We start from the raw sequence: 71,192 nt of genomic DNA, 5'->3' as shown, positions 1-71,192 counted from the left end.
ATCCATAAGATCTTCAAGAGGAAGAACTAGCCACCATCACTAAGGTGGACCCATTCTTTAATTTCCTTGTTCTTATTTTTCTGTTTTTCAAATTCTATGCTTTATGCTTTGTCTATGTTTGTGTCTTTATTACATGATCATTAGTGTCTAGTGTCTATGTCTTAAAGCTATGAATGACCCCATGAATCATTCACCTTTCTTAAATAAAAAATCATTTTAATTACAAAAGAACAAGAAGTACATGAATTTCGAATTCTATCTTGAAAATAGTTTAATTATTTTGATATGGTGGCAATACTTTTTGTTTTCTGAATGAATGCTTGAACAGTGCATATTTTTTATAGTGAAGTTTATGAATGTTAAAATTGTTGGCTCTTGAAAGAATAATGAAAAAAGAGAAATGTTATTGACAATCTGAAAAATTATAAAATTGATTCTTGAAGCAAGAAAAAGCAGTGAAAAACAAAGCTTGCGAAAAAAAGGGGGCGAAAAAAAAAAAGAAAGAAAAGAAAAAGCAAGCAGAAAAAGCCAGTAACCCTTTAAACCAAAAGGCAAGGGTAAAAAAGATCCAAGGCTTTGAGCATTAATGGATAGGAGGGCCCAAAGGAATAGAATCCTGGCCTAAGCGACTAAAACAAGCTGTCCCTAACCATGTGCTTGTGACGTGAAGGTGTCAAGTAAAAAGTTTGAGACTGAGCGGTTAAAGTCGTGGTCCAAAGCAAAAAGAGTGTGCTTAAGAGCTTTGGACACCTCTAACTGGGGACTCTAGCAAAGCTGAGTCACAATCTGAAAAGGTTCACCCAGTTATGTCTCTGTGGCATTTATGTATCCAGTGGTAATACTGGAAAATAAAATGCTTAGGGTCACGGCCAAGACTCATAAAGTAGCTGTGTTCAAGAATCAACATACTGAACTAGGAGAATCAATAACACTATCTGAATTCTGAGTTCCTATGGATGCCAATCATTTTGAACTTCAAAGGATAAAATGAGATGCCAAAACTGTTCAGAAGCAAAAAGCTACTAGCCCCGCTCATCTAATTAAAACTAATCTTCATTGATAATTTTGGAATTTATTGTATTTTCTCTTCTTTTTATCCTATTTTGTTTTTAGATGCTTAGGGACAAGCAACAATTTAAGTTTGGTGTTGTGATGAGCGGATAATTTATACCCTTTTTGGCATTGTTTTTACATAATTTTTAGTATGTTTTAGTTACTTTTTATTATATTTTTATTAGTTTTTATGCAAAAATCACATTTATGGACTTTACTATGAGTTTGTGTGTTTTTTCTGTAATTTCTAGTATTTTCTGGCTAAAATTGAAGGACCTGAGCAAAAATCTTATTCAGAAGCTGAAAAAGGACTGCAGATGCTGTTGGATTCTGACCCTTCTGCACTCGAAGTGGATTTTCTGGAGCTACAGAAGCCCAATTGGCGTGCTCTCAATTGCGTTGGAAAGTAGACATCTTGGGATTTCCAGCAATATATAATAGTCCATACTTTTCCCGAGATTTGATGGCCCAAACTGGTATTCAAACGCCCACCTGAGACCCTTTTCTAGAGTAAAATGCCAGAACTGGCACCAGAACTGGAGTTAAACGCCCAAACTGGCACCCAAGCTGGCGTTTAACTCCAAGAATGGCCTATGCACGTGAAAGCTTCAATGCTCAGCCCAAGCACACACCAAGTGGGCCCCGGAAGTAGATTTTCGCACTATCTGCACTTAGTTGTTCATTTTCTGTAATCCCTAGTAACTACTTTAGTATAAATAGCACTTTTTACTATTGTATTAGGGGATTATGATATTATCATCCTTGGACTTGGAGGCTGGCCACACGGCCATGCATAGACTATTTTCTCTTATGTATTTTCTACGGTGGAGTTTCTACACCTCATAGATTAAGGTGTGGAGCTCTGCTGTTCTTCATGAATTAATGCAAATACTATTGTTTCTCTTTTAATTCATGCCTACTTCTTCTCCAAGATATACTCTCGTACTTAATTCAGTTAAGTCAGAATGAAGGGATGACCCGTGATAATCACCCACTATCTTCGTTACTTGCTTAGCCAAGATCCGCGTGCCTGACAACCACAAAGCGGTCTATATGATGTTCAACGTAGTCATTGGACGACAGCTGGAGTATATTCTCTTGGGTATCTAATACACGGACCGAGTCCGTGAGATTAGTATCTTCGTGGTATAGGCTAGAACCATTGGCAGCCATTCCTGAGATCCGGAAAGTCTAAACCTTTTTTGTGGTATTCCGAGTAGGATCTGGGAAGGGATGACTGTGACGAGCTTCAAACTTGCGAATGTTGTGCGCAGTAACAGTGTGCAAAAGAAAAAGGGTCCTATTCCGACGCTAGTGGGAATCTACAGATGATTAGCTGTGCGGTAGCCGTACCTGGTATTTTTCATCCGAGACGAGAAATCTGACAGTTGATTAGCCGTGCAAAGATCGTACCTGGTATTTTTCATCCGAGAGGATCATACAGCTTGCCATGGAAGGGAGCATGCATGATTGGAAGAAGACAATAGGAAAGCAAAGGTTCAGAAGTAGCAAAGCATCTCCAAACGCTTATCTGAAATTCCCACCAATGAATTACATAAGTAACTTTATTTTATTTTATGTTTTATTTATCCTTTAATTATCTAAACCTCATACCCATTTGAATCCGCCTGACTGAGATTTACAAGATGACCATAGCTTGCTTCAAGCTGACAATCTCCGTGGGATCGACCCTTACTCACGTAAGGTATTACTTGGATGACCCAGTACACTTGCTGGTTAGTTGTGCGGAGTTGTGAAAAGTGTGAATCATAATTTCGTGCACCACCAACTATTTTAATCATGCAAGATTTATTTTATGGCAAACTGTAATTGACTAAACCCTATTGTCTTAGTGATTTAGTCTCCTCTAACCCAAATCAACCGCCAATGTCTTGGTTACTTAATGTAGATTAGAGGGTGAAGTTCAATTATAGTTTATGACCACAAAAATCCTAACTACCCAAAGCTAAGAGGATTATATGTCGCATATTACGATTAGTTCAAGTAATTAGCAATTTAGGAGGAATTTGCTTTCAAGCTGTAGTTCAAGCGAGATAACTCTATCGAGAATCACAAGAACACATGTAGAATAAGGGTTATACTGTCGTTCTACCCAGATTCATAAGATGAAGAATGAAAGCAATCCTTGAAACTGAATCAATAGATTAATTAAAATAGAAAAGTAATAGTCTTAATCCATAGAAATAAACAGAGCTCCTAACCTTAATTTTAGGAGGTTTAGTGGCTTATGACTTACAGAGAAAACAAGGGTTCTAAAAAGTGTAACGTGCGGAAGTCAAAAGATTCCCCTGAAAGGTGAATCTTTTCCATTTTATATTAACCTAATTTGATTTGAAATTAAAATAAAATAATAAATTCTAAACCTAAAAGATTTTGTTTGTAAATAAAAATTACAAAAATAAAAGATAAGATAATAACTAAAAGCTAAATCCCACAAAAGATGCTCCTTTGATGAGGTTGAGTTCGGATTGCCTGGTGCTAAACACCCAGCTGGCGTTTAGCACCCCCCCCCCCCATAGGTAGAGAGCTCCCCTTAGTTCGCTAGTTGCTGGCGCTAAACGCCAGGTGGGCATTTAGCGCCTAAGGGGACAACTTCAAAACTTCTCCTTTTTGCTCAAAATTTTGCCAAATTGATCCGAATTTCACCTGAAATAATAAAAACACCAGAAAAACTCAAAGTAGCATCCAAAGAGGATTTTAGCACTAAAATATAATTAAACTTTATAAATTCAAACTAAATTTAACTAGAAAATAAGCCGAAAATGGGTATAAGATGCTCACGCATCACAACACCAAACTTGAACTGTTGCTTGTCCTCAAGCAACTAAAACAATGAAGGACTGAGAAGAGAAAATGCCTAAGACTTGAGTGTTCATTTAAGCTCATGTCTAATCACTGAGTGGGGCTAATGACGAGATAAGCCTCAAAGTGGTCCCTGAAGTTGCCCTCGAGCCTCATAATAGTCCCTGAACTTAAAAGTTACCCATATTCGTCCCTGAAGTTGCACTCCGGGACTCAGATTCATCCTTCCGGCACATTTTGTCCACCTGGCACCACCGAAAAGCTGATCTGGACTCCTCCGTGACACGCTGACCAGGTAACGGCTAGCTGACGTGGATTAGTAACTTTTATGGTGCAATTTGGTCCCTAAATCAAAATTAAAAATTTTAATCCCCAAATTTAATCATCATTCTCTTCTCTACAGTAATCCCTCTTTTCTCTACAGGCATAGATCTTCATATCCCAAATTCACAAGATTTTTCCTTTTGTTGATTTTTAGTTGAAGTGTCTTATAACAATAACAACAACTAGAGTCTTTTTAACAACCATTATTTGAACAAGTTTAACCCTTTTATCCCTTTTTTTCTGTAAGAAAGATGGTGAGATTATAACATAAAAAAAGTTATGTGATATATATAATTAAAGAAATAATGCAAAGTTTAGTTTCTAAAATTGTGAACATTCATAAAAATTTGTTGACTTTTAAAAATGATTAAATTGATTCCTAAATTCATAAATTGTGAATCTCAACTCATCTCTAATGCTAATATAAAATGTTAAAATGTCAGTATGACATTTACAAACAAAAAGATGATATGATTAATATTTTAATATGATCAAATTAGTGTCTTAAATTAGTTAATTATATTTATTCTGCTTAATTCATTTTTTATTAATTAGAGACTAAAATAATAAATATTAAATTAGGTAAATTTTTGCCATTAAATTTTACAGATTTTAATATGAATTCTACAGCTTTTAAATTTTTCAAAGGTTTTCAAGGCATGCGTACACGAACAGTGCATGCGACGCGAGGATTGGCTGCTGCTAAGCACTCTCGCGTACGCAACACATGCATGAATACGCGAGAATGGCATTGTTACTGGCATGTGCACGCGACTCGTAACACACGACCCAGAGGCTTCCTTTTGGTTGGGACTCTCACGTACGTGGGTAGGGTTACGCGTACGCGACTTGGGCAATTTGATACCCATGTGTACGCGAGAGGGGGCATATGTACGCATGACCCCTGTTTTGCTGAAAACTTATTTTTTGACATTTTAATGGTTCCTCTAACTTTCTAAACTTCTCTAACCTCTATTTAAGACTCTTAGCTTGTGATTAGGCTTTGAGACTAGTGACGATGAGTTAGGTAACTTAATTTAGATATTTTCTGTTAATAAGTTTAGAAGACGGTGACTTAGGCTTAGGAAGTTCTGTGGATGGAGTGACTTGAGTGGATTGGCAGAGTGTTGAGATAATAATATATTAATAACTGATGATGGTTATTATGAATTTGGAACTTGGATAGAGTTGATGAGATTAAAGAGATAAGTATTAATAGAGTTGTGCTATATAAACAGTGATCACTGAGATTTATTATATACTAGTCATATACTGATATTGATGAGTCGCTATGCACCTGGCGAGGACGGTGGTTAATCCCGCTTGTCGAGGTTGCAGCGCCAGCGTAAGGACAGTGATTAATCCCGCTTACGTTGAGATGTGAGGTCTGAGGCAGAGTATCGCACTCGCATCTTTTTTGGTCACAAGAATGTGCTCGGGCACTATATTCCGTAAGAGTATGCTAGGGCACTATATCCCAGGGGCCATATGTATACGTGATAGAAAAGAGACATCCCGAGGGGATGTGTCGGGTTGGCAGTTGAACCGACAAGTGATATCACGGCCAATAGGACAGGCATTCATCATGTGCATCTTCTATCTATTTGCTTGCTTTACCTAATTGTATCTTTTGCCTAAATGTGTAATACTCTTACTTGCTTCCTGAATTACTTGCTGTAAATGTATATTACCTATGTTTTACTTGCTTGCATTTATCTGTGTTTTCTGCTGGGATTGAGGAGGTTTGGTAGGCGGTGGCGATGGGATCGCATGGAGGATAGGTTGGCGAAGGCTGTGGGACAGCGGTGTTTCTGTTAGAATTAGAAATTTTTTAAGATAGATAACCTTTTTATGGTTTAAGTTTTTGTTATAAGTTGAATATCTTTATATCGGTGTGAAGTTCTAAGATTTCCTTTGGTGTCCCAAAATCTTATATCTTATCTATTGGGTACTGTTACCATACTGAGAACCTTTGGTTCTCATACTATATGTTGTTGTTGTTTTTCAGATGCAGGTTGCAACCTACCTCAGTGAGTTTGCGGGATGGTGACAAAGCAAAGGATTGCTTTTATCTTTTATTTTGGTTATTTTGATGTAGTATCTCTCTCACTTTTGTATATTTCACTTGTTAGTTTAGAGGCTTACTTTGAGAGATAGGATGTTGCTGTTTCACTTCAAAAACTCTGTTGTATTCTATTTGAGCTAGCTAGCCTAAACTCCGTGGGTTGTGACTAGTTCTCTTTTGTATACTATATATGTCTTGTTTATCTTGTACCTATGATCCTTTTCTTACCTTTACGCATTTGTTTATCGTGTGTAACACTTTGCGCTTTTGTATCTCTATTTTCATCATTTTTGAGCTTTTATTTCTTCATCGGACTTCTAGAGTACTATATCCTTGACTATATACTATGATATTGAGTTTTAGAACTATCCTGATGCTTTGTTATCCTTTGCTTTACGGCTAGAGGTAAAGCTTAGAGTGATAGGGTGTTACAAATTCAATTAGTAAGTTGAATAGGACTTATGGATTAGGATCAATTATGCCTAATTGAGTTTTTTTCGATGTTTGGGGACAACGAAGTAAGATTAACTCTTCTTAATTGCCATGTTTGTGGTCAATGACATGGATAGAGAACCTTGACTCTCAATCCTTGCCAAGATGCCTTTTTAGCACTATATTTTCTTTATTTGCTCTTTTCTTTCTTGTCATTTAATTTTTTATCTTTTACATTTCAAACCTTTTTTTCTCATAGCCAATGATACGCGCACCTCACTGCAATTCCTTTAAGAGACGACCCAGGATTTAAAACTCCCGGTTTTTATTGATTTGAATTTGTGATAACAATCTAAACTCTAATATGAGTTATTTGTTGGTTTGGAACTATACTATCGACAAAATTCTATTGAGAAATTCTAGCCCGACATTTAGTCTACTTTAGACTACCAGACGCGGGACCCCCTCTTACAACAGTACCTATCCAAGGTCAAAGAGCTAATCGCCGGATTTGATAAAGTGACCGCCCGACACATCCCTCGAGAATGAAATGAGAGCCGATTTGCTCTCCAACCCAGATCAGTGTCTGGGAACCGATCGTTGATCCAAGAAGTCGTCAAGACACCATCCATCGTGTCCTCAGCTTCGGCAAACCTTCCTGTGACGAATCAGCACTCCTGGACCTTCCCGATCTTGCAGTATCTCAACAATGGGAACCTACCCAAAGACCCAAAGGAGGCGAAGCGTATAAAAAAGGAGGCCGCGAAGTATACCACAATGGCACGACAACTATACAAACGAAGGCTGTCCCAGCCCCTCCTCAAATGCATAGAGCCAGGAAACATGGACTATATACTTCGTGAAATCCATCACATTGGGGGTAAAACCCTAGCTTAGAAAGTCATCCGAGTCGGGTACTTCTGGCCAACCATCATCAGGGACTCGCTCCAATTGGTTAAAAGCTACAAAAATGCCAGGTTCACACCGACCTACACCAAGCAGCCCCCATCAGCTTAACATAGTAACGGATCGCCCCTTCAGAAATTGGGGAATCGACTTCGTCGGCCCATTCCTCATGGCTCCCAGGTAACTCTGATTTCTTATAGTCACCATCTACTACTACATTAAATGGATCAATGCCGAGGCGTTGGCCACCATCACGGCCACCCAATGCCGAAAATTCTTTTGGAGATAAGTCATAACCCAGCTTGGGATTCCTGAGATCGTGATCTCCAATAACGGGACCCAGTTCGCAGACAAATGCTTCCAAGAGTTTCTAGAGGGACTCAGCATCTCTCAGAGGTTCAGCTCGATGGAACATCCTCAAACTAATGGCCAGGTAGAAGTGTAACACCCTACCACACAAAGCCTTATGCTTAAGTTGTAAAGCAGAGGTGACGAGGTATTACGACCTCTAAAAGTAAAATACGTACATAAATATAGTTGAAAGAAATCATATCTAGGAGCCTTGAAGAATAAGCTAAACAAAAAACGAAAATAGAAAAGCGTGTCACACTCGCACGGATATTCATAAAATGGATAGGTAAGATCAAAAGAAGGCTAAAAACATAATATACAGATCAGAGTTCCAAAACATAGATATCAAGCTCTAGATTCGACCTGCAAAACTAAGGCCGACTAGAGTATGTAATTATATATATTTATACAACACAAAATATAACTCAAACTACAGAATAAACACATGTTTCTCCAAGTCAACTTCTAAGAGGGACAAATATAAAATATATACAGAGAGGAATCTATATACATATATACATAGCATAAATAGAAAATACAACATCCCAAAATAACCACACTTCGCCTGCACAGGAAACTCCAGACACTCAGCGAGGTGCCTCTCGACCTACATCTGAAAAACAACAGAATATATATGGAATGAGAACCGGAGGTTCTCAGCATGGTAAAGGTGCCCGCATAGTTAATATAAAAGGTCCCAAGAAAGCCAGAATCATTCCTAGAACTTCGACACTCAGATTTTAGCTTAAAGACCCAACTAAACCATAATTAAGTAAGATATCTAAGGTATTCAAGTTCTAAATCTAACTTTAACTTAACACTTCACTTTCTGTCTCCTTCAATCCTCTGAATCACCGGTGGAACAACCCTTCTCACACCTCCGCCAAGCGGGGTCTCTCAGAAAACATACACATACACTTCAAGTAAGGAAAACACAGACAGAGGTACAATTACAGCAAATAGAACAAGTAGCAGATAAGTAGAGTTAAGCAACTAAGCAAACTAAAATAATGCTCACCAAAGCAAAACATACAATGCACATGATGTATGTCTGTTCTATGACTGATGAGTCTAATCTGTTGGTTGTATAGCCAACCCAATATGTCTTGGTAGTTAACCATTGGACAGTCCCTCTGTGTGCGCATCCCCAAACTCAAAAAATTATCCATGGAGTCAAACTCCAAGTTCAATAATATAATATTCCATAGAGTTAAACTCCAAGCTCAATAATAATCCGTGGAGTCAAACTCCAAGCTCAAATATAATATTCCATGGAGTCAAACTCCAAGCTCAATAATATAATATTCAAAATCCATATATATATGCATGCCCATGGGGGAACCCGGGGAGTTAAATTTTCCGGTCACATTTTGCAATAGAGGGTCAACAAATAGTCTCAAATATACAAGCTACATAATAATCTTTTTCTTTTTAAAATAACACTTCAAATCAAAACTCCAATTCTTATAGAAATTTCGGCAGTATCTCCTCTAAAACTCGAATTTCTACCACCCTTCAAGGGTCCCAACCACCAAACCAAACACCTTTCGATCATTCAAATCATTTCCAGTATCAAATTATTTCAAAACCAAACTAATTCCAATATTAAATCTTTTCTAAAAATTAACCAACTCCAATAACAAACCGTTCACAAAATCAAATCACACATCATATACCATTTACACAATCCATCAATAATTCATTCAGTTCATTCCTATTTTACAGTCTTCTAGCCTAAGTTTCCATTTGACATTAAATATTAACTATAAGAAACCAAAACCATACCTTGGCCGATTTCTCCCTAAGCTCGGAACACCTCAAAAACCTCTCCTTTCATAAGCTCTAAGCTTCCAAACGTCAATTCCTCAAGCCTAATTACCCAGATTTCGTTCCAAACTGCCCAATTGAAATCCAAATCATCAACCGGAACACAATCTATTTCACACAATATAACTATAATCATCATAGGGTTCACTAACTCAATGATTCACAAGGGTTCAATAGTTTCTTACCTTACCCACAGGTCAATTGGACAAAATCCAATGATTTTCCACTGCTAGAGTTCACCTAAACCATCAAAATCATTCAATTTCTCAATACCCAAATTTCAAAATCTCAAAACTGAGGAGGGGTAAAACTGGGTGAGAAATGCAAATTTTTACCACTTTGTTCGGATATAATTGAAGAGAATTTTGAGACGAACACGTGACCGTTGACTCCGGAGCTTTGGATTGAAAGTTACGTGGAATTGAAAGATTTGACGAGGGTTTGGGGTTTTTCGGCGTTGAATCCCTCTCTTCTGCGTGCTTCCCACGAGACTATGGGGAAGAAAGGTTTGGAGTTAAGTTTATATAAGTGGGCCTTGGGCCTGATTTGGACCTGGTTCGACCAATTCGGCCTGTTGGCCCAGTTTTAGGCCAAAATCTTTAAAATTAGTGTCAAAATTCATATTTTTAATATTTCTACTCATCTAGATTATAAAAATTTAATTTCCTAATTTTTTTGAATAATAATTAATTTATTGACTAATTATTTATTAATTTCGTAGAGTTTACAAGAAGCGGCTAACAAAGTCATCGTAAAAGGTCTCAAAAAATGGCTAGACGGAGCCAAAGGCGTATGGGCTGACGAACTTAGGTCAGTACTCTGGTCGTACCGAATGTCACCCCAAACCTCATCTGGGAAAGCCCCTTTCTGGCTTACATACGGCCTGGAAGCCATTATCCCAGTAGAGATCGGAGAACCAAGCCCCCGAAGGACCGTTGGGGGACACGATGAAAACGCAAAATAGGACCTCGAGGGAACTAGCCTTGAAACAAAGGGTGAATCTAAGGTACAATCAGGGCGTAGTGAAACAGGATTTTTGGGATGAAGACCTAGTATTACAACGCAAATACGTCGGCCCTCCCACCCCAGGAGAAGGTAAACTCACACCTAACTGGGAAAGACCTTATCGAATCACGTCGGTAATCGGAAAAGAGGCCTACAAACTGGAATGGCTTAACGGGCACGAGATATCGAGGTCATGGAACACTGCAAACCTATGGTGCTTTTACTCATAAGGAAGCCCAACCGATTCGGTAACTTTGTCAAAATTTTTAGTTTAGTGATTTAATATTCTTTTTTATCTATTTTTGTGTTTTCATTTTTTCGGGAACTCTTTCCTACCTGGATAACAAAGGGAGGTTTTAACAAGGCCCACCACTTAATAAAGTCATCTTTTCTATTTTAAACAAATTCTACCCAAACAAACGGTACGAACTAAGCAACACTTCACTCACGTTCTAACCAAGCAATCGGTAGGAACAGAATAAACTAGACAGCTACCCCGGGACCGATCACCCTTAAGGCCAACAGACAGATAGCCATAAAATAAACACAAGTATTTAAAACGGCCCATGATGAGCGAATAATTTATACGCTTTTTGACATTATTTTTACATAGTTTTTAATATGATTTAGTTAGTTTTTAATATATTTTTATTAGTTTTTAAATAAAAATCACATTTCTGGACTTTACTATGAGTTTGTGTATTTTTCTGTGATTCCAGGTATTTTCTGGCTGAAATTAAGGGACTTGAGCAAAAATCTGATTCAGAGGCTGAAGAAGGACTGCAGATGCTGTTGGATTCTGATCTCCCTGCACTCAAAGTGGATTTTCTGGAGCTATAGAAACCCAATTTGCACACTCTTAATTGCGTTGGAAAGTAGACATCTAGGGCTTTCCAGAAATATATAATAGTCCATACTTTGCCCGAGTTTTGACGACGCAAACTGGTGTTCAAACGCCAACTCCCTGCCCTATTCTGGAGTTAAACGCCAGAAACAGGTTGCAAATCAAAGTTAAACGCCAGAAACAGACTACAATCTGGCGCTTAACTCCAAAAAGAGTCTCTACACATGAAAGCTCAATGCTCAGCCCAAGCACACACCAAGTGGGCCCGGAAGTGGATTTCTGCATCATTTACTTAATTCTGTAACCCTAGTAACTAGTTTAGTATAAATAAAACTTTTTACTATTGTACTAGGGGTCTTTTTCCCTATTTTCGAATTCATATGCCATTTGGGGAGGCTGGCCATTCGGCCATGCCTAGACCTTGTTCTTATGTATTTTCAACGGTAGAGTTTCTACACACCATAGATTAAGGTGTGGAGCTCTGCTGTTCCTCATGAATTAATGCAAAGTACTATTGTTTTTCTATTCAACTCAAGCCTATTTCTTCTCTAAGATATTCATTCCCACACAAGAACATGATGAATGTGATGATTATGTGACACTCATCACCATTCTCACTTATGAACGCGTGCCTGACAAACACGTCCGTTTTACATGAAAGCAAGCTTGAATGCATATCTCTTAGCCTTCTGATTTACGATCAGAGTCTTCGTGGTATAGGCTAGAATTATTGGCGGCCATTCTTGAGATCCGAAAAGTCTAAACCTTGTCTGTGGTATTCCGAGTAGGATCTGGGAAGGGATGGCTGTGACGAGCTTCAAACTCGCGAGTGCTGGGTGTAGTGACAGACGTAAAAGGATCACTGGATCCTATTCCAGCATGGTCGAGAACCGACAGATGATTAGCCGTGCGGTGACAGCGCATTTGGACCATTTTCACTGAGAGGACGGGATGTAGCCATTGACAACAGTGATGCCCAACATACAGCTTGCCATGAAAAGGAGTATGACTGATTGGATGAAAGTAGTAGGAAAGCAGAGGTTCAGAAGGAACAAAAGCATCTCCATACGCTTATCTGAAATTCTCACCAATGAATTACATAAGTATTTCTATCCCATTTTATATTTTAATTATATTTTAACTATCAAATTTCCATAACCATTTGAATCCGCCTGACTGAGTTTTGCAAGATGACCATAGCTTGCTTCAAGCCGACAATCTCCGTGGGATCGACCCTTACTCACGTAAGGTTTATTACTTGGACGACTCAGTGCACTTGCTAGTTAGTTGTGCAAAGTTGTGACAAAGAACTAAGATTATGAACGTGCGTATTAAGTTTTTGGCGCCGTTACCAAGGAATGAACAATCACGGTTTCGTGCACCAAGTTTTTTGCGCCGTTGCCGGGGATTGTTCGAGTTTGGACAACTGACGGTTCATCTTGTTGCTCAGATTAGGTAATTCTATTTTAATTTTAAGCTTTTTTATTATTTTTATTTTCGAAAAATTTTCATATATATATACAAATTATTCTATGGATTTTTAAGAATGAATTCTAGAGTTTCATGATGATATGTTGAAGTCTGGCTGGCTGTGAGGCCATGTCTAATCTTTTGGATCGAGGTTTCAACTCATCATCACAAGAGCTTTTTTGATTCTCATCAATTCAGCTGTTGTATGCCTGATTTGTATCTTAAAGCTTGGCTGGCCATTGGCCATGTCTAGTGTTTTGGACCGAAGCTTTCACTGAAAGCTTGGTTGGCTAGTAAGCCATGTCTAATTCCTGGACCGGAGTTTTAGACTAATATTGCATGATTCCTGGAATTCTCATTAGAAATTTTGAAATCCTTATTTTTCTTTTTCAAATTAATTTTCGAAAAAAATGCAAAAAAAAAAAATTATAATAAAATCATAAAAAACCTAAAATTTGATGTTTCTTGTTTGAGTCTAGTGTCAATTTTTAAGTTTGGTGTCAATTGCATTCTTTTATTTTTCTAAAACAAAATTTTCAAAAAATTCATGCATAATGTCCTTCATGATCTTCAAGTTGTTCTTGATGATCTTCTTTGTTTGATCTTTGCATTTTCTTGTTTTGTGTCTTTTCTTGTTTTTCATATGCATTTTCAATTTGTTAGTGTCTAATTATTGAAAATTTCTAAGTTTGGTGTCTTGCATGTTTTACTTTTCTTAAAAATTTTCAAAAATAAGTCTTGATGTTCATCTTAATCTTCAAAGTGTTCTTGGTGTTCATCTTGACGTTCAAAGTGTTCTTGCATGCATTAGTTGTTTTGATTCATAATTTTTATGTTTTGTTCCAATTTGGTGTTTTTCTCTTCCTTCATTAAAAATTCAAAAATAAAAAATATATTTCCCTTTTTCTTCTCATAAATTTTGAATATTTGAGTTGACTTTTTCAAAAATTTTTCAAAATTTAGTAGTTTTTTATGAGTCAAATCAAATTTTCAATTTAAAAATTCTATCTTTTTCAAACCTTTTCAAAAATCAAATCTTTCTCATTTTTTTCATATTTTCGAAAACTTTTTAAAATGATTTTCAAAATCTTTTTCTTAATTTCATTTCATAATTTCAAATTATTTATTAACAATTAATGTGATTGATTCAAAAATTTTAAAGTTTGTTACTTGCCTATTAAGAAAGGTTCAATCTTTAAACTCTAAAATCATATCTTTTTGTTTCTTGTTAGTCAAGTAATCAACTTTAATTTCAAAATTCAAATCTTTTTAATTTCCAATTCAAATCTTTTTCAAAATTATTTTCAATCATATCTTTTTCAATTTTAATCACATCTTTTTCAAAATCAATTTCAAAATCTCTTCGAACTTCTCACCCTTTCAAATTTGATTTTCAAATCTTTTTCAATTAACTACTTGACTTTTTGGTTTATTTTTAAAAGTTTTCTATTTCAATCATATCTTTTTCAAAACCACTTAACTAATTTTCTCTCTCTAATTTTCGAAAACTCTTCCCCACTTTTTCAAAATTCCTTTTTAATTAACTATTTGTTTTAAATTCTAATTTAATTTAATTTTATTTTTCTTTTTAAATTTTGAATTCTAATTAATAGTCAAAATAAAAACAAAAAAATATTTTTATTTCATTTTATTTAATTTTCGAATTCTTCCCCCTCTCATCTCTTTCTATTTATTTATTTATCTACTAACACTTCTCTTCTACTCATAATTCGAACCCTCTCTTCTTCTCTGTGTTCGAGTTTTTCTCTTCTCCTCCTTCTATTCTTCTCCTCTTATACTCACATAAGAAATCTCTATACTGTGACATAGAGGATTTCATATTTTCTTTTCTGTTCTCTTCTTTTTCATATGAGCAGGAACAAGGATAAGAACATTCTTGTTGAAGCTGACCCTGAACCTGAAAGGACTCTGAAGAGGAAGCTAAGGGAAGCTAAGGCACAACCCTCTGGAAAGGATCTGACAGAAATTTTCGAAAAAGAAGGAGACATGGCCGAACCTAATAACAATGGTGGAGATACAAGGAAGATGCTTGGTGACTTTATTGCACCCTCTTATAACTTCTATGGAAGAAGCATCACACTTCCTGCAATTGGAGCAAACAACTTTGAGCTTAAGCCTCAATTAGTTTCTCTAATGCAGCAGAATTGTAAGTTTCTCGGACTTCTAATGGAAGATCCTCATCAGTTTTTAGCTGAATTCTTGCAAATCTGTGACACTGTCAAGACCAATGGAGTTGATCCCGAGGTCTACAGGCTTATGCTTTTCCTTTTTGCTGTAAGAGACAAAGCTAGAACATGGTTGGATTCACAACCTAAGGATAGCCTGAACTCTTGGGATAAGCTGGTCAGTGCTTTCCTGGCCAAATTCTTTCCACCTCAAAAGATGAGCAAGCTTAGAGTGGAAATCCAAACCTTCAGACAGAAGGAAGGAGAGTCCCTCTATGAAGCTTGGGAAAGATATAAGCAACTGATCAAAAGGTGTCCTACTGACATGCTTCCAGAATGGAGCATCATATGTATATTCTATGATGGTCTGTCTGAGTTATCAAAAATGTCATTAGACCATTCTGCAGGAAGATCTCTTCACATGAAAACCCTTGCAGAAGCTCAGGAACTCATTGAAATGGTTGCAAATAACCAGTTCATGTACACCTCTGAGAGAAATCCTGTGAACAATGGGACGCCTCAGAAGAAGGGAGTTCTTGAAATTGATACTCTGAATGCCATATTGGCTCAGAACAAAATATTGACTCAGCAAGTCAATATGATTTCTCAGAGTCTGAATGGATTGCAAGCTGCATCCAACAGTACTAAAGAGGCATCTTCTGAAGAAGAAGCTTATGATCCTGAGAACCCTGCAATAGCAGAGGTGAATTACATGGGAGAATCCTATGGAAACACCTATAATCCTTCATGGAGAAATCATCCAAATTTCTCATGGAAGGACCAACAGAAGCCCCAACAAGGCTTCAATAATAATGGTGGAAGAAATAGGTTTAGCAATAGCAAGCCTTTTCCATCATCTTCTCAGCAACAGACAGAGAATTCTGAACAGAGCCATTCTGGCCTGGCAACCATAGTCTCTGATCTATCCAAAACCATACTAAGTTTCATGAATGAAACAAGGTCCTCCATTAGAAATTTGGAGGCACAGGTGGGTCAGCTGAGTAAGAAGATTACTGAAACTCCTCTCAGTACTCTTCCAAGCAATACAGAAGAAAATCCCAAGAGAGAGTGCAAGGCCATAACCTTACTTGGTGTGGCCGAATGCCCAGAGGAGGAGGAGGACGTGAATCCCAGTGAGGAAGACCTCTTGGGACGTCCTCTGGACAGAAAGGAGTTCCCTTTTGAGGAACCAAAGGAATCTGAGGCTCATTCAGAGACCCTAGAGATTCCATTGGACCTCCTTCTGCCATTCATGAGCTCTGATGAATACTCTTCCTTTGAAGAGGATGAAGACACCATTGCAGAGCAAGTTGCTAAGTATCTAGGAGTAATCATGAAGTTGAATGCCAGTTTATTTGGTAATGAGACTTGGGAGGATGAATCCCCCTTGTTCACCAATGAACTGAGTACATTAATAAGGCAGACATTACCTCAGAAGAAACCGGATCCCGGAAAATTCTTCATACCTTGTACCATAGGCACCATGACCTTTGAGAAGGCTCTGTGTGACCTTGGGTCAGGGATAAATCTCATGCCACTCTCTGTAATGGAGAAACTGGGAATCTTTGAGGTACAAGCTGCAAGAATCTCATTAGAGATGGCAGACAAATCAATGAAATAGGCTTATGGACTAGTAGAGGACGTGTTAGTAAAGGTTGAAGGCCTTTACATCCCTGCTGATTTCATAATCCTAGACATTGGGAAGGATGAGGATGAATCCATCATCCTTGGCAGACCCTTCCTAGCCACAGCAAAAGCTGTGATTGATGTTGACAGAGGAGAGTTGGTCCTTCAGTTGAATGAGGGCTACCTTGTATTTAAGACTCAAGGTTCTCCTTCTGTAACCATGGAGAGGAAGCATGAAAAGCTTATCTCAATACAGAGTCAAACAAAACCCCCACATTCAAACTCTAAGTTTGGTGTTGGGAAGCCACAACCAAATTCTAAGTTTGGTGTTAAGAGGCCCCAACATTGCTCTGATTTTCTGTGAGGCTCCATGAGAGCTCACTGTCAAGCTATTGACATTAAAAAAGCGCTTGTTGGGAGGCAACCCAATGTTATTTAATTATATCTATTTATTTTCCATTGCTATTTTATGTTTTCTTTAGGTTGATGATCATGTGAAGTCACAAAAACTACTGAAAAATCAAAAACAAAATGAAAAACAGCATTAAAAATAGCTCACCCTAGAGAAAGAGCTTACTGGCATTTAAACGCCAGTAAGAAGCATCAAAATGGCGTTTAACGCCAGAAAGAAGCATCAAGCTGGCGTTAAACGCCAGAAACAAGCACCAGACTGGTGTTTAACGCCAGAACAGAGCATGGAATTGACATTTAACGCCAAGAATGGGAGAAAAGCTGGCGTTAAACGCCAGAAACAAGCAGCAAGCTGGCGTTTAACGCCAGACATGCATTCTAAGGGCGTTTTGCATGCCTACTTGGAGCAGGGATGCTAAGTCCTTGACCCCTCAGGATCTGTGGACCCCACAGGATCCCCACCTCTTCTTCTCTCCTCTTCACACCTTCTCATAACACTCTTCCCCAAATACCCTTCACCAATCACCTTATTACCTCTTCCCTAAATACCCTTCACCAATCACCTTATTACCTCTTCCCCATAAACCCCACCTACCTCCAAATTCAAATTCTTTTCCCTCCCAAACCCAACCCTAATGGCCGAAACCTAACCTCCCCCCCCACCCCTATATAAACCCCTTAACACTACTCTATTTTCACACATCACAACCACTACTTCTCCCCCGTGGCCGAATACACTCTCTCACTCCATCTTCTCCATTTTCTTCTTCTTCTACTACTTTCTTTCTTCTTTTGCTCGAGGACGAGCAAACTTTTTAAGTTTGGTGTGGTAAAAGCATTGTTTTTTATTTTTTCATAACCATCAATGGCACCTAAGGCCAGAGAAACCTCAAGAAAGAGGAAAGGGAAGGCAATTGCTTCCACCTATGAGTCATGGGAGATGGAGAGATTCATCTCAAAAGTCCATCAAGACCACTTCTATGAAGTTGTGGCCAAGAAGAAGGTGATCCCTGAGGTCCCTTTTAAGCTAAAAAAGAGCGAGTATCCGAGGATCCGACAAGAGATTAGAAGAAGAGGATGGGAAGTTCTCTCTAATCCTATTCAACAAGTCAGAATATTAATGGTTCAAGAGTTCTATGCAAACGTATGGATCACTAGGAACCATGATCAAAGTATGAACCCAAACCCAAAGAACTGGCTTACAATGGTTCGGGGGAAATACTTAGATTTCAGTCCAGAAAATGTAAGGTTGGCGTTTAACTTGCCAATGATGCAAGAAAACGCATGCCCCTACACTAGAAGGGTCAACTTTGATCAAAGGTTGGACCAAGTCCTCATGGACATATGTGTGGAAGGAGCTCAATGGAAAGTTAACTCAAGAGGCAAGCTGGTTCAATTGAGAAGACCGGACCTTAAGCCTGTAGCTAGTGGATGGTTGGAGTTCATCCAACGCTCAATTATTCCTACTAGCAACCGGTCTGAAGTTACTGTAGACCGGTCCATCATGATCCATAGTATCATGATTGGGGAGGAAGTGGAAGTTCATGAGATTATACCTCAAGAACTCTACAAGGTGGCTGACAAGTCCTCCACTTTGGCAAGGTTAGCCTTTCCTTACATCATTTTTCACCTTCGCAATTCGGCTGGAATTGACATAGAGGGAGACATCCTCATTGATAAGGACAAGCCCATCACCAAGAAAAGGATGGAGCAAACAAGAGATCATGGACCTCAACAAGAGCATGAGGAAATTCCTCACCATGAAATCCCTGAGATGCCTCAAGAGATGCACTTCCCTCCACAAAACTATTGGGAGCAAATCAATACCTCCCTAGGAGAATTAAGTTCCAACATGGGACAACTAAGGATGGAGCACCAAGAGCACTCCATCATTCTCCATGAGATTAGAGAAGATCAAAGAGCTATGAGGGAGGAGTAACAAAGATAAGGAAGAGACATAGAGGAGATCAAGAACACCATTGGTTCTTCAAGAGGAAGAAGACGCCACCCTCACTAAGGTGGACCCGTTTCTTAATCTCCTTGTCTATTTATTTTCTCTGTTTTTCGTCTACTATGCTTTATGTCTATTTATGTTTGTGTCTTATTACATGATCACTAGTGTCTAAGTGTCCATGTCTTAAAGTTATGAATGTCCTATGAATCTATCACCTTTCTTAAATGAAAAATGCTTTGAATCACAAAAGAACAAGAAGTACATGATTTTGAATTCATCCTTGAAACTAGTTTAATTATTTTGATGTGGTGGAAACACTTTTGTTTTCTGAATGAATGCTTGAATAGTGCATATGTCTTTTGAATTTGTTGTTTATGAATGTTAAATATGTTGGCTCTTGAAAGAATGATGAAAAAGGAGAAATGTTATTTGATAATCTGAAAAATCATAAAACTGATTCTTGAAACAAGAAAAAGCAGTGAATAGAGAAAAGCTTGCGAAAAAAAAGAAGGCGAAAAAAAAAGAAAGAAAAAGAAAAAAAAGCAAGCAGAAAAAGCCAATAGCCCTTAAAATCAAAAGGCAAGGGTAAAAGGGATCCAAGGCTTTGAGCATCAGTGGATAGGAGGGCCCAAAGGAATAAAATCCTGGCCTAAGCGGCTAAACCAAGCTGTCACTAACCATGTGCTTGTGGCGTGAAGGTGTCAAGTGAAAAGCTTGAGACTGAGCGGTTAAAGTCGAGGTTCAAAGCAAAAACAGAGTGTGCTTAAGAACCCTGGACACCTCTAATTGGGGACTTTAGCAAAGCTGAGTCACAATCTGAAAAGGTTCACCCAATTATGTGTCTGTGGCATTTATGTATCCGGTGGTAATACTGAAAAACAAAGTGCTTAGGGCCACGGCCAAGACTCATAAAGTAGCTGTGTTCAAGAATCAACATACTGAACTAGGAGAATCAATAACACTATCTGAATTCTGAGTTCCTATAGATGCCAATCATTCTGAACTTCAAAGGATAAAGTGAGATGCCAAAACTGTTCAGAGGCAAAAAGCTACTAGTCCCGCTCATCTAATTGGAGCTAAGTTTCATTGATATTTTGGAATTTATAGTATATTCTCTTCATTTTATCCTATTTGATTTTCAGTTGCTTGGGGACAAGCAACAATTTAGGTTTGGTATTATGATGAGCGGATAATTTATATGCTTTTTGGCATTGTTTTTACATAGTTTTTAGTATGATTTAGTTAGTTTTTAATATATTTTTATTAGTTTTTAAATAAAAATCAGATTTCTGGACTTACTATGAGTTTGTGTGTTTTTCTGTGATTTCAGGTATTTTCTGGCTGAAATTAAGGGACTTGAGCAAAAATCTGATTCAGAAGTTGAAGAAGGACTGCAGATGCTGTTGGATTCTGACCTCCCTGCACTCAAAGTGGATTTTCTGGAGCTACAAGAACCCAATTGGTGCGCTCTTAATTGCGTTGGAAAGTAGACATCCAGGGCTTTCTAGCAATATATAATAGTGCATACTTTGCCCGAGTTTTGATGACACAAACTGGCGTTCAAACGCCAACTTCCTGCCCTATTCTGTAGTTAAACGCCAGAAACAGGTTGCAAATCAAAGTTAAACGCCAGAAACAGGCTACAATCTGGCGTTTAACTCCAAAAAGAGTCTCTACACATGAAATCTCAATGCTCAGCACAAGCACACACCAAGTGGGCCCGGAAGTGGATTTCTACATCATTTACTTAATTCTGTAACCCTAGTAACTAGTTTAGTATAAATAAAACTTTTTACTATTGTACTAGGGGTCTTTTTCCCTATTTTCGAATTCATATGCCATTTGGGGAGGCTGGCCATTCGGCCATGCCTAGACCTTGTTCTTATGTGTTTTCAACGGTAGAGTTTCTACACACCATAGATTAAGGTGTGGAGCTCTGCTGTTCCTCATGAATTAATGCAAAGTACTATTGTTTTTCTATTCAACTCAAGCCTATTTCTTCTCTAAGATATTCATTCACACACAAGAACATGATGAATGTGATGATTATGTGACGCTCATCACCATTCTCACTTATGAACGCGTGCCTGACAAACACGTTCGTTCTACATGAAAGCAAGCTTGAATGCATATCTCTTAGCCTCCTGATTTACGATCAGAGTCTTTGTGGTATAGGCTAGAATTATTGGCGGCCATTCTTGAGATCCAGAAAGTCTAAACCTTGTCTGTGGTATTCCGAGTAGGATCTGGGAAGGGATGGCTGTGACGAGCTTCAAACTCGCGAGTGTTGAGCGTAGTGACAGACACAAAAGGATCACTGGATCCTATTCCAGCATGATCGAGAACCGACAGATGATTAGCCGTGCGGTGACAGCGCATTTGGACCATTTTCACTGAGAGGACGGGATGTAGCCATTGACAACGGTGATGCCCAACATACAGCTTGCCATGAAAAGGAGTATGAATGATTGGATGAAAGCAGTAGGAAAGCAGAGGTTCAGAAGGAACAAAAGCATCTCCATACGCTTATCTGAAATTCTCACCAATGAATTACATAAGTATTTCTATCCCATTTTATATTTTAATTATATTTTAACTATCAAATCTCCATAACCATTTGAATCTGCCTGACTGAGATTTGCAAGATGACCATAGCTTGCTTCAAGCCGACAATCTCCGTGGGATCGACCCTTACTCACGTAAGGTTTATTACTTGGACGACCCAGTGCACTTGCTGGTTAGTTGTGCGAAGTTGTGACAAAGAACTAAGATTATGAACATGCATATTAATTTTTTGGCGCCGTTACCAAGGAATGAACAATCACGATTTCGTGCACCATCCCACCAGGAGGCCTACCATTCATACAAATATAAAAAAGGCCCACGATGAGGCGATCAACAACAGTTTAAGGAGCCGAAAAAACGGCCTACAAACTTAAGCAAACAAAAAATTGTTCCAAAAAGTATAACGCCGAATAGCCAGCTTACAAACTTATCAATAAAAAAACATAAAAACAGTTACTACAAATTGACTATCTGGCCGTCCTTTATAGTCCGAAAAGCTCCTATTAGGGACACATCCACGTCCGGAGCCGAAACCTGGACTTGCACCTTTAGAGCCTCCTCAGTGGCCGAGACGGTATCCCGGGTATCAGCTAGAAAGCTGGCATTTTGCTTCTTCAATGTCTCCACCTCGGCCTTCGCCACCTCCCCCTCGGAACAGGCAGTAGTAATTTCGGCCTCAGCATCAGCAGCCAACAACTGAGTCATAGCCACCTGAATCAACAGCTTAGTCTCCCACTCTGACAATCTCAGTATCTTGGCACCCGCGTCCTCGGTATCCTTGGCCACCTTCACACGAGCAACCTCGGCCGCCTCCAACTGCCCCTTCAAAATGCCCATATCCGCCCGAGTCTTCCGGAGCTTCCTATGTAGACGAAAAGTTTGTGAAAGCGCATGCTCGGATTTTCAGATAATGGTAGCAGAATGGAGGAGGGCTCGATACACTGACTTGGCATGACCAAACAAGTCGCAATAAGAACTCGTTGGTACCGCACAACAGGTGCCGATCAATAAAATCGGGGGCATCAAAGGAATGATCCATTACGCAAGGAGTAACCACCCCTGTGCTGACTCCCTCAGCACCTCAACCCACTTGCGCTTTTGATCAGTCTCTGGAATTGGGATCTCTCGAAGGTCATCGTCCCCAATGACCCCCTTTTGGATGATCTCTTGCGAGACTGTCTGGAAATTGGGGACAGAAGCCGCCGGAGGGGTTGAATAAGAGCACTCCCCAATTCCATCCTCCGGAATCTCCACAAAAGCAGTCGTCAAGCCCTGCAACGTCGTCAACCCGTCAGTCATTCCAACTAAAAAACCAAGGAAATAGAAAAATGAATAAGTTACATGATCAGAAGGAAGACACTTAAGCACAAAAAAACTAACAAAAACTACCAACATAGGACCTACCCACCTCGTGATCCCCATCATGTCACGAGGATTCAAAGGCTGGTCCCTAAAAAGAGCCAACAAGACGTTGGCGATCTCCTTGTTTTCGGAAGACAGTCCTTCATAGCTCACCCTTGTCATATAAGAAGCGTTGACCCCAAAGTTCCAATACAGGCAAATCCGATGCTCCCCCGCTGGTGAAAGCCAGAAAGGATGACAACCCTTGACAGGACAGACCTTAAAATACTCCGCCTTGAATCCATGAAACGAGTCTTCAAACAAGTCGAAGAATTGGCAGTTTATCTGGGCTCGAAACGAGATGTACCCTTTCCTATGTTTTACCTCCTTGTGCAGAATGGTGCATAGAAAGAAAAATAGAAAGACTTCAACCCGAGCTGGCAACTCTAAGAAATCACACACTAGCTCGAAGGTCCGAATGGCCGCCCAACTATTCGGGTGCAGTTGAGATGGCACCGCCTAAATCCGATTCAGGAGAGCCATTTGAAATTCAAAAAAGGGTAGTCGAATCCCTAACTTAGTGATCAAGCGCTCATGCACCCAAATCCAGTTCGAGACATGAAGGGAATGCAAGTTGAGGTAGCCCTCTCATCCTCGTCGAAAAGCACCAATTCGTACTGGTCTGTCGCCTCACTACCTCCCAAAACGGCCCCCTCATCATGGAGCCTTTGGAGTTCCATCTCATCCAGTCGAGAAGGCGCTCCCGAAATGTCGGAAGTTAACCAATGGTAACAATTCGGCACGCCCCCCGCCGAAAAGATAGGACCGGGTTCCCCTGAACTCCCCTCCGTCACACCATACCTATATCCAAATAGGATTTTTCACTGTCATCCCACTACCCAGAAATACAAACATATAGGGAACTCCTAAACCATACTAAGACCACAATAGAAGCATCCTACCAAAAATCCCTAAAATTACACCTAACGCGATACCCCAATCAAACATTTTCCCCATTAATAAACACAAAAGCATGCAACAACACAAATAGAAGATAAAACAAAAATGGATAAGCAGAATAAATGATCACAACGGCAAAGTTACGAACATAGTTCTCAGAGAGTAACAGAAATGAAACAAAAAAAACAGGGTGACGCAACACTACAATCCCACCAGCAAACTCAAACGAAGCACAGTGCCAGAAAAATCTGGAGATAACGTTTATAAGAAAACGAGAGAGCAAAAGAAAGAGAAGAAACAGTTACAATGAAAGATAAATAAACCCCAAAAAAAAGTTTCAAAAAAGAAAACACGAAAGGGTGGAGGGCAAAAAAAGGAAAACAACGAGACCTCTCTCCTCCCGCTAAGCGTCATTATGACACCTTGGGAGACGCATCGGGTGAAACTTCCTTGAAAGGAGCGCAACGGTCCAGTGACCTGAACACGCACGGGCCCCCGATCTGGAGACCTCATCACTCCATTCCCAACGACACAGGAAAACTCCCGGACCTAACAAGCAGAACCCCAGAAATAGTCAAAATGTGCGGCCCGGATCCTCAGCCCCGACCATAAACCCTGGACGATATTCCTTCGCCTAGGCCAAGCTCATGGACACCTGGACTCATGGCCGCACTGCCAGGCAGGCACTTCTAAGCAGCGAGACCAAGCCCACTCGCTCTCTCGCTCTGGGAGCAACTATTCCGGACCCAGTCCCCGAGTCCCCCGTCGAAGCAATCACAACCCAGTTACCCGGGCCCAAATCGGCCCGCTAACCATAAACCCCTGACCATCATTCAAATTCAAACACTTTCCTTATCTTAGCCAACAAGATAAGATAAGATAAGATAAGATAACTACCCTAGACTATAAAAGGGGCCAAAGACTCCCTCAGGTATAACACACATCCTTAACTCTCACTACCTCTCGGATCCATTTTGACTTGAGCGTTGGAGTGTCTTTGTAAGTACCATCCCTGCCGCTCTAAGAAGATCTGATCCTGTCATCACCCAAGGCCGGTAAATTCCTGATCCACCTCACAACCCGTACCAATAGCTTTTAGTACAGAAATTAATATCAATCGGTTCCCACTCCGCTAGCATGGCCTAAGGCCATTGAGTCGAATCACCATCAAATTTAAACTGAGCAACAACACAAACCTACCTAAGATTTGCATAAAATTATGTCTGTACCATGAATCAATCAAGGATTCCACAAATTATGTTAGCCTGTTTAAGAAAAATGAAGAGCGAAATAAGATATAGTACATCTTAAACAAAACAAGATAATAAACGAAAGAGGTCCCCGTGATTTGATGGGAAAATCTAGTTTCACAATTTCGAAAACAATGATTTACAAGTTATATAACTAACCTTTTTTTTTTTTTGGTAAATATATAACTAACCTTTTTATTCGATAAAAAAAACAATGTGTTTGTGGCCAGAGAACCCCAAAAACAATATGGCCCAACGGATGAAAAAGTGGGACCTATACATCTTAGTGGTGAATTGCTCTATATTTTTCTTCATTCTAATCCTATAAATTTTGTTAAGTACAGGTAGCAGTAACATTTTATTTGTGGTTCAACTAAAGATACAAAGATAAATTGGAGAAATCAAGAACCACTTGTTAGGTTGATCGAACATTTTCATTGTGGACTTGTTTGAATGTGAAGTAAATGAATGCATGCAGCAGCTTCTTCGAACCACAACCAATTGTCGTACTTGCAAGTATGGCTCCTGTATAGGTGCAAAAATTTGTGTATAACGCTCAACCCAATGCATATACAAGAAGTAAAGAACAAAGTGTAGAGACGGATAGAAACTATGATAAAGTAATTACAAGGACCAAAGGATAATTGTGAAGATTATTGAACAACAAGAAACAGAACGATTAAGAGAGAGTGAACAGAGAAGTGTTGCCAAGAATATTAGAGAACAATGAAACTATCTATTGTCAAATGATTATAAAGAAGTTAAATGTATTACTACTCTTCTCTACCACTGTACAAGGAACTGCACTACTATTTATAAACTAAGGTAGTGCAGGAAGGTTTATTAACATCAACAGAAACTAAACTCAAGACACTCTCTTGATGTTGACAAAAACAGAAAACTAACTTTCAAGACACTCTTGATTTTTCTGTTTTTGGAGGTGATATCTATTTAACAGCCCCCTTCAAACTCAAGCTTCTAAGGATTGAAGTCTAAGTTTGCTTCTGAAATAGTCAAAGCTGGAAAATGATAAAGGTTTAGTAAGAATGTCAACAACTTGAGAGGTAGAAGGGACATGAACTATAAAGAGCAGCTTGTTGTTAACTTTGTCTCTCACAAAATGAAGATCCACCTCAAAGTGCTTGCTCCTACTATGCAAGATGGGATTTGCAGCTAAGAGAACCGCACTAAGGTTGTCACAAAAGATAGTCAGAGGAATTGGTGAGGAAATGTGAAGTTCTCGAAGAAGATTTCCAAGCCAAACAATATTCACAGAAGCATCAGCAAGGCATCGAAATTCAGGTTCGGTGGATGATCTGCTCACAGAACTTTGTTTCTTGCTAGACCAGATCACAGGATTGGAGCCCAAAAATACACAATACCCGCTTGTAGATCTTCTATCTTCTATCTGCAAAGGCAAGGACTCTAAAATCAGAATTTTTAGTGAAGTAAAGACCTTGTGGAACTACACCTGAGAGATATCTTAAAATCCGTTTGACAAAACTCCAATGGTGTTGGAGAGGTCTGTGCATGAATTGGCTCACACGATTCACCGCAAAAGCAATCTCAAGATGTGTTAAAGTGGCATATTGAAGTCCTCCAACTATATATCAATATAGAGTTGCATCCTCAAACAAGTCTAAACCTGTAGCTGTTAATTTAAGTGTAGAAACCATAGGTGTAGACATTGGCTTAGAATGCAACATGCCAACTCTGTGTAAAAGGACTCTAACATATTTTTGTTGAGATATATGAAGTTTTGAATTAGATAGCTTGGAGATTTAAAGACCAAGAAGGTAATGCAGTGTGCCTAAATCTTTTAAAGAAAATAAGGAATGCAGACTTTGATAGCTAATCAATGGCTAAGAGAAAGGGGGTTGAATCTTAGTTATCGTTTCTGTCGAATATTGCTTTTTCTTTCTCAAGAGAACTTAGAAGATATTTCACTTTTGTCTTGTTGTCATCTGAGAGACATTTTCATTTTTGTCTCCTGAGTTACAGAAACAGAAAAGTAGAAGTGAAGAAGAAATGATACCCAGATATATCTGGTTCAGCTACAAGGAGCAATGTAGTCTATATCCAATCTCTATCACAACAATGATAGAATTTCACTATCTCTTTTTCAAGATTACAAACACCAATACTTCTCTAAAATTTATCCAATCCTATCTGGGACAAATCCAGATTCTAAACCCAATCTAAATTTGACTAGGATTCAAAACCTAGCTTTTCAACTGTAAAGTGCTAACCCAACTTGTAAGGAAATCCCCACAGGATCATGATACACAATAGAAAGATGTACAAAGAAAACTCTGAGACATCTATAATTTTTTCTCTAATATTGCTCACTACTTTTTACCTCTCTCTGGCTTTTTCTTACAAATCTCACCATGTTTGCCTTTTACCATGAGATTCAGACAGACAATAATAAGAAAAAGAAACTAAATGAACATCATTGAAGGAGAAGAACTCAGGCAGCTTTTGGGTAGCTATGAGAACTTTGTACTTTTTCACTTACTCTCTTTGCTCTCAACCCTTAGTCGTTCACCCTTAATATAGAAGGGTGAAACTTCAAAAGTTGATACAAGTTCAACCCTCACACCTTCTTCCTTCTCCAACATCAGAGTAGCAGCTGCTTCAACAGAGAGGATTGAGAGGACTGAGGCTCTTGCATGCAGGCTCACATCTTCTCTCTCATTCTTTTTCTTCAAACTTCTCCAATCTTGTCTATTGAGCTTGACTTTGGCCCCAAGTTTTGATTGTGATCGTTGATGAGCTTCTGACCCAAGATGGCTTCACGTTTTCTATTTTTGTTTCTTCCTTGCTTGAAGCTTTGAAGCTTTCCTCTTCTCTGTAGCACAAAAAAAGAAATAAATTTTTGTTGTACTTTTACCAAGATAGATTTGCTTCTTGATCGAAGCCTTTCTTTTCCTTTCTTGGCAAAAATTTTTTAGCCCTTCTTCAAAAAACTTTCCTTCTGTGGCAAAAATCTTTTTAATCTTTCTTCATGGACCTTCTTTCTGTGCCTTCTATTTTTCTTCTTTTTTCTTTTTTGAATGAGTGATGTGATCGAAGTAAGAGAGAGGAGAGAGACGAGAGGAAAAGCTTTTGGTGAAAGCATTCAATGCAATTAAATCAAATTGAATTTCAAGTTTCAATTACCAATGCATGTAGTAACCGAAGCATGCTTTGTGAATCTTGGGTTCCTTTTTTTTACTTATCAACTTTGGTTCACGGGCTTGTGATTTTGGGTCTCTTTGAATTTCTTCCTTTTAATTTATTAAATTTGTTTCATGGACTTGTAAATGGGCTTGTCTTTTTTCTTAATTTCAAGGTTCAGCTACTCATTTATGTACCAGGCTCGGGGTGTCTGTTTCAAGTCATAGATCGCTCGATTTAACTTACAGACAAGAGCTGAGCTGGCTTTCTCAAAATCTAGTGGTTGAATCATAAACACAGTTTCATGTAAATCACCACTTAGAAAGACATTGTTAAAGTCAAATTATCTTAAACACCACCCTTCTGATAAAGCAATAGTGAGAACATTTCTTATAATTGCAGGTTTGATAATTGGACTGAAGATTTCATCAAAGTTCACACCATGCTGTTAATGATAGCTCTTGGCTACTAATCTAGCCTTATACTTCAAAATAGAATTATCTGGAGCTCGCTTAATAGTATAGACCCAGCGACAGACAAGGACAGTGGAGTTTTGTGGTAATTGAGTGAGTGTCCATGTGTTGTTTCAAAGAACTTCATACTCTTCTTTCATTACCTGAATCCAGTGAGGGTAAGTTAGAGCTTGTTTAGTTTTGATTGGAACATTTTGAACCAAATTCAAGTCGGGAGCAACATCAGAAAAAGCCTTAGGCTTATAAATCCCAGCTTTAGAGCGTGTGACCATAGGATGTTGATTATGAATGATATGAGGTGATGCAAAAGTGGATGATGTTGGGAGAGGAAGGGGACTTTCAATGCCTGAAATAAGAATAGCATCAACAGAAGTATGTGCAAAAGTAGTATTAGTTGGTGAAGGTATAGAATTTTGCGAATTTTGTTCCAGGAAGATATATGAGGAGTAATAGGAGAAGAGGAATCAGAAGACTATTGCGTTTCGGAAAAGAAAAATAAAGGAGTGAGATTATTACTTCTGTCACTGGAAACTTGTTTCGAAAGTCTAATTTGTTCAGATTGTAAGGGCGTGTATGATGGAAACAGGCACAGCCAAACACATGGATCATTAATGAATCCACATATGATGATAAATTTTGTATTGATTTGAATGAATTTCATCATATAAATCCACATTTATTCATCTAAATAGCATGCTTTTGTGTTTTCTCTCTAAATTGTGTATAATTGTGAAAACATGCTATTTTGTGCTTAATTTGATCAATTTTATTCCATTTTCGTTCCATTCGATGCCTTGATGGTTTTAATGAGTGATTTCAGGTATAATAGGTTGGAATGGTTTGAGAAGAGTGGAAGAGAAGTATGCAATTGGGAGGAAACATGAAGAAAACAAAGGAGAAGTACACACCCATGTGTGCATACGCACAACTCTTTGTGCGTGCACACAAAAGGAAAATTCAGCATGTGTGCGTGGACTTCACTAAAAAGTCACGTGGCTCGCAATTTGAGGGACTTTTTGGCCCATTTCTGGAAGGCTGAAGCTGAAATCAAAGTACTATATGAAGGGGCAACAACACTGACAGAAGAAAAATGTCGGTAAAGATTTTCACAAAAATATCGCGTTGCAAGTATAGTTTTAAACCAACAAATTATCCTCGGTCAATGTTTAAATTATTTGTTACTTAAGCAAACCCAATAAAATTTACCGAAGTATTTAAATCTCGGGTCGTCTCTCAAGGAATTGCAGGGAAGTGTAGTTTACTATTGGTTATGAAAAAGTATATTTTTTGGGTTTTTGAAATAAGGAACAAGAAAATATAGATTGCGAGAAAAATAAACTAATAACTAAGAAAGCTCTTAGCCAAGATTGAGAATTAGAAGTTCTATCCTCATTATCATCGTCAATTGTGATGATAAATGTGAATTGTCTTCACTTAGTTAACCTATATCCAATAGAGAAATGTCAAGTGCATACAATCAACTTGAGTTCACAAGTCTTAGTCAACTCATAGTAAGAAACTAGCTTTGGTGAAGTTCAAACTAACCGGCAATCTTCAATCACCAATCAACAAAAGACTTTTGATAACTCAAGAGTCTCTAAATAATCAATCCAAGTCAAGAACATAAAAATCTAAATTAAAATTCACTCAAGCATTTTATGAAACACTTGGAAGACACAAAATAAAAGCATAGAAAAGTAATAAGAGAATGTAAAATCTAAGACTAACAATTGCAAATCAATAACAACAAATGAAGAAAGAAGCAATAAACATGAAATACCTCAAATTGCATTAAAAGGAAATTGAATCTAACATGTAGAGTTCATAAACTAAATTGGGAAAATAAAGAAATTAACAAGAGAAGACTAAAATGCTAGAATAATAGAATGTAGAAGATAAACTAAATTAAAGCAAGATGAAAATCTGAATTGGAGAAGAAATAAAACTAAAAACCTTAAAATCTAGAGAGAGGAGAGAGCCTCTCTCTCTAGAGACCTACATCTAAAACCTAAGGTATGAATGAATGAAAAGTGAATGATTCCTCCAGCTTCACCCTGCAGCTTCTAATCTGTATTTTCGAGTCAAACTGGGTCAAAAGCAGCCCAGAAATCGCCTCCAACAAATTCTGTCACGTGACGCTCGTCACACGTACGCGTCAGCCACGCATGAGCATCGCTGGACTTTTCACTGGCCACACGTAGGCGTCAGCCACGCGTGCGCGTCATTTATATGCTGCACCAGTCACGCGTACGCGTCGTCCATGCGGGCGTTTCGCCACCAGATTCTGAAATCCTTAATTTCTTGTGTTCCTTCCATTTTTGCGTGCTTCTTTTCCATCCTCTAAGTCATTCCTGTCCTATAAACTCTGAAAATACTTAACAAACATATCACGGCATCGATGGTAATAAAAGAGGATTAAAAATTAGCAAATTTAAGGCCAAAGAAGCATGTTTTCAATCATAGCACAAAATTAAGAAGGATTTGTAAAATCATGCAATTTATATGAATAAATGTATGAATAATTGATAAAATTCACTCAATTCAATACAAAATAAACCGTAAAATAGTGGTTTATCAAACACATATCAAAGGGAGCTCACTTTTAGATTAGAAAACATATAATAGGAGTAGGAGTAGTATAGCATACAAATTCTCTCTTAGGGTTTTAATTAGATTTTGAATGTAGCCTTTTATAGTTCAATTTTAGTCTTGAATTTGGCTATCTCATTGTAAGTATTCCTTAATTTTCTCTTTTAGTTCTACACTCTCTTATATTTTAATTATTCTTGTCAATATATACATAGTTATGCAATTTTGAGTTTTGGTTAATGAATTTGATGTTTAGTGATTTTTATATGTTTATTGAGTTGCTTTTGTTGATTTTGATCATTTGTGGTTCATAGCTTTTATCATTTTCCCAATTTTGCCATGTTTTATGATTATGCTCACTATGTGTTTGATAAAATGTTAATTTTGATTATGGAGTAGATTTCCACCCCTTGGCTTGGGGAAATGAAATTATGGAATACCAAAGTCATAATATCCGACATTTAGTGATAATTCTTGGGTTGTTAATTGTCATTTTTTCCACTAACGCTATCTTCTTACTAAGGTAATTAGTAAGTTAGTTAGAATTTGTGGATTAAGCATAATTATGCTCACTTGACTTACTCTTCGATGTTAAGGGTAGACTAAGTGAAATTAATCCATCATAATTATTATAGTTATGATTATGGGAAGGAAGGAATTTCATAACTCATCCCAAGTCAAGATTCCATTTATGTTTTGAACTACAATTCCCTCAATTTTGAGTCTTACTTGTTTATATTACATACATAATTTTTTTTTTTCCTTTATTAGTTTATTAATTGCAATTTTGATCGTTCTTTTATTTCTTAATTGTTTGCTTCATTATTGAAAACCCCTTTGCTTTTCACAACAAAAAATTGTGCACTCGTAGGCATTAGTTCCTAGGGAAGACGACCCGAAGTTTAACTACTCTCGGTTAATTTTAATTTGATTTAAATTTTGATTGATGAGATTTAATTGCTGGTTTAAACTATACTATCGACGAAGTAATTCTCTTTTTTAGAGTGAAATTCTAAACCGGCTTGCTATAATCAGGCTTTTTATGATGTAGTATTTCATAAGGAGTTTTCATAGCAAAAACTTTTGTGGGAAGGCGATTAATGAGGAATGCTGCTGTCAAAAAGGCATCCTCCCAAAAGTGTGGAGGTAACTTAGCAGAAGCTAGAAGAGAAAGTCCCATTTCCACTATGTGTCGATGCTTTCTTTCAACAACTCCTTGTTGTTGATGAGTATAAAGACACGAGAGTCTGTGCATGATGCCATGTTCCTGTAAAAAATTCTGAAAAGCATTGAGAGGAACTCCTTTGCATTGTCAGTTTGCAAAGTTTTAAGAGATGAACCAGTTTGTTTTTCAAGCAAGGTCTTATATAATGAACAAAAATTTGGAAAACTTGTGCTTTCGAGTGTAGCAAATATAAACAGGTATAGCGAGTGAAGGCATCCACAAAACTGATGTAATATTTAAAGCCTGATCTAGAAGTCACAGGGTAATTCTAGAGGAGAATTATAGTGTTAGAATCAGCAAAGGGCAATGTGTGCATTTTAGCAAGGCAGGAGTCATTACAGAAAAATCATTCTTATTGATATTAAAAGGAACATTGCAAGATTGTATCACAGCTTTAACAATAGAATTGGAAGGATGGCCAAGCCTTTGATACCAAATTTTAATTGCAAGATTACATTGATTTACAGAAGCATGATATGCAGAAATATTATGAACAAATTTGTTTAAAGTGAGGCCTTGAAACTCATAGAGGCCATTTCTAAGATGTCCCTGTAGAAGGATGTCTTTGGTAACCTGTGATTTAACAAGACAAACAAACGGATGAAATTCGAAATAAACGTTATTAACAAAATTGAGATACAATAATAAGATTCTTGGTGATCTTGGGAATATGAAGAATGTTTTTCAAAACAAAGGTATTATTGTTTTCAAAGTTAGTGAGATATGTCATTCTAATTTGTGAAATTTGCAAACCTGTGCCATTAGCAACGTATAACTAATCAGATACTTGGTAATCTGATGCGGAAGAGAGATTTGCAGGGTCATTAGTCAAGTGATGTGAAGCACCCGAATCTGGGTACCATGAAGATTCAGAGATGCTAGAAGGTGTAGCTAGGCATGAAGAAGGTTGATGAAAGGAGCTGGGAGGTGGAGGATTTGAAACTGATGAAGAAATTGAATTTGGTGGTTGCTGTCCAAGGATTGACGACTGAATGGAAGAGTAAGGACCAAGAAAACTATGATCAAAGCAATGAAAACATTGTAAGACAGTGTGACCAGATTTTTCACATAATTGGCAAAAAGGTCTACTTCCTAATTGCCAAGAGCCTCTTCCCGGCCCCTCTGTTAAATCTTCCTCCTCTACCTCTTCTACCACCATAATTGCCTCTGCCAAAAGAAATTGGAGCAGATGGTGAAGACTGAGCTAAATTCACTTGAGCAAGAGTTGAAGAATTTTGTTTAAACTTTTTCAACATAGCATCATGCGATATTAGAAGAACTTCCACTTCATTGATTGTGTACATATCTGATTTTGCTTTCACAGTAATAATAAAGGGAGCATATTCTTCGGTAAGACCATCACATAGAGCTTCTATGTTATCATCATGGTAGATTGGAGCTCCAATTGCTGCAAGAGAATCAACTATTCCTTTGATCTTTGCTACATACTGAGAAGCAGAAAGATTGGTTTTTTTGATAGTCTTGAGTTCTGATTTGAACTGTTTAGATTTGACCTTGGTTGAGGAAGCAAAATGAGCTTGTAACTTTTCCCAAATATTAAAGGCAGTCTTGCAATGCACCATCTGATTCCGAAAAGCGACATGCCATGAACCTAGATTGTAATCCTGCAGATTCCAATCAATGTATCCTGTCGAAACAGTGCCTGCAGCTCTATCAGCATCAGTGGCAAATTGAGGTGGTTGCTGATAGGGTTGGATGTGGTTTTGAAGATTCTGACCAAAGATTGCAAATAGTGCTTGCTGCTGCCATGTAAAAAAGTTGTTTTCATTCAACTTATCTGGGATTGGATAAAGAAGGGGTTTGGAGTTTAAAGATGAATCAGCAATGGTAAGGGCCATTGAAAAGAAAGAAAAGAAAACCAGGGATCTCAAGATCTTAATACTATGTGAAGATTATTGAACAAGAAGAAACAGAACGATTAAGAGAGAGTGAACAGAGAAGTGTTGTCAAGAATATTAGAGAACAATGTAACTATCTATTGTCAAGAAAATAACAAGAAATTTTTCTTCAAAGTAAATGACTGCATCACACCGATTCATTTTAGCCAGGAAGATAATGATCTAAATGAAAAATTAATTAAAAAAGCAGGATCACCAAGTTTATTGAAAGAAGAAATGAATAGGCAAAAATCAAACTAGGAAATCATTTAATGCTTCCAAATCAGACTTCTTTACTAATAAAAGAAATTGCTTGGCCTGCAGGTTGGAACTGAATGCCAATAAGTACGTGTTGGGTGAGTTCCTCGAATTTAAGGGCAAGCAAGAAGATCTTCAGGCTTTGAGTCAGATTAGAAGATCTAAAGTTGAGCGTATTACAGTCCAAAAGACAAGCATGTTTGGACTAGGTAATTTTTTCGAAATAAATTGTAAACTATTCTTTTGCTTTCCAATGATCTTTAGCTGTGTAAACAGTTCCTCTCTCTTAGAGTTTATGAATTAAAATCAAGAATTGGGGTGTAAAATTTATGTGAGAGGATAAGATTGACTTTCCTACATATTCTAACATTGACTCTTATGCACCAATTGAACTAATAGATTATCTAGATACCATTAGGAGGCTATATCACTGTTTATTAATGCTTATGTTATTCTTATTCCAACGTTGAATTTCATTTATATCATGGTCTCAACTGGTAGCTACCTGTCTTTAGTGGAGGGAGGCAAAGCTTTCTTTAGTTTCATTGTTATAATTTGCAGTTGCTTTGATTAACATTGTATGGTTTGCAGCTCCTTCTAGGCTCCAAGTGTTGTATGCATTGCGCGACTATAGAACTGAAGGGGCATCAGAAGCAGAGTGGAAAGAAGTGACTGTAAGATCAAGCACTGAGATCATCTTCCAGCTTGAAAATTCTTCGAAAGTCCGAAAGTTTAAGCTCTCATCAGTGATCTCTCTGACTCTTAGCGCATGACTTCGCCCCGGTCGGAGAAAGGTTGTGCTTTTTGCTGATGGCATCCGCCAATCTCTCTCTTTCTCTTTTTGCTGAATGGATGGGATGGATACATGTATATTATACTTTAAACTTTGCATGGAATGGATTTAATAACTTAATTATGGTCACATGCATGATACAATGCCTTAGAAAATATCTGAGCGTTCAAACGTTTGTTTCTTATACATAATACGTGTTACTGTGTATATTAATGAAATCAACAGTTTCATTTGCTAACTAATGCCTACTTCGTCTTGTTGAAGATATCTCCTTTGTTCGAAGAAACAAAGAAGCTAAATAAGAACGTTTGGCTAGTACAAATATTACATCTTATTATTTTTATTTTTTCTAAAAATATTTTATATATATTAAAAATCAGTCATCAAATAATCAATTATCAGAATAATCAAATTTGTTGTAATAGAATAATAAATCTGTAATATATAAATAATCAAATTTGTTTATATTAGTATAATATTTTTCTTATGAGATGTCAAATATGTCTTTTATATGTTATGACTAATTGGTAGTTAATTTTTTTATATACGCTTACCATTATTATTTTTCTGATCGGTTTTTTGTCTTCTCTACTGGGTCAAAATCAATAGACTAATACCATACGCTATGGCTTCGAAACTATTGCCCAACGTGTAAAGCATTCGGCAGATTCTCCAGAGTTCCAGCTACGAAGATGAGATCTAAATCAGAATGAACACCTTATGATTCATTCACATTAGAAAACACAACCATCCCAAGCAAAGAACAAACGGGGTAATAAACATGGGAAATCCAGAAAACTAGAGAATATGCACACCTCCTCTGTCTTACCACCTGCGATTCTGATAATCTTATTTCAAACTGAGATACTCAAAGTTAGAATGTTTAAATCATAAAAGCATATATTAGCCATTAAAACTCTGCATAAAGTATTGCCAGCTTACTTAAATTTTGTACTTTGTAATGAATTCAAACCATAAAAACCAAGTACTATCTTAAAACATGAGATTCAGCTTGATTGATTTTAGTTTTAAGGCAAAAGAGAATCAAGTGGTAGCAGCAGCTTCAGCAGAAGCAAATTCAAGAGTGGAAAACGAATGAATATCTAAAGCTACATTCATAATTCATCCATCAATACACTCCATAATAAACAACCTAAAACTGATCAAGTTCCACATGGCGGGTGTCTCATCTTAAATTACAAAAAGAGGCAGAACAAAAGAGAAGAAAAGTAACCCCAAAATAAAAAAGGAAAAAAAATCTAAACCAGAAAAAGCAGAACTGAACTGACATTTGTGTTACTTAAGAGAGAGAGAGAGAGAGAGAGAGAGAGAGAGAGAGAGAGAGAGAGAGATCAAACTCAGAAACCCGAAACTAAGATTGTTGTGGGGATGGAGTCTTCTTTGGCTTCTTCTTCTTGTCAGAAACTGCTTTGGCGAAAGCCTCCACGATCCTCTGTTGAGATTCCAGAATCATCTCAGTGCGCTTCATCTCCATTTCCATACGCATGGCTTCGATCTCCCTCGCCATCTCCATCTTCATCTGCTCCATCCTCACGAACCCATCTCCAAGCAGCTTGATCGCCGACACAACCTCTCCAACCGGATCCCTCTCCCTCTCTCTCTCCCTCTTCCCCAAAACCCTCGTCCCGAAGTTAGATCCAGCGTTCTGATTCAAATTAGGGTTATTGAATTTCTGATTTCCACCAGATTTCCCGTAAAACTTCGATCCAGGTTGCGCCACGCTTAATCCGGTAGGGATCCTAATCCTAAACCCGCCGCTGCCGTTTCCACCGCCGGGAGGACCGCCAAAACCGTTGCGATACAACTTGTTGAGGCTCCGTGTGTTAGATCCGTGTCCTCCGTTCTTGATCTCCTCGTATAGATCCTGATCGTCGTCGTCTTCGTCACGGTCAACGCCAACTCCATCGCCGTCGTGGCTGTCGGAGTCGTTCTCTGGCTTGACAGGTGAGGGACCTTTCTCCATGGAGTCCATGAGCTTGAAGTGGACCCAGGAAGAGTTGAATCGCGCCACAGGAAGGGACCTTGCGCGCTGGATCTCGGTTCGGTATCGCTTCCTGAGCTTCTCCATCTTGTGGCGGCACTGGACGGGGGTCTTGGCCGGAGAGGCGTTGGGGCATCTCTGTGCGACGGCGTCGGCAACCTCCTGCCAGTGTGTGGCCTTGAGGTTGCCGCGGCCGAGGGAGTACCACTTGTCACGGTAGGCATCAATTAGGGCAAGGGTCTCGTCGGGGGACCAGCAGGGAGGAGGAAGGCGGCGAGAGGAGGAGGCGGTGGGGGGAGGAACGGGAAGAGCGAGGGGGAGCGCAGATGGAGGATCTGGAGGAGGGGTGGATTGGGGAGGAGAAGAAGGGGAGGCCATGGAGGAGAGAGAGAAAAAGAGAAGAAGAACGAGAAGGAGGAGGAGGAGGAAGAGAGAAAGAGAATGGAGAGTGTATGGTTAGGGGTAGGAAGGAGAGAGAGGCGGCGTAAGAGAGAGGGAAGGAATAGTAGTGGGGGTGGGTGGGTGGAAAAAGGGTTTGGTGGTGGTGGAAGAGAAAGTGGCGTTTGGTGACATAATTGTGGTGTTAAAGGGTGGTGGTGGTGCGTGTGGGTGAGCGTGCGTGTATGCGGCTGATTTTGAGATGTGGATAGGACCAGGAGGGCACCACCGAGTTGGGGAGGGATGTGGGAAAAGGGCTAACGTGCGCCGCGGTCACAACACGCCACCCTCACCACTACCCATACCATACCCACCCCCACCCACCCCTTTTTTTCCTAACTAACAGCCTGGTAGATAGATGGATGCGGTGGGGGCATAATTGCCCATTAACATTATCATTATCATTAACAGGGTGGGGGTGGTTGGCAATTGGCCCCCTCCTCACTTGGACGGTGGTGATTGGGTCAGCATTCTCGTATGCGGTGTGGGCTTTTTTGTGGGTGGAGACGACCTGCAATCTTAATGCTATTGCTACCTCATCTCCTCCATGCATTCCCATTATTACGTTTACCACTTACCCCTCCTGCCTCCTCCTAATTTTGTATCCCTTTTAAATCCCATCTCCTCTTACTCATTTCATTTCTCCCTTTTTATGCTATTCTTTTTATTTTTTATTTTTTTAATTCATTTTCTAATGCTCCCTCATCCTTTCTTTTCAAAACCAAACCAAACCAAACTCTACCTCCCTCCTCCTGTTCTCTTCTTTTCTTTTTCTATTTGAGATTTTTTTTTTTTGTTTTCTGACCAAATAAATGTTCTTATTCCATATTATTTTTTCAATTTTAGTTTTCATTTTACTAATTTTTTAAATTTAAATTTAGTAAACTTATAATACTAAACGAAATTAATAAATTAGAATCAAAATATTTAGTTTCTCTCATAACATTTAAAAAGTTTTCTTTCTATTTTGGTAATTTGGTATTTTTGAGGGTGCTTAGTGCTTAAAACCAAACAAGCTTTAGCAAAGGCATGATTATTAAATTTTGAGATTACTTTTATTGTTTTATCTGGGGAACTACTAGTTAATTAATGAATAACAAGAATAATAATCTGTGCTTTTTTTAATTAGCATTGCTATATAATTTTGGAATAGAATAATATATGATTGATTAATTTGTTGAATAAAAATTATAATATAATAACAAAATCATTTTAAAAAGTGTTGCCATAATTCACAATTATTCATAATCGCTGTGTCTTCATCAGATTATCTGATTATATATTGAGAAGAAATTGCTATTATGAACGTATATAAGAGTATAAAACTAATGACACTTTTGGGCCCATGCTACCGTGTCTTAATCAGATTATTCTCTTCCACAATATGTAGCCGATACTTTTGTTTTAGAGTGAATACTATAATTATCTTAAAAGGATTATGAGGTTTTTAAAAAAATATATATCTAATTCGATTTTTGGTATTTATTTTTATAAGATTGATTAGTTTTTATGTCAAAAAAAAAATATTGACATACAGGAGCTAATCAATTCTATAAAAATAAAATTTATGAGTCGGATTGGATATTTTTTGTTAAGAGTCTCGTTGTCTTTTAATATAATTATCTAGATCGTTTAAAATTTTTTTTTAGTATGATACTTTAGCAGCAACAACAACCAATTGTTTAGAAAATTCCATCAAGGCACTTTGGCGACTAATAACAACAGCATCCCTCGTGAACCCACTTGGATCAATGAATGCTGACTTAACCTTTTTTGTCCATCTATCCAATACCAATGACCGGGAAATCTCACAAATGTCAATGTCAACCAGAACTTTCACAATATGTTCGCAGGAAATTCCAAATGACTCCATTCTTAAACAGGTACACATAAAGATCATTTCTTGACGAAAATCAACAATCCACATAAAATCGGGCCTCCCATGCTTACACATAATGTACTTTATGTCATCATCGTTATTCTCTATGTTTAGCACCCGCATTGATCCAGCTCTAGAAAGAAATGGCCGAAAGAAACAAAATATCTCATGAGTGTATAACTCAGCAGCATATCTCTCTAGCAGCTCTATACAAGTCTGCATGACGGGCACCCCACGTGTAGATTCATAATCAGCATTAAATTCTTTAAAGCGCAAGTGTGCAACACACCTTTGAAAATGCTCTACGAAACTTGTCAAATCATGTCGCGACCCCACATACCTTGCAACAACTGAGTGTAAACCTTCACATCTTGAGGTAGTTCTAAAGCCAGCAAAGAATTTTCTCTTATATATGCAGTAGCTCACATATGCTTCTCTTCGTACATGTTGATCACCCACGGCTTATCCTCAAGGCCAAATTCTTCAATAAGCTAAACCCACTTACGCTTAAACACGAAAATCTTGTAGTCTCCTAACATGATTTTTTGGAATTTAGATGTAAACGATGGACTTCCAACATTGCTAGTTACATTTCGAATAAGGTGCCAAGCGCATAATCTATGTCTGACTTCGGGAAATACAACTCTGACTGCATTCCTAATCGCCATGGCCCCATCAGTTATTATTGAGGTCGGGGTCTTGCCCTTCATTGCAAACATGAGCTGACGCAGGAGGCAAATATATGTATCAGTAGTTTCGTCCACAACTAACGCAGCAGCAAAAATAATTGTTTGGTTGTGGTGGTTAACCCCGCTGAATATGACTAATGGACAACTATACTTGTTCTTCTTGTACGTAGCATCAAAAGCAATAACATCCCCGAAGAGTCGGTAGTCTAGTTGGCTAATCCCATCAGACCAGAACAAGTTACGTAACAAACCTCTTGAATCATGACATGCCTTGAAATATAATTGTGGATCCTTCAACCGCATAGCCTCCAACTTCTTCAACACTCGTGCTGCATCACCAGGAATTTGATGCCTTTGCCGAGCAATCTCATTGTACATATCTCTGGGACCATAGCCAACAAATTCATACCCGCCTGCTTGACTAGCTAGAAGACCAAATATCTGTGAAGCGCTAATCCCTGACTTTAGCATGTTCATCATTTGCATAATATCTGCCTCTGACATTTTTCTATGGGCAGGCAACATAGCACTGAATTGTGTATCCAATAGATCATGGTTGTGTTCGTCAGAGAAATAAAAGATATGCCACCTTCCAGTTTCTGGTACAAATTTAACATCCATTCGAGCTTCACATCCAGTTCTTGTTTCCAATTTAGGCTCCTTCTTCCTTTTTTTCATCGTGTAATATTTCTCCATCCTGAATCCTTGCCTATGACATACAAACTTTTGTTTGTATATCTCGCCAGTACTATTCTTGAAGGTCTTGCTCTTCCTTGCACTAAAGCCCTTCGACTTTGAGTACTTCATATAAAAATCAAATGCAAGCTGCAAAGTAGAAAAGTGGTATTTTCCAATTTCTTCCGCAAAATTCTCACTAAATTTCAAAGTTGTAATGTCTTGCACGGAGTCAACCGCATAAGCGGCTTCAAGGATATCTTCTGACATATCAGATTCAGAAAAAAACGCTCCCTCAGTAAATTCATCTCTGAAATCTTGTTCGAATTCATTCTGTTCATCCATCATATCTTGGTCACTTACTAGCTCTTCTTGTTGGTTAAAGTCATTGTCCTCCGGGTATTACTCATTCATCTCAGTGTCCGTAAATATACCTGACATCTTAAAATGTCCAATGAAAAAAAAAATCAGTACACTCCGTCTTATAACATTACATAAAATAGATAGATTCGTATATTGCTAGCAGGGACGGATCCAGAGATTTTAATATTGAGGTGCCAATTTTTATATAATTTTTTTTAATCTATAAAAATAATTAACATATAGTTATTGGAGTTAGTTTTTTAATAGATTTATTAAGATACATATAATTATAATTTTTTTCAACAATTTTATTTTTAATATGATAATTACATAAATAAAATATAACTTTAACAATTGTACATTACAAATTTATAAAATACCATATAATTTATAACGGGATTTGCTAAAAATGATCCCATATCTTATTAATTAAAATTCATTCTTTCAAAAGTTTTTAAAAAATTTGAAAATAAATTATAAATTATTAATTAATTGAAAAACACGGCACCATTGTAGAATATAAGATATACGATATCTTTATAAAATTTTTCTTTTACCAATGTGAATTTAGAAGAAGAATTAATATTTTTTACAAGAAAATAATATCTACGGTACATAATGTGATTACCAAAACATAACTACTTAAATTATTATTAATATAAAAATATGAATGTTAAATATATTAATATAAAAAAATAAATGATTTTTAAAAAAAATAAATATAGAAATTATTATATAAAAACTAATTTGAAAGGTACAAAGACTTGAGGGTATGATATTAAATTAGTTTGGTAAAAATATTAGTGAATTAACAATTAAGACATAAATCTATTACATAGTGAAAAATAATACATATAAAACTATTAAATTACCTAATATTTGTTTTTATTTTTTAAACACAAATCTTATATATAAGTATAATTTCTTAAAATTTTGGGGGGTCCAGGCCACTACTCGCCCCCTCTAGGTCCGTCCCTGATTGCTAGCTAATTAGTAATAAAAAATAATATCTATTTACTTTTTAGTAATTCTCAATGTCTTGTCAGTTAATAAAAGATAAAAAAAATATTTTTTCATTACACAATCAATTTTACGAATAAAGTATCGAAACGAATAATTGGAAAATTAGAGATTCTATCCACTTACCTCGATTTTGTAATCAAAACGATGGATTGTTTTCTGAACACTACAATGAAAAAAATTGATTGGACCTTTGCTGATTGCTGCAACGGTGATTGTCAATTAACAATGAACAAAAGTGGATATTAAATAGACGGATAAAAAAATAAAAAAAATGGATATTTAGTAGATGGATGGATGTTCGAAAGAAAAACAATGAAATCTTTTATAAAGAGAATGATACACAATTTTAATAGTGGGATTGAATAATTTGTGATGGATTATTCACCAATTTATAATGTTAATATTAAGGAAAAGATAAGATTAGAGTATCTAATTCAAAATAAAACCTTAAAAAAGGAAGATAGAATTTTAAAGATAAGATAGATGAATAAGAAGATAATTTTTAAAAACGAAAACAAGACTGACATAGGCGTAATACATCGCGTTCCAATCGATTGAATTATCATTTCAATCGATTGAATTTGAATTCACACACACTACAATCGATTGAAATTGGCAAATTCATATTGTTTGTGTAAATTCAATCGATTGAGTCACAAAAGCAATCGATTGAATTTGGTGAGACCCAGGTTGTTTTGAAGCATTCAATTGATTGAAAATTCTAAACAATCGATTGAATTACAAAAATCCAATTTTTATTCATCGTTCCATCGATTGGATTGTATGACCAATCGATTGAGTTATGCGAAAACCATGCTTTTGGCAATTTTCAATCGATTGTTTAGTGGTAAACTGTAATCCAATCGATTGAAATATAATTCAATCGATTGATTCATTATTCCAATCGATTGGTTTTCGCAGAAAACACAATTTTATGATTCCTCGCGAACGAGACGAACCAAATTTAATATTTAATTGATTGTAATGGCCAAAAAATTGTTTTTGTTTTTGATTGTTAATGAACATGATAGATTTATGATAAATTAATTATTTATAAAATAAAAAATCATTTTTATAATTATATAAAATATATGGGGTCAATTTATAATTAAAATTAGTTAAACGACTATGTAGCAATTGTTAAAAAAACTTAAAAAACATGTTTTGTTATGGGACCACTAAGTGGTCCAAACGTTCTGGGACCACCGAATCCTAAGCCCACAAAATGAGGTGCACAAGCACCTTTTTGGTAAAGCTTTTCGAAGAGGTGCTTGTGCTTTTTAAAAGTTCAAACTCCTCGTTTTGTGTTTGGTAAATCAAAAAGACCATGTGCTTGTACTTACAGCTCTTAAAAGATAGGAGTACTTTTGAAAACACCTAAGATAGAACTTTTCAAAGTTGGCTTGTGCTTTTCAAAATTTAAAAGTCTAATATAACCACATATGTTAACTATTTTTTAAATTTAATACTTACATTTATGTCTATTATAATATTTTTAAATTTTAAAAGCTATTTTACCAAACGCAATTGATATTGCTTGTATTTATTAAAAGTTATTTTTTATTTGATTTACCAAACATAAATGTTACGACTTTTAAAAAGCCATCTTTTAAAAATTAACTTTTATAAACTACTTTTAAAAAGTAAAAACTTTACCAAATTAAAGCTAAACCAAAGTATGCAGCGGGATTAGGAGTATACCAAGTTCGATCATTATCGGCCATGAAGATAGGAAGCTCAAGTCAGAGAAGAAAGAAAAAAGAAGAAAAAGAAAAACAAGTTTGTGCAAATCAAAACATGGGCAGAGGGAATGAAGAAGAGCAAGAAAGAGAAGAAAGTGTGATCAAAGCTGATCTAAATATGCAGCAAGAATTAAGGGAGGAAATCCTCAGAGCCACCTCACAACTCGTACCAGCAGCTTCTAGTACAGAAATTAATATCAATCAATTCCCACTCCGCTAGCATGGCCCAAGGCCATTGAGTCGAATCACCATCAAATTTAAACCGAGCAACAACACAAACCTACCTAAGTTTTGCATAAAATTATGTCTGTACCATGAATCAATCAAGGATTCCACAAATTATGAAGAGCGAAATAAGATATAGTACAGCTTAAACAAAACAAGATAATAAACGAAAGAGGTCCCCGTGATTCGATGGGAAAGTCTAGTTTCACAAGTTCGAAAACAATGATTTACAATTTATGTGACAACTTTTATTCGAAGAAAAAAACAATGTGTTTGTGGCCAGAGAACCCCAAAAACAATATGGCCCAACGGATGAAAAAATGGGACCTATACATCTTAGTGGTGAATTGCTCTATATTTTTCTTCATTCTAATCCTATAAATTTTGTTAAGTACAGGTAGCAGTAACATTTTATTTGTGGTTCAACTAAAGATACAAAGATAAATGGGGGAAATCAAGAACCACTTGTCAGGTTGATCGAACATTTTCACTGTGGACTTGTTTGAATGTAAAGTAAATGAATGCATGCAGCAGCTTCTTCGAACCACAACCAGTTGTCGTACTTGCAAGTATGGCTCCTGTACAGGTGCAAAAATTTGTGTATAACGCTCAACCCAATGCATATACAAGTAGTAAAGAACAAAGTGTAAAAAGACGGATAGAAACTATCATAAAGTAAATAAGTAATTACAAGGAACAAAGGATAATATACCAACCTCAAGATCATGTAGCAACCCGGGAAGTACCCAAAAGGATCAGGTAGTAGGACGTGTCATTGTAGATAAACCACGTCCTCCCATGGGAATAACACCTGGATAAGCATCACCGGCTTCTTCCTCTCCTAAAGGAGCTGCGCATAGCGTCAAAGATTTTATAATTACATAATTTGTAACAAAACCCAATATTAACCATTTTGAGGCTACTACACACCTGCTATATCTTGTTCAGCCTGAGCCCCGGCAACCCCAATGCATGCATATAGAGAATTTTCATCCACTTTCAACTGGTCATATGCACGGTATACATCCTCAATAGTAGCATCTTCGTATAGAAATGTTAGGTCCTTGATACAAGATATGTCCTGGATCCCACAACCACCGTTAATAACTAGCACAACTGTTATACTATATTTAAAATTCCAAAAAAAATAATACATTTATATCAGTTCTTTTCGCAATAAAAATAAAGGTCTGAATATATTGCATGTCATGATTCGGACATTTCTATCTCACCTTCCTTGGTACAGAAGAAGCTTGTAAGTGAGCTAACAATCCCAGCCAATAGGCATTAGACTTGATTTCGGCTTCATGTCTCATCAAGAGTGTCCGCTTAGCCTATGTTAGAGAAGAGCACCAAAGGAAATCTTTAATTTTTAAGCCATGACAAGTATGTCAAAATAACAAGAAAAATTTCTTCAAAGTAAATGACTGCATCACACGGATTCATTTTAGCCAGGAAGATAATGATCTAAATGAAAAATTAATTAAAAAAGCAGGATGACCAGGTTCATTGAAAGAAGAATGAATAGGCAAAAATCAAACTTGGAAACAAATTATGGATGTCTTCCATATTCAATAACTAACCCTGTCCAGTTCCCTCTCAGTAATTTTATTGCTATGCAGACCTCTAAGAACATTCTTGCATGCATCAACAGCTTTGTGCACCTGCAAAGGAAGGTGAAGATTCTCTTAAAATTTTTGAACACAAGGAAATTGACATAAAATACAGAGCAGTTCATCTTAAGAGAATGAAGTCCACACCTTGCTTGGAGTTGATGTCACAGAGATCACATACCATCCTAGCTTAAGCCTATCAAACAAGTTTAATTCAAACGATACATCATAGGTCAACCCCAGTGAATCTCTGACAGTTGTGAAGAGCCTGCACCACAAAAGCGTACCTAAGCACAGCTGGAAATTTGTTGCTATAAAATTGTTCAAAAGTGACACTCGTGCATATGTTACTATTAAAAGACATCCGAGGCATTAAATACAAATTTCAACACAAAAGTAATCAGGGTTGATCCATTTCCATGATGGTGGACCAGTCCAATATCAGACAGAAAGTATGTGGGTCAATTTTGCCCAACTCATCAGCATGATATCTAAGCTTCCACAATAAGCTAACTACAGAAGAGTAGAAGGAGGTACCTAGAATTTATAATCTCAGCAAGCAAACCCATAGTTATACCAAAGAAAAGAGGATGAGCACGAAGGCTTCTTCTAAGATCACCTTCCATGTGCGGAACATCGGTTTTTGATTGATCATCTGCACAAGAGATTTTTGATATTCAATGATTAAATGCAATTTGAAATGATAAATTTAGACACACAGCGGAATATTCATATAAATCCCACAAGTATTTTTTACCATTTTTAATTGACTCTAACAGGTCTTCTCCATCTGCAGTAAAACCCCAACGGTTTGGTGCTGGCCCAGCAATATAAGCACATGCCCTTTCATCAGTGTCTTTTAGAAATACCTACCAAAAAGGTATAAAGCAAATAAATGTATGTTGATTATTGCATCAGAGTATTGCCAGTAGAATTTCAAGTCAGACTAAAACAAAATGCAAGTAAAAATTGCACTGTAAAAAAAATGTAAGTCGGTCGCATTAAGTTTTGACAAAAGCCATATGCATGTAATGGAAGTATATGCTTAGCTTCTCACTTCTTGAAATTGCAAATCTGACGGAGATGGTCGAAATAAGGGTGGCCTGGGTTCTTCCCCTTTCTTATAATTTCTTGTGGCCTGAGCAGTGCCAAGGTAGTCAAGAATACAGGATTCAATTTCCTCCTCAGTGAAGTCACCTACAATGCTTACCTGATGGACAAATAAGGAAGAGATTTTAGACAAGGATTTTAGTATTTCAACATAATCTAAAAGAACACTGCTTTCAGAATGAATAATGATGGCAGACCTCCATGTTATCACCAAAAAATTGACTCATTACAGCCTCCTTAACAGATTGAAGGGTTAAATTTTCCAATGATTTTGGTGTAGGCTCGATAAATCGCTCATCACCATCTAGCATTGCAACCATGAGCTTGTGAGCAGTTGAGCGTTCCAAGCTCTTTGGGATGGATCGATAAAATGACAGGTACAATTGCCTTGCTCTATCAAAAGCATCATCTAGCCATACACTATGCTGCACAAGAGGAACATCATAACATATTAATAGGGCAGGGTTGTAACTAGATACATACAGTTTGCAGCAAAAGTAGTAAAGCTAAATATCATTTTATGCAACTTAAGTGGATAAGAAAATGGTTAACAATAACAATAGGCAAGATGTTTACCTCGAGCACCATGTGGAGGAGTTGAAAGGCAGCACGCATTCCATTATCTCTTAAAGTAAAACGAAACTCCATAGATATGAATTCCTCCGTAGATTCCAAGGAGCAATTAATCAGGTGATTCACACAAAAAAGTTCAACCTGGTGCATTCAGTAAATAGAGCTGTAGATCATTCTTAAATATTGAATTTATTTCATGCACATATGATGCCATGAATGCATGTATGAGATGTTCCAATAATAGTTTATGGGGGACTAGGAAAAAGTGTAGAGTCAGACATTAAGTACATTTCCCATCAACATTTCACAATATAGAAGGAACATGCTAATCGTACATTCAATATAGACATGGGCACACTTTACAGCTAAGAGAGGTCAATAGAACATTCGTCTGGATTATGTATTATGATACCAATGGCCTCTCACCAATATGAAAATCATAATAACTGTCATAAAATTGTTCTTAACTATACTTTTTAAAACACTATGGTTTGGTTTTTTAATAAATGGTTACCACTTTCTAATATTCATCTTAGCATATGCATTTTCCATTTTGTTTATAAATAATGGGGAATTTCTACATTTTTATCAGATCATTGATAAACCTTTTAAATTTAAATTCAAAATAATCAGAAAGAGAAATATAATCACGACATCTTCCAAATTAAATGTTAAACATGAAAAAAAATCCAAGATGCTAACAATAATGGTCTATCATCATCCTAGAGCCCTTGTACCTTGGCAACAAAGTTCAAAAGAAAGAATCAAAATAATTATTTAAAGAAAACGTTAACAAACTTACCAAGAGTCGCAAGAAGCAACTAGATAGATGAGAATAACAAAGGATAAAATTGCTTGTTTAATGAGGGCACATGCAGCTTTCTTGTGAGTCATGTCAAAATAGAAATATATTCCAGACATTAAAGTTCGTAGATATAAGTTAGTTCAGATATTTACTTGCTCCCTTGAGAAATTGCCAACACGACCTCCCTCACTAAGTGTCCTAACACCCAGAATCACGGATCCTCTCGAATCAGAACTCTCAGCGGCTCGTCCTCCACCGACAATCAGCCGCATCACCCCACTTTGTGTTTCTGTTTTTGATATCTGTGACAATAGAAAGCATTAATTAATTAATTATAAAAATCAGTCCTCTTAAGCAGTACAAAACCTGAGTTCTCATGGTAATCTCAAAACACTCGATATTACTATGTCTATATATCAGTTGAAAATTAAATGGCAATACAAACATAATGAAAAACTATAAACTATTTTTTCTTCTTATAATTATTATTGTAGGGAAAGAACAAAATGATGCAACGCCATAAAGTCATAGCATTAGGAACCCATGCATTGATTACATTAGTGTGTAAAAGGAAAAGAAGGTAGTAGCTACATAACAAACTTGCACAGTATACCTTATAGTTAACAGGAATTCCATTTGCAAGACGACGTTGAGTGATCCCAGTTTCCTCATCATGAAGCTTTGTAACATCTGTTTCAGAACTTACAGAAATAAAGGCTGGCTTGCGCTCCTTTTTTAAGTCTTCTAGCTGGGATGGTTGTACTAGTTCCTTTGGCACCTCGAGCTATATGTGTATAAAACAATTAGTTGAAAAGTACTCAAAACTACTTAGAAATAAAACCCCAGCTCATATATGTAATTGACTCAGCAAAAAAAAAAAAAAAATCTCAATCCATATGATTAGGGAACCAATTTTGAATCAGTGTGGCAGATATACGGAATGCAAAAAGTTATGATAAAGCCACCACTCTAAGGTTAAAGCTATTATTGTGACATAACCACATTGGGCATAACCAAATATCAAATACACAGTAATAGACTAGTTACAAGTCAGTGGGGGAAAACCAAATACTACCAAGTGTGAAATCAGAAAACCAAATACTACCAAGTGTGAAATCAGGATAAACTAACTAGTCAAGAAGTCGATTTGAAGAGGGGTTGAATACCTCAGGCTCTGGCATTATAGGCTGATCCAATCCTGCTTTCATAGCATCTGTAATTTCAGTTGGAGATATCTTGAATTCTGTTTCACCTGCTCCCTCAATGTGAACTTTTGTTGGAACACAAGCAACAATAGCTGCAGGCAGCGGTGCAGTAGGCTTTCCAAAATCAGCTATAAATTCTAACACCTTAGCACCAACAGAATTGACCTGCACCAGAACACATCAATGATTATATAAGCATATCCAAAAATATGAATTACTAGATAACAATCTAACATGAAAGAAACCAATGCCTCATCTTTTGAATGCATGGTACCCACAAATCATTAAGGGAAAAATCTTCAATCTCTATTATCAGGAATAAACAAAAATGTAGTAGTAAAAATTCTAAAAGAGAAGGATGCTTTAAATGAAGGTAAAAAATAATGCACAAGATACAAGGAATGCAAATGAAATACCTCCTCAAGGGTTACTGTCTCTGCAACAGCAAGTAAGCATTCATGTCCCTGCCTCTGGTCCATAACTCTATGGCCAAGAGCATCACTTTCCATGATGAAATCCAAGTTATCAACAGAAGATACATTATCAATCATGGCTGCAAGGTGTTCACTATCTTTCAAAAGGGCATCTAAATATCGAGTTAATTCCCCCTGGGTAACACCAAACTCTTTAAGTCTCCGAACCTGTATCAGACAATTACATTAGCTCCCATAAATTAACCCAGCAATAAAAATACAGACCACAGGAAGCATGAAATAAAACCTGAAACAGCCAATGAAACTTAAACTAAAAATTGCACTACTGCAATGACATATGTAGCATTGCAGGAGAAACAAACCTCTTGAACAGCAACTGTAATTGCATTTTGCCAATTCTTTGGTTCTGCAGTTATGGTAAGAGTGGTCACAGTACATCCTTCCCTTCCAGAATCACTATGATCCAGTTCAACTGAAGTGAATGGTGGATTTGAACTCTGTAAATTTCATGCGTTACAAACATACTTCAACGATAACGCAAGGATGATCTGGCAAATTTAACAAAACTGCCAGGCAGATTTCTTTTCTATTAAAAAAAAAAACAAAAACAAAAACAAAAACTACACCACCACCACTAGACAACAGAACTCTCTTTATTTCATGTAGACTAATCATGAGTCAGTAACTCCAATTTCCGATTTTGACAGAACAGAATTCTAACAAATACCGACCCCCTCAACAGCTTCTGTGGTATTGCTGGAGGGGGCAGCGGTTCGTTTGCATTTAAGAGTTAAGACACAAAATATGTCATTTTCAGAAGCAGTTGAGCAATTTTTTGCTTAAACCAAAGCAACACATTGCGTATTCTCAGACACAACAACGTCACATAATTTACCATCAAATAGATTCCAAAGTGGCTCTAACACGACAAGATCAAGAAGTAGCAATACAGGTTTCATCTCACCTTATATCTTGTATTGATACGAAAATGAAGAGCAGACAAAAATATTCTTTTCATCAAGACGTTACGCAAGTCATTGAATGTTTGAACCCTATTTACTGGAATCTGCATAAGGTTTCAGTAAGGTAATTAGTGGAGAGGGGAAAACATAAGTGTTGTAATACCAAAGGAAACAATATGCATTTGGAGAAGTTCAAAAGGTTAGTGCCATCGCCCATAAGTGCTTTACATAAAACAATGATGCATAAATAGTTAAATACTCTACATACATGCCTAGAGGCTTTTTGTTCTTACATGACAAGGACCAAATTACAGGCGAACATGTGCAGTTGTCTACTTTATCCCATATGCCTATATCTTTTACCCTAAGTAGGTCAAGGCCACATCAAGTAATAGCCTATTAAATAGCAATAAGGTAGGAGAATAATCTCTATGCACCAACTTATGTAACATGGTCACCCAACAAGAATCTACGGAACTACCATTTTATATTGGCCAGTTGCTTATGCTTATATGTCAGCTTCTTGAATTTTTATGGTTTAATTATCCTGTTGGTCCCTATAATTTTACCAAATTTACAATTAAGTCCCTGTACTTTTTTCCCTTTTAATTAGGTCTCTATACTGCTTTTAATTTTATAATTAGGTCTTTTCTAGTGTAAAAAATGTTAGAGTTAACTGAATATTTCTTCGCAAATTGATGTATTCATAATTAAAAACCTAATTAGATTTTTGACCACATGTATTTTGGGAGAAATATTATGTTAATTTTAACTTTTTGAATGAAAATGACCTAATTACAAAATTAAAAGCAATATAAGGACCCAATTAAAAAAAAAAGTATAGGGACCTAATTGAAATTTTGATGAGACTATAGGGACCAACAGAGTAATTAAACAAATTTTTATTATGTTAGTGTAAGATAATTTACACTATCAGTAAATAGAAATTATCCTCATATAGTATTTGAATTGTTCATTAGATCAGCATCAAATTAATCATGTATAGCATAAAGTTAAACATCTTCATACCTTGCAAAACATATTAATTGAAAAATTTTGAAGCAACTCGTGTTGAAATATTTGTGGTGGCTTCAAATCGCCACTGCTTCCAGGAAGCGACCAATTATGCTTCACAGGAGGACGAACAGCTTGCCTTTCCTTGTTAAATACTTTTGATTGATCAATTGTATTTGCTGATCTTTCAACTGAATTTCCCCCCAGACCAACAGAAAGCTTGGGCACAAGAAAACTAGCCACTGCACCAAATGCGCTTGGAGTGGTGACAGAACTTTTCTCATTGTCTACACCTGTTTGTCCAAAAACAGCCTGCATGCAACAGTGATTGTAAGACTCCCAAATATGGCTATAACCAAACCAAATACTTTGCAAATGAATGTTTGACATACTTCAATCTGATACACAGTCTTTGTGATGTTATCAATATCCCCCACAATGTACAAGGTAGCATTTGCAGGGAAATACCAACGCTCATGAAATTTCCTAATTTTATCTGCATCCCATTTCTTTATCTGTTCTTCTAAGCCAATTGGAAACCTCTTGCTCAGCTTGTTTTCAGAATGCAGATGTTGTAACAACTGCGGTTACGGAAATATAAAGCAAAGCAAATAAGAAGCAGAAATACACTAGTCAATATTGTGCAAAGCATCAAGCTGATGGCCTAAATTTCAAGAGATATTCTGTTCCACACCTGGCAATCAACCCGGTACTCTATTGTATTCATCATTTGAAGCTCCGAGAGTATAGCACGTCGTTCTTTTTCAATTCTAGAAGCAAGGAACTTTGGCTGGAAAGCTATCTGCATATATCGGAGTTAGGAAACAATAAGGTGTGAGCAAATCCCAGTCCAAAAAACAACATATCCATGTTTCTCTATTGTCCCCTAAAATTGCTTTAACACTGGGTACTCGGGGTAAATTCAGAGCATTAAAATATCAAGATCTAAATACTAAGAAACAAGCATTAAAGCTAATATATACATTTACAAGAAGTGGCTTGTATGATAAGGCAAAGTTTAATAAAGCATACCTCATTTAAGGCATCTAGAACAAATGGAAGCAGATCACCATCAGAGTCCTGACATAAACCACTATAATCAATATCAACAGAAAAAGTTCAATGCACAAACATGACAACATAAATTGAAAGCAAGGCTTGTTAAATTGGCTTGTGGAAGAGGGCTACAGTATAGGTTTTGTAATAGTCCCAGGAGAGACCCTAGTTCTATACCCCTATTTCACAGGGACCCCTCTGGAGTTCTTACAAGCTAGGGGTTAGAAGCTCGTGACCTCCACCCCCAATTCCCTCTCTTGCCACACCCTGAGAGGCTTTCCCTGTGGGGAGATTGTTTTGGATGATGAACAGAAGCAGTAATCAAGCACAAAACAATTCACTGATTGACTATCTGTCTCTCAAGAACAATGAAGTTTTCTTTCCTAGAAATTAAGATCAACTATGTCGCTAAAGGCTTTAACACATTAAATATCATGTGGACTCCCTTAGGAATGCCATTAATACTTCAGAAGTGAACACAAGTATTATTTATTCCCATGCCAATGACAAAGATCAACCATCATATCACAAAAAATTTACAGATCAGATCAGCACATTCAACAATAATAATAGGACCTTTGTCGTTCTCATTATTCTTCTTTTGTGAAAATCCGCCCATTCAATAATATATGCTACTGTTAAAGATATAAACTATTGATTCAATTCATTACAATGTCAAGAATTTCCACATATTCTTGGGCAGACAGAGATAATAAATTTCATATTGTTATAATCATCTATTTAATTTAAATTATCCAGTAACAACACAGAGTTCAATAAAAAGCAGAAAGTGAAAAAAAATTAAAATAGAAAAAAAAAAAAACACGTGCCCCAAACCTTGGTGCTAGTAGGGGCATGGATGTGAAACACTGTATGGTGGAAGTCAGTATAAGCATTTGAACGAGCTCCTGTGCCAAGAAGCTTCTCACGTTTTTTACTTCCAAGGAAAGCAACATGTTCAATCATATGAGCAATGCCTTGCTCATCATCCTCTTCATCTATTGAACCCGCATGAACTTCCAAGTGTGCTTCAAACCTAAAATTGAATCAGTTGGGACTACTTAGTTAACAACGAATGAAAGCTAGAGAATCAGTATTTATAGAGCTTACCTGTTTGGCGGCACTTTATTTGGCAAAATGAGATAACGCAACCCATTCTTTAGCTGGCCTCGATGCAACTTAGGGTGATATGGAAGTTCAGAATTTAGACACTCCTCAATCCGCTCTCGTTCAGAATCAAATAAACCTAAATCTTGCTTTTCAGAAATACCGTCTGGCCAGGCTGTACTTGCTGCATGAGGCTCATCTGGACCAACTGTTGCATGTGGAATTTGAGCCTGCTTGACCAATGACCAAAGACAACACAACAACAAAATCAGACGTCATATTTGAGAAGGAAAAATGGACTTGTCGAACAGGAATACATCATAACACTAGACGATTAGGCTAACAATTCCCATACTCTCCAGATCTACCAATGTATACTAAAATCATCAATACTTTCAATCGTCAGATTGCAGTTGCACTAAATATAGGAAGCACGATAACTGTTCAGTAACAAAAATATGAGAAAATCCAACACAAATTTTATCTGAAACAAGTTCTGGCGACATAATCCATACAGTCATATAAGTAGTTGTAAGACAGAATTGAGACTGGAATACTTACAGAGCGACGTTGGAATCTACTCTTCGATAAACCGAATGACGATTTATCCAGAAAAGCTCCAAGAACGAATCTCGGAAAACTTGTGCGGCGTTTAGTAGCGGAAGCACGACAGCAAGAGGTACAGCTACGCGTATGTTGCTGCGGCAACAAAAACGACTTCGTCGCGAGTTCACCGAAGAAGGAAGTGGAACGTTTCCAGGTAACATCTCCCTTGTTCCGTCGCAAACCGAATCCACCGCCATGAATAGCTTTATGCGTTCTCCTTCCACTGAAACAGAAACAAATGCAACAAACTCACATCGCAAAATTGAGCTCGCTCCGCGCGTGGAGTGAATCGTGAAACGAATAATTGCGAGAAAAAAAAAAGAAAAAAAAAAAAACCGAAACTCTATATGAGTATAACAAGAAATTATTATTATCGGAAAAACATAGGTGAGCTTGTAATTGAGCGATTCTGATAAGAAGTACCGAAAATTGAAGAAGAAATGGAGAGAGAAGTACCTTGGAGAAGAAGAAGGGAAGAAGAGGCGATTGTTACGGAATCGAACATGAAAACGAGTGGAGTATGGAGAGTTTGTTGTGCGAGAGTTAGTATGAGGAGGAAAGAGAAGAGAGGCACAAGCTGTTGAAGTAGTAGCAGAAGACGCCATAGCCATAGCCATAGCCATGGGTTGAGACATAACAGTAGCAGTTACTGTTAGCTGCTGCTTCTTTCTTCTTCTTGAGTTCTTGTTCTTCTCCTCTCAAGAGAGGTTAGGAGAGAGGGAAAGGAAAAAAAAATCAAGTGAAAGAGGGTAGAGGATGTTATTATAGACTCCGCCAACCAGCTGCACAGCCACACCCTCACCTCTTTGTCTTCACTTCCAGATTTTTTCTTTTTTCTTTTTTCTTTTTTCTTTTTTCTTTTAATTCAATTGCCGTGAAGAAATGATCCTTTGTCCGAACTCCGAAGCTTTTTACTCCTCCAACACAAACGAAAAGAACGCTAATAAGTAATAACAACAACAAATATCTAATATCGTCCTAATCTCTTTTCTCTAATTTCTTTTTGCTTTTGGATATGTCTTTTCTCTAATTTGATTTCCCAAAATGGACCCGTATTATAGGCCTGCTGAGTTCAGACGCACAAAAATCTGCTGGATGCAGACCAAAAACTTTTACTAGCCCATAATATATGGATTTTTTTTTCATAAACATCTACATCTGTCTATCTATAATATAATTTATTTATAAATAATATATTTTAAATTAGTTTAGTTTGTGTTTAGAGTTAGGACAAGCTTACAATCGAAATGATTTGATAAATGTTATGTATACTATAATTGTGTATACTTTTCTGGTATAGTTTTTTATTTTAGTATTAAAAATAATTAATAAGTGACAAAATAATTATTTTTTATATAATAAAAGAATGTGCAAAAAAGTAGTGCAATATCATTTCTAACATCCTAAATATTGTAATATTTTTAAATTTCTGACACGTTTTATTATGTTCAACTCTGATTTAGCCTATCTTTTTCAGACTCATTAGCCCATTGGATCAACGTATTAACTAAGACTTATACAGTTGCTATCTCCTGATGTTTGAATTATCATCTTTATTAAGGCTCACTTAATCGCTGACGTGGATATGCTTTATGCTGTCACGTGTTAATAGACTGCTGACGTGACATATTTATGGGACCCTATCTAAAATTTTTTGGTGTCCTCTCTTTAATTTTGTTCTCTATTTTTGAGATATCTGTTTTGATCTTATTGTTCTCACATTTTAGAGGTATATTTATAATTCTCATGAAAAAATCAATTGTCTTTCAACTATTTCATTTGCACCATACTTTTTGACAATTTGTCACTTTTTTAGTAGTTTTTCACCATTTTTTTACAGATTTAATCAGTTTGCCACTCTTTCGACAGTTCTATCGACATTTCTTTTGACAATTCATCTGCATTTTCTCCAACAGTTCCTTATGCGCTCTGTTTTGAGAGTTCCGTCTGCACTACGTTGCGGCATTTTCGTTTGCGTTTATTTTTGTCGATTTCTATAGTTTTTTTCTTGTTGAGTAGTTGAGAATTAGGTTAGTAGTAGTTAGTAGTTATATGTTATATTTATGATAGATGTTGATTGTAGCTCTATATATAACTTGTATCTTGCATTCATTTTATATACTTGAATTCAGAAATCTATTATCTTTATCTCCTGCCTTGAGTTTTAATAATATCAACCCTCCTATTTGACAAGTGAAGAACTATGCCAACTATTACAATGAGAGTCACAAATTATATAGTCATGTTTTGGGTTAAATTTCAGAAAGATCCAAATGATATACTACATAGACACCAAAAAAATCATATACTACATATAGAGTCTAGTCTAATGGCAAGCTAACTTCCCTCTGTTTTGTTGTGTACCACTTTTCTTGCTTTGAGATGTATCAGTCTTCATTTTTGTCCCCCAAGACTCCAAGCCGGTCCTCACACAGCTCAACATTGATATCAGAACTTCGCTGAAACATGACACGATGAGATGATGAAAAGTTATTACAATATAAGCATTTCATGTTGACGCAAAGTTTGGAGAAGAGTATCACCTAAAAGTAATTAGAATAATAGTTGAAAAAACATAAACAAGGTAAGGCATGAAAATTGGATGGTAATTTAGGCTTACAATGGCCAGCGATGAAAGCGACCGCCATTGAGTGGGTAAACAAATAAGTATGCATCTGAATGTCTGCCATCGAATGAATAATACTTTGACAACTTTCTTACTAACTTGAAAGACATTTTCTTGTAGAGATTGACTGCTGCCTCGTTCTCAGAACTCGAATGCAAGTAAATAGCGCGGCAACTTTGAATCATAGAAGCATTTTCAATCACCTTCTTAAGAAGATCAGAAGCTGCAAATGCAGATGCATATGAGATGATGAGCCACACAAGTTAACCAGTAATAATATAATTACAACTTACAAGTGCCAATCAGAAATTACTACCTATTCCATGATGTCTATACTCCTTCACCACTCCTAGCGTTAAAACATGGACTAAAGTTTCATCTGATTTGGCCAAGTCATTTCCATGGATACTCACTATCTATGTCAATATTCATGGACAAAACAAACCACAATTATCAGCACAAAATTCTGTTACATATTTTGGCCTACCCTAATCAAGCCTCGTAGTACGGATATTGAGAAGCATAATTGTTATGAAATTACTTTTTTCTCAGAAGTTTAAATAGATAAGAAAAAACACATAAATAGTTATATTTCTAATAAAATTTTTTTATTTATGTGAAATTTTCATAATTTTTTTTCTCTCATGTTAAAATTCTAGACATTTTTGTCACAGAAACTCTAATACTATGTCATAAAATCACTTCTCCTAAACACACCTAAATGATTATATTGCTAATAATAATAAGATTGGCTTAAGAAATATATGGACTTGAAATCCTAAGAAGATATCAAATTGTAAGTCTATTTCCAGCACAAGTTCCTCGCAACAATGTACTAACTAAATACCTTTTTCATGAAATGCTTCAAGTAATTAACATAATTAACCTCAACTTCTGCTGCAGGAACAATCCGAGTCGTCACAAATCCAATTAGTTCATCACTCTGACCATCACTGCGACTCACGTCTACGGCTCCCCACGACTCGGTGCCTCGCCCGTTAGCCACATCTTGGTAAAATTTAGATTCATACCTGAGAATTGTGAACATTATTACTGAAGACATAATTATATTTTGAAGAGCTAAAAGCATAAGTCAATGAGAGAACTAACCTGATGGGAAAAAGTTGGTCATGGATACGCTGTAAAGTGTGTTCATCAGAAGGTTGTATTGACCTGTACTTTATTTCTCTCTTACTAAACGCTTCTTTATTTTCCATTGAGCTTAGAAATTGTGGAATAATACTAGCTAAATTACTATTACTACCAATCAAACAACAACAGCTTCAGCATGTCATCTTCAAATTGATCATTCCTGAATATCAATTTCTGAGTTTAAATTAAACTACTCATAGAAACTGAAAGAAAAAAGTCAGAACAGAAATGAATTAGATAGATAACTTGAAAGAGAAGATGAGATGGTGATGCTTTTTGGCCAAAAGACTTGTAATTGGATCTATAATCTATCCCCAGCAACGCAACGAATCTCCCCTATTGTTTTTTTTTTCACTATTTACTCTTCTTTATTTATTTAAACAATATAATCCTATAATCGTATTTTTCAAGAAATCAGCTTGTGACACAAGTTAAGGGGGAAAATAAAGAGGGAGAGAGGGATTGTGATTTACTCAAACATTATATTATATATACACAATTTATTCTGCACTACCAAATCATTTGTAAGATGAAATTTTTCTATTGAATTATACAGTAAATAATAAATAAATAAAAGAAGAAAAAGAACGAATTTAAATATGTTCATGAACGGTGCTGCCTTTCTTGTTTAATCTTGCGCAGCCTAGTACCCGCTGACTTCAACCCACTCCTCACGTGCCCCAACATTAATGTCACAACATCTCTGAAAAAATATATATATAAAAATTAATTGTATTTCTGAGTTAGTAGTAATATAATTAATCATATATATATATTCACATGTGCATCGTACATAAATATGTTAACGAATATATACTTTGGTGAGCGATAACAGCGTGCACCATTAAGACAGTGGACGAATAATAATCCATCATAAAGCTTGCCGTTGATTGGATAATAGTTCCTTAACCTTCTAACACACTTGAACTTCATTTTCTTGTACAACTTAATTGCTGCCTTGTTCTCAGCAACTGCGTGCAGGTAAATGCCCACGCAAGTTGGAATCTTCGAAGCATACTCTATAACCTCCTTCATCAAATAAGTTCCTGCACAATATAAATAATGCGTTGGTTAATTTAGTAGTTAATTTTGTGGGTACACGTCACATAATTGTATATATAAGTAATTCACCAATAATAACAGTAACTAACTAGCTAAAATGAAAAATATCAATATAATATAATAAAATAAGAATAAATTATAGTATTTGTTTCTAAAGTTTCACAAAAAATTTAAAATATTCCTAAATTTTATTTTGTTTCAATTTTATTCTAGAAATTTTCAATTTGCATCAAATATACTCTTGGCGATTAATTTTTCAAAAAATTTAATACCAAATCAACAATAATTTCATAAGAACAACTCTCAACACAAAGAAATCAAATATTATTTTCATGTATTATTATTAGATTAATCTTAAATTTAGATATCGAAAATATATTAGATGCAGATAAAAAAATTTTAGAACAAAATTAAAACAAAATAAAACTTAAAAAATTAAAAATATTTTTAAAATTTTTAACAAATTTCAGGAGAAAAAATATACTTTATCTTAAAAATAAACTACTCCTACCTATTCCTCGATTCCTATATGCTTCCAATACTCCCAGCCACATAACATACACCAAACTCTTATTGTCTAATTTATCTGACGACTCACCTGCAACTATATTATCCGCTAACTACAATAATAATAACGTTCATAAGGGTTAGATATCGAATTATTCATGTGTTTTTACTGACAACTTAATATCAGAATACAATGGAAAAGAGATATATCAAGAATTTGATATTTGTTGCCGCAATTATATTTAAAGGAATTAACTAATTGGGATAGATTATATATGAACCTCACTGTCGCTTGCATTAACAATTTTAGTTGTGACTACGTATCCAATGATTTCATCACTTTTATCATCTGGCCTACTACTGTCAACAGCTCCCAATGTCATCATCTTGTCAGAATCTTCATTTGATAACATTTGTTCGTAAAATAATGAAGGGTCTTCATCATTCCTGAAAATTAATTAATTTCCAACACTACTGTGATCATTGTCATGATAATTATATATCTTTTCAAAAAATATCCAAGTTGTTGGGTATATAAAATACAAATTAAAAATATTAAAAATAGATTAACCAACGTATGTATAGTAACTGATTTTTTATATGTACGTAATATTTATAACCGTGGTCTCACCCGTGGGGGAATATTTTGGCATGAATATGCAGCAGAGTCGCAAGGTCGGAAAGTAGTAGGGGCCTGAAACGTATTTCTGGCGGTGGTGGTTGATTGTGCACCTTTGTGCTTGTTGCCATTGTTGTTGTCATTGTTATGATTAATTACTGCATGCATATTAGACAATGATATTTATATATGGATTAATATATTATATGCTTCCCAACAACGAAAAGAATCTTGCAGACCTGACCTTTCTCTATTATGTTGTTTGTGTGTATTTTGATTATATATTGGAGATTATAAATGAACATAGTCATATTGCATAATCCCGTATTATATTTTTCTATGTACACCCAAATGGCCAAATAATACAGATTATTTATGTCTAACCAAATTAAGCTTCATGATAGATAGATAGATAATATACCGAGTCCATTAAAAAATAAATAAACTAGGGAGCCAATGGCTTATTCTTAAGCTGATTTTAGAGTTTATCAAGAATCAAACTCTTGACCTTTCGGATCTAGAACTCTAATACCGTGTCATGATACAACTCATCCCAGAGGCTTACGCTGATGAAAAAGGGTAATACTAATGGTTATATCTCTAATACTTCCTAAACCTCCATTGTACTCATTATACAAATATTCCATTGGCTCCCCATACTTTCCCAAAAAAATAAACCCCCACTAGATCTGCATAGGTCGTCTAAAATATATTATATTCCCAATAACCCTTAATGGATTCATTCACAAATTGGTTAGGAATTCTCACAAGGCAAATGGAAATTTTGGAACCTTGGAAAAGAATCTATCTAAGACAACCTAAAATGTCTTAGGATCTTAACAAAAATTAAACAACGCAACCCATTGGAAGGTCTTAACTATCCTTCTAAGCTAATACTTGGCACTCTGCAATTAATTATTTTTTGGCTAGTAGTATGAATTATACAAATATGTTAAGAAGCCACCCACCAAAATAATAACAAAAACTAAAAATAATAAATAAATAGAAGAAAAGAGAGAATTAAACATGGTCATGACTCATGAGACAAAACAAATAATACAGTAGGGTGCCAAGTTTTCATTGCTATTTCTATATATTCTTAAATATTATGAATATTATATATTATTACAGTATTATACTATTTACACAAGCACTGCTACTTGTTGAAAGCAATGCATATATTCAAGACATTTCTTTCAAGCAAACATGGAATATTTACGGACAAATTTAACATATATAATTGCGAGAGATGCCATGAAACTCAAAGAACATCCCCAGTCATAAACCTATGATTGAGAACGGCCTGCGCAATTGGTCTCTTTCGAAAATCAGCATTAAGCATTGCCTGAAAAATCATGATAACAATATTCCGGAATTAGAATAGTCTACGTTTGGAATAACAACAAAACCTACGTCTGTTGAAAAAATGGTGCTAGCAGAAAAGACAATATGACTTCTTTGCTTAATTACATAACTTCACTACAATAATACATTCAAGAATTTCTTTATCATGGATAGCATTTTCAGCCGAGAGAATGAAAAGAAAATAAGGAATTTTCAGACGGATCGGACGAATATACTAATAATCAAAGCTATAAGTAAAATTTTACAAGGACCGAAATATTAATTTTACTCTAACATATAAATTAATACCTGAAGTAACTCCCAACCAGCACCATCTCCAAGATCGAGGAACTCGACAGCCTTCGCTAATCGGTCATCTTCCATACAATACCTGCCGGTGGAAGAAGAAAACAAGATGAGACAAAATTAAGCAAGGATCTACTATTGTGTGCCATGTGAAGTATATTTGCTATGTATAGGAACTTAGTTGAATGGGATGAAAACAATGCATCAACTATCAAATATCAATAAATGATGAGTTGCTGTTCCAAGTATTTCTATTTCAGCTTTTGTTCTTATCAGCAACTCAAGCTCACTAAATTTTTTTGCTTATGCCACAAACAGAGAAAACAATATTGGTTTACCAAGAATATAAAGTAGAAGAAATCTTACTCTCGTGTTGCTTCAAGATCAAGTTGGAAAGTGTTCTCTAAAAGTCTCTGAATTTTGTGGTCAAGAAAAAACACCGGTGAATATGTAACCTTGTGATAAGGAACACTTCCACAGAAAAAGAATTATGGGCTGCCAAAGATGAAGTCATATAAGGCCAGCAGAGCTTACTTGCAAGGCAAGGCCATCCATTGCGCCAGCTTCACAAAATGGAACAAAAGCCATGTACGCAAAAAGAAGACCCGCTTCGTATCTGTATTGGAACTCATAAACTAAATAGATAACCTGGAAAAGATGTTGAAATAGACTTCTTCAATGAACAGAATTCTGAGAACTTACATGTCATCAGCTATTGCAAAGGCTCTTTTCTCCATACGCGTGAATGCACCAGCAGCTGTTGCTCGCCTCCAGAGACCATCTGCAAGTGATCTTGGATCCTCCTCTAGTTCTGAGTAGCTGGAACGATTAATCATACAACACTATTTATATCTTGATCTATTTCAGCTTGTAATGTATGCAAAACGAATTCAACACAGTGCCATCCTACCACGTGCAGATAAGCAGGATATATATTGCATTGCACATAAGAAATTCGAAGTTCACAGAGAGTTACAAAACTATTTTTTCAAAAAAGATAAAAGGGAAGGAAGTAAGGATAGAAAGTAATAGAACAATAAAATACAATTTGTTTGGCATATGCAAATGAAGTATCAACAGTATATCAATGTGTCAGGGATATGTTAATTCATAAGAAAGGGGATAGGTAAACAATTACCTTACCTGACATCAACAGAAAAGGCCAGATCTCGAAGCCTTGGAATCAAATACCGACCTTCTCTTTCTGAAATGGTGCTGCCACCATGTTGCAAACACATTGAAGATAGAGCAATGGAGAAATACAAGGCGAAAGAAAAATCATGACAAAGGTAAAAGTGTTGCCATTGCTTACTTGAGCATCACAGAAAATGGTCCTAGACTCTGGTGCAATCTGTTATTGTCATGCATGTAAGCTAGACCTCTCATAGCACCTTGGAGCAGCTTTATCACAAAAATTTGCTTTCTCTTGATCGATTGTTCTTGCTCAAAGCGATTCCAGGAAGACAATTCTCCCGAAGCTCGGTCCCTCGATACCCTATCACTCGCAAATTTTGCATAATCCGCCGCACTATATTTCCCATCATCGCGAAAAGCAAGCCACTGGAACAGGTAGATTTATTTCTCCAACAAGATTAAAGAAAACAATGCACGGTATGGAAAACGGAAAGAACATAAGATAATGATTTCACAGGACAAACCTGCTCTCCAGTAATCGTTTCAAAACCACCAACAAGTAACACAAGATTCTGAACAATACCTTTAGAATTTCTCTGTAAGATAAAAAATGGAAACCAAACCAAACCAAACAAATAGGATTAAAGGAAACTCAGATTCAAGAATTCAATCAATTGAAGCATATATAGTATGATCTAACTTGAAGAAAGGAGTGAGCATTCAACTCATTAGCAGCCATCATATCAGCCTCAATTCCACCAGCTCGCTTTCCAGGATAAACCTTCATACATTATCGCATATGCGCTCAATGAATAAGAACTCTAAGTCCAAAACGGAGAAAAAGAGAAAGAATGCCAAAAGTGATTACCTTGAAAATAACAGGGGTACCTCTGAGTGGACCCTGGGAAACCCTACCTTCATAGAGCCTGCAATGGTGCTGCCATGAGTATCATAATCAGTGATTTTTTTTGTTTCTAATTGGAATTTAGGTAATTCGTTTGTTTGAATCAATGTAAGTAACTAAGTAAGTACCTGATTTTAACACTGCCTTCTCCAACATCTTGAGTCTTGAGACCAGCTCCGAAATCAGCGTATGAATACTTGTTGCCTTCTAGGGCAGAGGGAAAAGCTGAATAGCTGAAGAATGAACGAGAAAGAGTGAAATTTTGGCAAAATAGAAGACAGAAGATAGAAGAAGAAAGAAGAGGGAAGGTTGACCTAGTGACATTCATGAAGCCGTAGCTGCCAATGGAGCGACCTACTTGGAAGGAATCGGAGTTGGTGATGAGGGTGGCTTTGAAAGATGGTGGTGCGCGTTTGGGAGAGTGAGAGCGTGTGAGTGTGAGTGTTATGGAGAATGGGGAAAGTGCGTTGTGAAGAGAACGGGTGAAAGAGAGGGAATGGGGAGAAGAAGAAGAAGAGGAGGAAGAAGAAGAAACAAGCATGGCCATGGTGGTGAAGGCGCCGCTTACTGCTACTGCTACTGCTACTTCAACTGGATAAGAAAACTAGTATTACTATCACCAATTGAGTGGTCATAACTCAACACCTTTTCCTATCACTAATCATAATAACACACACTCAGTTATTGGCCTAACAAGTTAAAAAATACTATGGGAGAAAGAAAAGCATGCATATTGCATACTGATTTGCAGGCGTAGAAAAATGTTTGCACCAAAATTAATACGAATTTGTTGCATTGACAATATGTGACCGGTTGAGTAATCAATTTTAAGAACATGAAGGATTTTTTTTTCGTTTCCGTAATAAGACCGGTATATCAAAACAGTGTATAGTCAAGTATGTATTCAAAAAATCAATCAACAATTTAATTGATTGTCATTTGTCAACAAGCCGTGAAATTATTTTTAATGAGAAATATTAGGGATTATTAAAATTTATTTTTTTTATTATTATTTAATTGTTAATTCAATTATTTTAGTTTAATAATTTAATAATATATTTTATTTTATATTTTATATATTAATAATTAACTAATAGTTAAAAATAATAAATTTTAATGATTCTCTAATATTTTTTATTTTTATATATAGTATTTTTGTAGAATATTGACATTTGAGATATTTTTTAATATTATAGATGTTTAGAGAAATATGACGAGTTAAACCCCAAAATAGTCCCTGAGATTCACAAAATACACCGATTTAGTCCCTGACTTCTCAATTGCACTAATTAAGTCCTCCAGATTGAAAAGAATGCATCAACGTGATCCTCCTCCTCCTCCTCCTCCTCCTCCTCCTCCTCCTCCTCCTCCTCCTCCTCCTCCTCCTCCTTCTTCTTCCCTGCTCATTCTCGTACCCATTGCTTCTTCTTCATCATCATGTGGTAAATAATAATAATTTTTTTGCAGTTTTTTTTCCTTTCAATTTCTTCGATCCTTTTATTTTTTATTTTTCTCAGTTCAATTTTATGGTTTCGATTTTGGAAGCTTTCTGGGAGGAGAAGGGTTTTTGTGCAAACCGATACCGAGTGTGTCCTGAACATGGAATTGGATCGAGGTAACAATGCACATACTGTGAATAGGAGGCTGCAGGTTGCCCTTAATGTGCCTACTGAACAGAGCTCACTAACATTTGGGGATTTGGTCTTGAAGAACGACCTTAGTGTTGTACGGAAAGATCCGCCCTTCTTCTCACAAGAAATCTTATTCATAGGAGCTCATCCACACCGTGCTTGTCACCTACCGGACGCGATATGCAGCAGAGGGACAAGAATGGGATTATTGAGATATTGGGGCAATCAAATCACCTTAATAGGATGAAAAGATATGGTCAAAGACATTGTGAAGGCAATTAAGATGGGGCAGATCCAATTCCTGTTCATAGTGGGCTTGGGGTGCTTACTATTTCTTGAATACCCGTGGTGAGAATGCAGCAATTGTGAAACCAACTGATGAGGAGCCTTTTGCCCCTAAACAATTCGAAAGGTTTTGTTGGTAAAGCTCTTGGACAATTAGGTCTGAAGTGCTTGATTTGGGTGGGGGAAACAGGGTTCAGGGAGGTTGCTGCTTATCTTCTTGACTATGAACATTTTGCAAATGTGCCTCCCACTGCCTTGGACATGCAGATGAAGGAGAGGGAAGTTCAAGGAGGCCAAGTCAGAGCAGAGACACGTCCAACCATCATCCAACCAGCAAAGCAATGGATACAAGAAGTGATGCGCTACTTCTGAATTAGGGTTTAAAAAGGGATCAGGGACCAAATTGGAGTTTAAACTTTCATTTGCCACATCAACCAACTGTTACACACTCCAACATGACATTCATTCGCCACGTCACTCCCGCCGACAAGAAATATCATCGGAAAATATGAGGGGGACCACGTTGATGCATTTTTTCAATTTGGAGGACTTAATTAGTGCAATTAGGAAGTCAAGGACTAAATCGGTGCATTTTTGTGAATCTTAAGGACCACTTGGGGGGTTTAACTTGAAATATGACACAAGGCGCACCTTGTGTGATACTTTATTAGAAATTCGTTGCAGAGATTCATCGCAATTTTATCAAAGATTTTCTACAAATATTCGCCATGTGGTGCGATGGCAACAACATACCCCTATTTGTTGACTGCTTTTTAAAAGGTGGCTAGAGATTCGTTATAGTTTTTTAGAAATTTTCTGTAGAGATTCGCCACGTGACGCGACGATAGCACCACATCTCCTGCGTGTTAACTACTTAAAAATTTGTCTATATGCAGGAGACAAGTATTCTCCGAGAACAACATATGCAATAATAGTTTGGAGCCGTTAAAATGGGATGGGGTGAAGCTTTGTGGTCATTTTAGAGATTGAAAGTAAGTTCTTTGAGAAAAATTGAGAGTGAAAGAATAGTATGATAAGTAGGAGTAGAAATATGTTACATGCGTGGCTTACCAGAGGCCTGCATTCGGTCTGAACTGGCCTATTATAAAATAGTTTTAAATACAATTTAATTTAAAAACCTAATTATATTAATAGGTTAGGTCTAGGCTCACAAAATAGTCTAATAATTTTGTTAGGTTTACCTAAGTTTGTTAAATTATAAATAGATACAAAAATAATTTTTTATAATTAAAATAGTTATTAAAAATTTTAAATTTGTTATACTTTATTATCATTATTTTTTATATTTTAATACTTTAAAAGTTTAAATATTATTATAAAGATTGAATTTAGTATATTGCATATAAATATATTTTTAAAAGAAAATTAATCAGACTTAGTAATTAAAATAAAGATTATAACTACAGGTTAGACTTAGACCAATTAAATATATTACAAGTCTAGCTTAATAAGTAAGGGTATTCGCACTGCAGTTTGGTTCGATTTGGATGCGTTTTTTTTAAATAAAAAAAATAACAACTTAGTCTATAAATTTAATATTGCCTGACATAGTATAAATGCACACTGCTAAAGTACTAATAATTCCAAAATCATTAAAAAGTAACCTGTTCAACAATCTAACATAATAAAAAATATATATTCCATAACATTATAAAGCAACCTGTCTAACAATCCAACAAGTTATTATTTTCTCGTCTTCTTCTATTTTGGAGGTGTTGTTTCCTTGGGCCGAGCAGCCAGGGATGGCTGATCTTTCGAGTTTATGTCGTTTGCATTCAAGTGGTTTCCTCTGTCATGCTTTCTATTCTGATGTTGAGCTAGGAGTTCGGCCATTCTTTGGACATCAGCCTGAAGTTCCGCATTTCTAGCTATCAACTCAGTTGGTGATAATTAGGATGCGCCGTTTTCAAACATCCTAGCTATACCTCCATTTATTTCGCTATATCCGTTTTAGTTATTGTATCGTTGTTTTGACTTAGTCTGTTTTCAATTTATTTGATTATCTAATGAGCTTATTTAAGTTCAATATATTCGAACTTGTTGTGTTAGTGGCCAAGGTTTTAGGAATAGTGGCTGAGTTATAACGTCCACATCACATTCAATTGGGCTGCGTTTATTTCTGAGAACAAGAAATGACAAGATATTGAGAACAAGATATAAAGAACAGAGATACAAATTTTTGTGTTCTTATATTTTATTTGGTGATAAACTAGAACAAATTATGAAAATCTAATTTATTCTCTTTTTTTTCATTCAAAAAATTTGAGATGAAAAATAATAAAAAATATAATTATAAAAAATTAACAAGAATAATAAAAGAAAAAATAAAAAATAAGTTGTGTCCCTTATTAGTCTCCTGTGTCCTTTCTATCAGGATAGATACAAAATATACTAATTTAGTGTCTCTGGACACATTGTTTCTATTCATGTCTCTTCTATCAAACATGATTTTATGTCTCTGTGTCCATGTCTCTGCAAATAAACGTAATTTTGTAGTTGTTAATTTTTATGTACTCCTCCCTTATTATACTTTATAATTTTTATGTATTTCGTTAATTTTCATTCAGTGTATATTCCTTTTTTTTTTTTATAGTGGTTGCGAATTTGGGATAAAATACATTCTTTATAAATTATAATTATGCTCACAGTGGCAGCAAAATTTAAGTAAAAAAAGGTTTCTATTTCACATGAATACTGTTACGGATCCGACCCACGGACCCCCGCATACCCGGTTACCCGAGGACAACCCGCATTGACACGGAGGCCCAAACACCGGCCCTTCAAAGCCTCTAACCCAAATATCTCTCTTATCCTAACCAAATAAAGATAAGATAAGATATTCACCGTCACCTATAAATAAGAGGACCCAGGTCCCCCCAGGTATTCATTCATTCCTCACACTTTCTACCTCTTAGATCCATTCTGACTTGAGCGTCGGAGTGTCTTTGCAGGTACCACCCCCATTGTTCCAGTCAAAGCGACCCGGCTCCAGCTCTGTCCGCGGGTTCCCGATCCACCCTTCAAACCGTACCTGAGACATCTCGTACATTGGCGCCGTCTGTGGGGAACCTACGCCAGCTGGGACCGATGGGGGACGTCCTAGAGGAAACCCCCTCAAGCCAGGATGACTCCCAACCGATTAATCCAACCCCCGAGCACCGTGAGGTCACGAACCAAGCGAGAATAGCAAGCACTATCCAAAACGCGAACAATCACGACATCACGGACCGACGACACCCTGAGAAAGCCAGCGACAAAGCAGCGCAGATCATCCAAGATCTCTGCCTCCGAGTTCAGGAACTCGAAGGCAAGATAACCAATAAAGGAAAACACAACAACGAGCACGGAAGCCATGCAACCTCCAGATCAAGATCTCACCGCGGTAGGTCGCCAACCCGACGACACGACAGAAGAGACGGTCGCAGCTCATCACGCAACCACAGACACGAGAAATCGCCAGAACGGCAATACAACAAGAAACATACCCGTAGCGCTTCTCGAGATCTGAGTTATCAACATTACTCGGACGAAGATCGGAGGGACCGAAATACTAAACGCACAAGAAACGACCATACAATAATGGGAGCTACACCCTTCACGGAAAGAATCCTAAGGGCAAAACTCCCCAAAGGCTTCGACAAACCTACCGACATGAAGTACGACGGAACTAAAGATCCCCAAGAGCATCTAACAGCTTTTGAGGCCAGAATGAACCTAGAAGGAGCGACCGACGCGGTCCGATGCAGAGCCTTCCCGGTAACCCTCGCCGGGCCAGCGATCAAATGGTTCAACGCCCTCCCGAACGGATCCATAGCCAGCTTCCACCATATTACACGAAAGTTCATGGCCCAGTTCACTACCAGGATCACCAAAGCCAAACACCCCATCAGCTTACTAGGGGTCACGCAAAAACAAGAAGAATCCACAAGGAAATACCTCGACCGCTTCAATGACGAATGCCTAACGGTCGACGGACTCACGGATTCCGTCGCAAGCCTTTGCCTGACCAATGGGCTAATGAACGAAGATTTTCGCAAACACCTCACCACCAGACCGGTATGGATCATGCATGAGATCCAGAACGTCGCCAAAGATTACATCAACAACGAAGAAGTCAGCCAGGTCGTTGCCGCCAACAAACGGCAGCACGGCAACGCCCAGCGCGGCAACTCGGCTTCTCACCAAAACCCCACACTCAAAGAGAATCAACGGGACCACCTCAGGCCGACCAGCCGACCACCGAGAATAGGCAAATTCTCAAACTACACGCCCCTGACAGCACCAATTACCGA

At 36.8% G+C, this 71,192-nt stretch overlaps 5 protein-coding genes, 1 long non-coding RNA gene and 1 pseudogene across 8 annotated transcripts; 1 reads left to right on the top strand and 6 right to left on the bottom strand.

The window, feature by feature from the left end:
* Nucleotides 1-36,873: 36,873 nt before the first annotated feature.
* Nucleotides 36,874-38,969, bottom strand: LOC107643196 (Alcohol dehydrogenase transcription factor Myb/SANT-like family protein). The gene has a single exon (XM_088487856.1). The coding sequence runs from the start codon at nucleotides 38,166-38,168 to the stop codon at nucleotides 37,161-37,163; it is 1,008 nt and encodes a 335-aa protein (XP_088343982.1). The 5' UTR covers nucleotides 38,169-38,969; the 3' UTR covers nucleotides 36,874-37,160.
* A 1,560-nt stretch (nucleotides 38,970-40,529) lies between these two features.
* Nucleotides 40,530-41,816, bottom strand: LOC107640294 (protein FAR1-RELATED SEQUENCE 5-like; annotated as a pseudogene).
* Nucleotides 41,817-45,050: 3,234 nt separating this feature from the next.
* On the bottom strand, nucleotides 45,051-56,256 carry SPP (Insulinase (Peptidase family M16) family protein). Its single transcript, XM_088486669.1, has 25 exons — nucleotides 55,766-56,256; nucleotides 55,265-55,532; nucleotides 54,707-54,933; nucleotides 54,434-54,632; nucleotides 53,573-53,620; nucleotides 53,235-53,342; nucleotides 52,933-53,121; nucleotides 52,556-52,852; nucleotides 51,529-51,630; nucleotides 50,927-51,061; nucleotides 50,547-50,771; nucleotides 50,092-50,295; nucleotides 49,539-49,709; nucleotides 49,078-49,227; nucleotides 48,124-48,261; nucleotides 47,745-47,972; nucleotides 47,495-47,647; nucleotides 47,195-47,306; nucleotides 46,975-47,092; nucleotides 46,585-46,705; nucleotides 46,408-46,488; nucleotides 46,057-46,158; nucleotides 45,755-45,905; nucleotides 45,541-45,674; nucleotides 45,051-45,402 (listed from the first exon to the last, which is right to left on the bottom strand). Exons 1-24 carry the CDS (start codon nucleotides 55,942-55,944, stop codon nucleotides 45,580-45,582), a joined length of 3,801 nt encoding a protein of 1,266 aa, XP_088342795.1. The 5' UTR covers nucleotides 55,945-56,256; the 3' UTR covers nucleotides 45,051-45,402; nucleotides 45,541-45,579.
* A 1,210-nt stretch (nucleotides 56,257-57,466) lies between these two features.
* LOC107641740 (histone acetyltransferase MCC1) lies at nucleotides 57,467-59,439 on the bottom strand. Of its 2 annotated transcripts, XM_016345213.3 has the most exons (6): nucleotides 59,334-59,439; nucleotides 59,046-59,247; nucleotides 58,783-58,966; nucleotides 58,252-58,351; nucleotides 57,930-58,158; nucleotides 57,467-57,768 (listed from the first exon to the last, which is right to left on the bottom strand). In XM_016345213.3, the coding sequence occupies exons 2-6, from the start codon at nucleotides 59,150-59,152 to the stop codon at nucleotides 57,636-57,638; spliced, it is 753 nt and encodes a 250-aa protein (XP_016200699.1). In that variant the 5' UTR covers nucleotides 59,153-59,247; nucleotides 59,334-59,439; the 3' UTR covers nucleotides 57,467-57,635. The 2 variants fall into 2 exon arrangements, with proteins under 2 accessions (XP_016200699.1, XP_088342794.1); XM_088486668.1 differs by lacking the exon at nucleotides 59,334-59,439 and having other exon boundaries at nucleotides 58,822-58,966; nucleotides 59,046-59,172.
* LOC148563514 (uncharacterized) lies at nucleotides 57,762-58,634 on the top strand. The gene is made up of 2 exons (XR_015883329.1): nucleotides 57,762-57,976; nucleotides 58,056-58,634. It is a non-coding gene; the product is annotated as an uncharacterized LOC148563514 (long non-coding RNA).
* Nucleotides 59,440-59,651: 212 nt separating the features above from the next.
* LOC107641739 (histone acetyltransferase MCC1-like) lies at nucleotides 59,652-61,449 on the bottom strand. 2 transcript variants are annotated; one of them, XM_016345212.3, is made up of 5 exons: nucleotides 61,288-61,449; nucleotides 60,938-61,103; nucleotides 60,661-60,769; nucleotides 59,905-60,133; nucleotides 59,652-59,790 (listed from the first exon to the last, which is right to left on the bottom strand). In XM_016345212.3, the coding sequence occupies exons 1-5, from the start codon at nucleotides 61,416-61,418 to the stop codon at nucleotides 59,691-59,693; spliced, it is 735 nt and encodes a 244-aa protein (XP_016200698.1). In that variant the 5' UTR covers nucleotides 61,419-61,449; the 3' UTR covers nucleotides 59,652-59,690. The 2 variants fall into 2 exon arrangements, with proteins under 2 accessions (XP_016200698.1, XP_020978923.1); XM_021123264.2 differs by having other exon boundaries at nucleotides 59,680-59,790; nucleotides 59,881-60,133.
* An 866-nt stretch (nucleotides 61,450-62,315) lies between these two features.
* LOC107643195 (Protein kinase superfamily protein) lies at nucleotides 62,316-65,793 on the bottom strand. Its single transcript, XM_016346776.3, has 12 exons — nucleotides 65,278-65,793; nucleotides 65,092-65,196; nucleotides 64,928-64,985; nucleotides 64,760-64,840; nucleotides 64,584-64,655; nucleotides 64,238-64,485; nucleotides 64,069-64,140; nucleotides 63,628-63,744; nucleotides 63,460-63,541; nucleotides 63,292-63,338; nucleotides 62,929-63,010; nucleotides 62,316-62,620 (listed from the first exon to the last, which is right to left on the bottom strand). The coding sequence occupies exons 1-12, from the start codon at nucleotides 65,508-65,510 to the stop codon at nucleotides 62,537-62,539; spliced, it is 1,281 nt and encodes a 426-aa protein (XP_016202262.1). The 5' UTR covers nucleotides 65,511-65,793; the 3' UTR covers nucleotides 62,316-62,536.
* Nucleotides 65,794-71,192: the final 5,399 nt, after the last annotated feature.

The sequence above is a fragment of the Arachis ipaensis genome, chromosome B5, assembly GCF_059453495.1.
Source record: "Arachis ipaensis isolate K30076 ecotype BB chromosome B5, ASM5945349v1, whole genome shotgun sequence".
Taxonomy (NCBI): Eukaryota; Viridiplantae; Streptophyta; class Magnoliopsida; order Fabales; family Fabaceae; genus Arachis; species Arachis ipaensis.
The sequence above is the reverse complement of the archived record's forward strand: the minus strand, read 5'-3'. Positions and strand labels throughout refer to the sequence as shown.

Coding starts and splice junctions, on each gene's coding strand:
- LOC107643196 (XM_088487856.1), bottom strand. CDS start 38,168: ATGGCCTCCCCTTCTTCTCCTCCCCAATCCACCCCTCCTCCAGATCCT.
- SPP (XM_088486669.1), bottom strand. CDS start 55,944: ATGTCTCAACCCATGGCTATGGCTATGGCTATGGCGTCTTCTGCTACT. Junction 49,710..50,091: donor CTATAATGCCAGAGCCTGAG/GTATTCAACCCC, acceptor ATACACATATAG/CTCGAGGTGCCAAAGGAACT. Junction 47,973..48,123: donor TCCTCCACATGGTGCTCGAG/GTAAACATCTTG, acceptor CCTCTTGTGCAG/CATAGTGTATGGCTAGATGA.
- LOC107641740 (XM_016345213.3), bottom strand. CDS start 59,152: ATGGAAAATAAAGAAGCGTTTAGTAAGAGAGAAATAAAGTACAGGTCA. Junction 58,352..58,782: donor TGAAGCATTTCATGAAAAAG/GTATTTAGTTAG, acceptor ATATTGACATAG/ATAGTGAGTATCCATGGAAA. Junction 58,159..58,251: donor GTATAGACATCATGGAATAG/GTAGTAATTTCT, acceptor CTGCATTTGCAG/CTTCTGATCTTCTTAAGAAG.
- LOC107641739 (XM_021123264.2), bottom strand. CDS start 61,418: ATGACAACAACAATGGCAACAAGCACAAAGGTGCACAATCAACCACCA. Junction 61,104..61,287: donor GCCAAAATATTCCCCCACGG/GTGAGACCACGG, acceptor ATTAATTTTCAG/GAATGATGAAGACCCTTCAT. Junction 59,791..59,880: donor ATATTCGTTAACATATTTAT/GTACGATGCACA, acceptor ATATTTTTTCAG/AGATGTTGTGACATTAATGT.
- LOC107643195 (XM_016346776.3), bottom strand. CDS start 65,510: ATGGCCATGCTTGTTTCTTCTTCTTCCTCCTCTTCTTCTTCTTCTCCC. Junction 65,197..65,277: donor GGCTTCATGAATGTCACTAG/GTCAACCTTCCC, acceptor TTCATTCTTCAG/CTATTCAGCTTTTCCCTCTG. Junction 62,621..62,928: donor CTGGTTGGGAGTTACTTCAG/GTATTAATTTAT, acceptor ATGATTTTTCAG/GCAATGCTTAATGCTGATTT.